Raw genomic sequence first — 72,089 nt, forward strand, 5'->3', positions numbered from 1 at the left:
CAATCACATCATCATCATCATATATCCATCTAATAGCCAATCTTGGTATAGATATGTGGGGGCCTCTGGTCACTTAAGCACACTTAAGTGAGCATATGATGGACAGTACACAGAGGAACTTTCCTTGCAAATGTTTTTCCACCACCACCACTTACATCCGCCAGTTATAGTGCTCCAAGGTTTCAAGAGACTATATAACTTACAAGGATTAAAATGTTCACAATTTTTAGGATACAGACAGCCTGCTCCTCATATTTATGGGGCAAATGAAACCATTCAATCCCTATACATCATGTACATGATGTAAAGGTATGTTCTTAAAATTGAAAAGGATTCCATTATTTTGCTGAACGTCAGTTGATGCATGGAACGCGTTTGCCTATGGAACACCCAATTTGTGAGCCCCCATGTGAAAATGATTGACCTCGATCTTGCCCCAATTCCACGACTGCAAGAAAAAAATGGTAGCTGGTACTTGTTGCGAGGGCTAAAGGGACAAGGTGATTGATTGCCAAAGAAGACATGGCTGGCACAAACCATAGAGCTAGCTCTATTTCCCACAGTGGTCTTAGAAATAGATTGAGTACCATGCTGCATTACAAAAATGTACACATCGAATCATTGCTCTTTGGACAAACAATGATAATGTTTTCTAATCTTAAAATGATTAATCTAAATTTAACTCTTATAAAAAAAAACCCACCATGGTTCGAAATAACATCGGTTACGTGGAAGTAAAATTTATCAGATATTCGCGAAAGGTATCAAAAAAACAGAAGAGCAAAATAAAGGCTCTGTGCATTTGCAATTAAATTGCTCCAGAGCAAGGAACATAGATAAGTATAATACGTGCAAATGATTACGACGCAACACACAGATGCGACGGTCGCGAAAGTCCATCACCGGTGATGGACTTTCGCGATCGGTGATGGACTTTTACTGGTGATGCATATTCACGATCGGTGATGGACTTTTGCGATCGGTGATGGGCTTTTACTGGTGATGCATATTCACGATCGGTGATGGTCTTTTGCGATCGGTGATCAAAGCTGCGATGACCAGTCGTTGAGTAAAAGTCCATCACCGATTGCGAAAGTCCATCACCGATCATGAATATGCATCACCAGTAAAAGTTCATCACCGATTGCGAAAGTCCATCACCGGTGATGGACTTTCGCGACCGTCGCATCTGTGTGTTGCGTCGTAATCATTTGCACGTATTATACTTATCTATGTTCCTTGCTTCTTTCCTTCTTTCCTTCTTTCTTTCTTTCTTCGGGCAAACGGTCACGTGACCAATATAAAAATGGCCATAACTCCTAAACTATTCAGCCGATTTCAAACAAACTTGGCCAAATTAAACCTTGTCACATGCCCTACCTAGCCATGTTCGTAAAATCCGGCCACTGGTCATTAAAGGGGCACAAGAGGTAATTTAATGAATATTTACAAAATGCTTCTTCTCCCACAGTCTTGACCCAATTGATGTAAAACTTGGTCAGTTGTATCTTTAGACCAAGCCTCACAAAAGTTGTTCACAGAATTTGGCCAGTGGTCACCTATTGGTCAGTAGGGGTCATTTTATGAAACAAAATTCAAAAACTGTTTTACATTTTAAATCTTTGCAGCCCTGTTCAGTGTATTTTTTATTTCTAATTCTCAAATTTCATATTCCTGACTTATTTGGTTGTTGAGTTATTTCAAGTTTTTCATTTTTCAAACACACATACAAAACAATATAAACACATAGGAATTCTGGGAAGGTTTCAAACCACCACGATACTGTGGATGTTGTGTGACATACAGTGCCACACTCTCCACAGACTTTGCTCAAGTTAAGTGGCCTTGATACTGCATACTTTTGCATCGTTGTAGCAGCAGTGCCACCTGTGTAAAGATATATGTGTTCAGCCAGATAATCCACCGTGGATTAATGAGTACTGAGACCAATAAATAACACTATTGCTGTGGTGAATTTTTGAGTATTTTTATGGATTAATCTACGGGCATTATTACTGTTTCATGTGTTGTCTTTACAGCTATTTTTTGTAATGTTTCGGCGGTCTTAATGTCAAATATTCATAGTTTTTTCTCTTGCATTCTTTTGCCGATCTCAGCCACATTTAGCGCAGCTTGTGGTCAGTGCGAGTCAGGATTCAAACAAACCGATAAAACGGCAATTTAGACTGATATCCGTGCTTCGGGAAGCACATTAGCTCTAGTTCTTTCTTTCTTCGGGCAAACGGTCACGTGACCAATGTAAAAATGGCCGTAACTCCTAAACTATTCAGCCGATTTCAAACAAACTTGGCCAAATTAAACCTTGTCACATGCCCTACCTAGCCATGTTCGTAAAATCTGGCCACTGGTCATTAACCCTCCGAGCAGCGAAGTGGTGATTTCATTCTCCACATTTTCCAAATATGGGCATAATTTTTTTTTTTTCAATGGGCCAATAAGGCCAAGCTTTCATGTAATCCTCACCCCTACTATACCCAACAAGCCTGTAGACTCCCATAGGCCAGTCCCTACCCACTCTGGAGTAAGGAGTGTTGAAAGACAGAAGCCAAGATGGCGCCCAATGCCTTTGTGCAGTAATGGGAGATCTTAGTGGCCAATCCCTCAGTGCCGCCGATCCCTTTGTGTCAACCCTTCGTGCCACCAGAAGCCCAGACAGGTTGTAAACCATCCCTGCACAGTGGTTTAAGACCCAGACATTTCAAAAAAAAAAATTCCCCAATATTATGCCTTAATTTAGTTAAGTTGTATCTAATGAGTTAATTTATAGCAGATAAAAATATTTTTTCCAACATCTTTACCGTTTATATCACTCAGGTACATAACTACACAAAACTAAGAGGGTTAAGACTGATTACAGTAGGCACATTGGTGTAACAATAAAAAACTGTTTTTCTATGCCGAAATTATATCTTCAGATAGAAAACTGTGCATCATCTTGTAGCTTGTTTAGTACCCTTTCAGCTAATATAACATTTGTTATGAAAAGTGTTTCAGAAAGTGCAGAAATTTGCGAGGAAAACTTACGGTAAATTAGGTAGAAGTACCAAAAAAAGCAAAAGACACTCAGATTATGTTCGCTGATACATTTCTACAATCGGCCATAAACGGCCTGGGTAAAATTGTCTATTTTCTTCATAAATTGGTACTCTGATTATTTGGCTACAAATATAATCAACCGGAAAAGTCGCGCAATGCATCTTTGTGCCGAAGAAAATCAACTTTGTAAGCAGTCCTCAGCTGGGATTTTACGTAAAACGCTGTCGCTGGCGACGCAGTGAACAGCGCCCTCTATTGTTGAGATTTGTCTAGCGTGATCGCTGTGTTGGGCTCGGTGTCGTCGCTTGCACTTCGGAAATCTGTGTAAGAAGGTTCAAATCTCGGGGCTCGTGTGGGATTTACAGTAAACCATTATTGAAGAAATTGAGCTGTTAATGGTTTTCTTTTTCATGGAAAATGTAGATAGAATTAGAGATGAAAGATTATATTTTTCGCACAACGTTTCGGTGTAGGCCCACACCGGGCGCGGTCAGCCAAACGACAACATCATGTTCCTGGTGTTCGTGATTGTAATAAAATGTCTTAGGCCTGGCAAGGCCAGGAAAACCAACAGAACACCATTTCAGCCAACCAAACGTGTTTTCCCCACGGAAGCCAGATACTTTCAAGGACTGATTTGTTGATAATAACGTCCAGCCACAACTCCTGACCAGAGCTGTCATTGTGATGTAAAGCATCGACAATGACTTAAATGTAAACACTGAGATCATAATATTTTCTGATAATTTTATGATTATTTTTCTGCATGACTTTTCTGAAACCAAGCCCTTACGTCCCCCATTTTCTTCATATGACAAGGACTCCTCCACTCCATCTGTTCCATTAATTTGGCAACGGAAAAGAAGATCGCACAATCAAATACGCCACCCTCTAAATGAGACGTGGAATAAATATCTAAAGAGAAGGGTCGGCCGGAAGAAGAGGCCGGATTATATAAGAACTAATAATAGACTACAACCGACATAGGAGAAGGTTACATAAACTGAACATTTCTAAGCGATTAAGAAAATGAAAGGAAAATTAGATATGAGCCGAATTTAATAGATCACCACCGCAGCTACTCTCTCAAAAACCAACCAGATTTTCTTTTTATGAACATTTTGTAAGTTTTGAAAAAGAGCCGTTTGTCAAAAACAAATGCTTGACACTTTATCAATTACTGTTGCGGAGGCTATGGATTTCACAATTATATTATGTCAGAAGGGGATGAAGCTGATGTTCCCAAAGCTGAGCTTGATTGCCCGAGAATTAATCCTCTAGATGAAGTGGGACCACGCCAGCAGCAGAAGAACGGGCGCGATATTAGATGAATTGAGGAAAGCCATTTTTGTAAGAGCAGTGGCCCAATATATGATTTTATCTGTTTTCACAAATAAGTCTCAAGAATTACAGGTTTTCTCTTAGCGAGAAGGAACAAATACCAGCTGCACTACTTAAGAGCACCATTTTCGGATTTCCACGGTAAAACACAACAGAAAATAATAGTAAGATTAATGATAACATTTTGCAAATAAATAGCCTTATCACAGGGAATATATTATTAAAAATAATAACCAAGTAATCACCTTGAAAACTTGCATTTGCAAGCTGGTTTAATCTTTATTTAACATAGTAAATCCAAAATTAACAACAACAAAATGTTTGGCTTCCGTGCCGGTACGCGCGGTGATGAGAAGCGATATGGTCGTGTAATAATCATTAATGCAAAAATCGTCAAAAGAGGGTGCCATTGATAAATAGCGCCCTCTTTTGAAATTTAGCTCCAATTTTTGACAATTTCGGTGAGTTACGTTTTTAGATAATAGCCAACCTAGTTTTCTGGACCCAGAGATGGTATTTAAACATGCTTGATGTATTTTATAGGACATTTGACTGTTTAAAGTCCTGGAATATACTGATGTCTGGGTCACATATGGTTTTAAACCACTGTGCCCTGGCAATGTGAATGACCTATATCTTGTGCATGTACAGGCATGCCAGGGTTATTTACCTATAAACACATGTGGTGATCAAATTCTCCATGTGGTTCCACGGTGTGATTTTTTTTGGTAAGCTGCTCGGAGGGTTAAAGGGGCACTAGAGGTCATTTAATGAATATTTACAAAATGCTTCTTCTCCCCCAGTCTTGACCCAATTGATGTAAAACTTGGTCAGTTGTATCTTTGGACCAAGCCTCACAAAAGTTGTTCACAGAATTTGGCCAGTGGTCACCTATTGGTCAGTAGGGGTCATTTTATGAAACAAAATTCAAAAACTAATAATAATAATAATAATAACAAAGCATTTGTAAGGCGCACAGTATCTGACAAAAATAGTCATTCAAAGGCGCCGGTCAGTGAAAAGTCAGTGTTTTACATTTTAAATCTTTGCAGCCATGTTCAGTGTATTTTTATGCCCCGCGGCGAAGCCGAAGGGGCATACTGTTTCCGCCTTGTCCTTCCGTGGGTGTGTGGGTGGTGTTAGAGTGGTGTTATGTCATGGAAACAGTCATGGTTGCGGGGCATTTGTGTTTGTAAACACACCTGACTTGTTTTATCTCTAATTCTCAAATTTCATATTCCTGACTTATTTGGTTGTCGAGTTATTTCAAGTTTTTCATTTTTCAAACGCATGTATAAAGCAATATAAAAACATAGGAATTCTGGGAAGGTTTCAAACCACCACGATACTGTGGATGTTGTGTGACATACAGTGCCACACTCTCCACAGACTTTGCCTACAACCGCAGAAGTGGTGTCTGAATACTGCATTCCTTCGGTCTGTCATAGCATGAAGCTGTGCCACCTTAAAGACATGTGTTCAGCCATATTCTCATGCCGTAGATTAAAAAGTACGGAGGCCAATAAGTAACACTACTGCTGTGATTAATTTTTGAGTGTTTTTAAGGATTAATATACTGGCATTAACTACTGTTTCATGTATTGTCTTGACGGCTATTTTATGTAATGTTTCGGCAGTCTTAATGTCAAATGTTCATAGTTGTTCCTGTTACATTCTTTTGCCGATCTCGGCCACATTTAGCGATGATCACCTTGTGTTCAGTGCGAGTTAGTATTCAGACAAACCGATAAAACGGCAATTTAGGCTGATATCTGTGCTTCGGGAAGCACATTAGCTCTAGTTCCTTTTCTGCCTTTGCTTACAGATTTATTCTGTCAACCACCCGTCTCCCTTACGGGTGTAACAATATGTAACAATTCATGAAGACAAAAGTATTTCGTTTATGAATATATATGCCCCCAACACTTGTAAAGAAAGGGTACAATTCTTTAAAAAGGTAGAAAAATTGATATCTCATTATATTCCTAACAATAATGAACTTATTCTAGGTGGTGACTTCAACTGTGTTTTAAACCACAAATGTGATAAAGAGGGAGGAATTAAATATGTAAGCGAGATACAACATTCATTAACGTCCTTTGCAAAAAGAAACTAAGTAACAGACATATGGAGAGACCAAAATCCAAACACGTATCAGTATACCTTCAGAAGGAAGAATCCACTAATAAAAACTAGAATTGACTACTTTCTTATTTCCACTTCACTGGTAGATACGGTCATATTAAGTGATATTATACGACCAGGCATTAAAACCGATCATCAAGCGATCTCAGTGACATTTGTAAACAATATTCAACGAGGACAAGGATACTGGAAATTTAATAGGTCATTTCTCAGTGATAAAACTTTTCAAAATAGAATGCAAATGTACTTAGATACGTTGTCAGAAGAGTTGATAACGGAATTTGAAGATGAAAAATGTCGATGGGAAATTTGCAAAATAAAGATCAGTGACTTTACGATCTGGTATTAAAAAAGGAAAAAGAATGTAGGAAAATTAGTCAAAGAATCGATAAAAGCCAGAATAACAAACTTGAATAGCGATTTTGAAGACAATTCTTTTGAGATAAACAAACTTCAAAGCACATTAGAAAACATGTATGATAAAGAGATTGAAGGACATAAGGTTCGATCCAGAGAAAGATGGTCTGAGGAAGTTGAAACGAATAGTAGATACTTTTGAGGTCTTGAAAAACGCAATGCCTTGAGAAAACACATTATACAGCTGAAAAGTGAAAACGGCAGCATAATAAAAGATCAAATTGAAATACTCCTTGAACAGAAAACCTTATACCAAAAACTTTACTCTTCAAATAGTGTTGATGCTGATCAAATGAACGGATACCTAAATGACACAGAATTTGATTTTGTGCTAGATGAAAAACAAAAAGAAAAATGTGAAGGAATTCTCACTGAAGCAGAATATGCCAAAGCATTAAAAACTCTGAAAAATAATAAAAGCCTAGGTATAGATGGTCTAAGGCCCAAAAAAAATAAATATTCGGTCTCTGGTCAGAACAAAGTTCCGGAATTGACGCGGGGACGCAGCTTCTTCTTTTTTTCTTCAAGCTTCGATTGTACAGACAAGGTGGGGTACTACATGCATTTGCTTTTTTGGTTTCCTCATGTACATTGGTGTCCTCAATAATTTGCCTTGCTGCTCTCGATAAATTGCCTTGGTGCAATTTCCCATTCCTTGGTGCTCTTTGGTAACAAAAACTGAGGAGGTGCGGCAAAAGAGGGCGCTGTTGGAGCTACCGCGGAACATTTTGGGGAAAAAAAAATTGACGCGCATGATTAAAATCGACGCGCGCGCTGACCAGAGACCGACTTATTTTTTTTTTTGGCCTAACCGTAGAAGGTTTTTTGGGAAACATTAAATTGCTCTTCATAGGTTCAATGAACAGAAGTTATAAAGAAGGAGAACTCCCTACGTCACAACGACGTGCTGTAATTTCACTTTTGTATAAGATTTGTATAAGAAAGGTAACCGAACCAATTTAAAAAACTGGTGACCTATTAGTCTTTTAAACATTGATTATAAAGTAGCTGCGAAAGCTTTAGCAAATCGTTTATCAAGTGTTATAGGAAACATTCAAGAAGATCAGTCCGGTTACATCAAAAGAAGATTCATAGGAAACAGTATAAGATTAATTGATGATGTCATTCATTTTAGTAAAATGAAGGACAAAAATACGGCAATTCTCTTCTTAGACTACGAAAAGGCTTTTGACACAGTAGAATGGGACTTTTGATTCAAAACGCTTATAAAATTCAACTTTGGATCCAACAATGTATACAAATATTCAAAGTACAATAATAAACAATGGCCATATGTCTCAATTTTTCACGTTAAAACGAGGCCTCAGGAAACGGTGTGCTCTCTCTACACTGTTATTCCTAATCATTGCAGAAGAATGAATCAAGAAATAAATGGGGTTATTAACAAACAAAACAGATTTACGTGTAACGGAATTTGAAGATGAAAGATGTCGATAGGAAATTTGCAAAATAAAAATCAGTGACTTAACTATCCGCTATTCAAAAAAGAAAAAGAATGTAGAAAAATGAGGCCTATCTTACTAGGCAATAGGCAGATTTACCTAAAACAGATTTACGTATTTCAATGTACGCAGATGATACAACTCTTTTTTTATCTGATTTTGCATCAATTACAAATGCCATCAATATTGTGACAAATTTTGGAAGTATTGCAGAACCAAAATCTAACCTCCAAAAATAAAAGGACTAATTATTGGTAACATTGATCTGGACCAAACCTTTTAGAAATTATAAATTGGCAGCGAGGACCAATTAAAACATTAGGCATTTATTTTGGAAATAATATGAATGAATGTTATGAATTGATGTGGGAAGAAAAGGTGATAAATTGTGCGAATTTAATTAATCAATGGAAAAGAAGACATCTGACATTACCAGGAAGAGTAACGTTTGTAAATAGTCAGGCAATACCAATATTTACTTTTTTAGCATCTGTTATTCCAACCCTACAAAAGTATGTTTTGAAAATAGATAACTTAGTGTTTCCGTTTATCTGGAATGGCAACACAGACAAAATTTCAAGAAAAACAAAGGTTTGCAATTTAAACAAAGGTGGTCTTAACTTGACTTCCAATCTCATAATATAGCACTTAAATGTAACTGGATATTTAAATTGTTAAACAATAAGCTTGGGAAATGGAAAATCATTTGCAATTTATTTTTAAACTCATGTTGCCCAGACCTTTCAGTCCTCAATATGAATTTTAAAAAAGCAAAGTGCTGTTCACATATTACATTAAACCTTCCACAATTTTATAAAGAGTATTCTGTTGGCAGGAACTGAACTCAACAAAGACTGTACAAATCGATTTACAGCCAACTAATATAAAAGCACAAATAATGTCTGTAACTCTTTGTGTTTTTGTTGATTTATTGCAGGAGGAAAGAAGAAACCTTTGAAGCAAGCCAAGAAAGAGCACAAGGAACTTGATGAAGTAAAAAGCTGTTTCCATTTTGTCTTTTTATTCCCCTAGCTGTAAGCCGGAGGGGGACATTGCGATAGCTTTTGTGTGGATGTCTGAGTGTGTAAATACCGGCAATCATGGACCTAGGACAAAAGGGTTATGGCACAAACAATACGTCCACGATTGACCGAACGTCCACGATTGAAATTCGTGTACAAAACCAGTCACAGCTGTTGCTAAAAAGTTAGTAGTACAAAACAAAGGAATGAGGATTACGGACAATGAAGAGTCCACGATTGCCGGTGTTTACAAAGATGGGTGTGTGTGAGTTTGTTTCTGCATTCAGTAGGGGACGTTGAACAAAAGAGGACAATAGGGTCCCCAATTCCCATGTGTACAAACATATGGGATGTCTTCCTAAAAAGTTAGAGTACAAACAGAAGAGGGACAATAGGGGGTCCCCTATTGTAGGCAAATAAACACTTGTATGTGTGTGGGTGTTTTAGTTAGGTTAACTCTTGTCAGAACAATAACTTGAGAAATACTTTTCTTAGGAACTTCAAATTTGGTTTGTGGGTTGTCCTTGGTAGTCTTAAGAAGCCTCTTGCTTTTTGGGCCGACTGGTCAAAGGCCAAGGTCACTATTGTTAAAACAATAGAAACATTGTCAGCACTGAAGCTTGAGAAATACTTTACTTAGAAACAACTCTAAATATGGTTTGTGGGTTGCTCTTGGTAGTCTTATCAAGCCTATTGCCTTTGGGGCCGACAAGTCAAAGGTCGAGGTCACTATTGCTAAAACAATAGAAATCTTCCATTTTGGTTAGGGACACTGACAAGTGTCCGTACTAACTGACATAAAAACTGCCAGCATGCCAGGGGGATTGCGCAAGTCTCACTTGCAGTATTTTTATCCCTCTGGCTTTCAAGCCAGACAGGGGATATTGCGTATTCCTTCTGTGTATCGGTGTGGACAAGCACTACATTCACTATGTGGACTTCGGAACAAAAGATGTCCACATAACCAGTTTCAAGATACATTGTGTGGACTTGCCCACGTCCACACAAGGTTTCCCCCTCTCTGGAAAACAGGTTTAGAGGCAATTTGGGGTTAGGTTTATCCGTCACAAAATGAAGAGAAACACACAAGGAATTATAGAAACAAATATGGGTCGAAAAGGGTTTTCACAGTTTGAGTAAAAGAGTTTTTTTCACAGGTTTTTCTTAATTACATGAAAAGAAAAAAAAGTCAACACTAGGTATGCAGACCTGCCAACTAGTACGACTCTGCCATATTTCATACGGGAATTTGTTGAAAATACGACCGTACATTTTGCCCCCATAAAATACGGGTTTCGACCATTTTGGCATGGCTGGAAAAAAATCCTAGTTCAAAGCGGCTGTGAGTGTAGATTATGCTAGATAAAATCGGCTGAATCAACGTACACATGCACGAAGCCAAGTAAACGATGTACTGCACGAACTGAATCTGGTTTTGCGATTCTCACTGAAGGTATGATGTAAATGATGTACACAGTATCACAAACTAGAACCAGTCCAGTTCTGGAGTGGTCCGATACTTCAAGCAGTGGCACCCCCGCCGCAAAATTTAATGTCTGCATTCATAAACAACTTACCAGCAGGAGTACGTACATCAGATCGTACATGCAGTCGCGATCAACCGACTTTCTTTTTCTAAGTGAACGCGATACAGAATACGCTTCGATGTTAATGTTCGTTAGTCACAACACACGTGCACGCGTTGTTTCGTTGAGCATGTTGAGCATGTTTTAGTAACTTTATAAAGCGTTCTGAAATGATAATAAAAATTGGAATAAAAACAATGCTGCGCATAGAGCGATTTAATCAGCCAGCACATGCAAGAAATCGTTTTCTTTTTAAGGTAGGCCAAGTTCTTTTTGATGTGTTTTTGTAAAATAAAAATTGGTCACTGTGTATTTTTTTTTACATTCAGTACGGCCATGCATGTGATTATGATTGAAACTGGCACTTGTCTTGGCAGCGACATGCGATAAAACATGAATAAGTTTAGATTATCACCTGCATAATAATTTTATTTATTTCAAATATTAGGGTTTACTCTAGTCTTTAGTTTAAGAAGACCTGCTATTAATAGTTTTTAAAGCAGTTTGTTTATGAATAAGGTATATGATCAATATCCTTATTCATGCAAACTGTTTGATTGGGTTTACCACCTGCAGGGAGACTTCTGGTCATGTTTTTGTCTATAACGTAATAAAGATGCATTAAAGTTGCAGCATTGTAGCCACATTTATCTGTTTGCATAGCTTGTACGGTATATGCATATTTTTGAAAAATAATTTTTTTTATGAAAAATACAACCTTTGGAGATTCACAATAAAGTTTTTTGATCCCAAAGGTTGGCAGGTCTGGGTATGTAACGTAAACATGTGAGTGTGTAGACACTGGTAATCGTGGACCAAGGACAAGAGGGTTAGGGCACAAACAATATGTCCACGAATTGACCGATAGTCCACGATCGTGTACAAAAGCAATGAGTAAAAAAGTTAAGTACCAGTACTTGCTAAAAAGTACAAACAAAGGAATGAGGATTACGGACAATGGGAGGGGGGTCCACAATTGCCGGTGTTTGCAAAGATGGATGTGTGCTAAAAAGTACAAACAAAGGAATGAGGATTATGGACAATGGGGGGGGTCCACAATTGCCGGTGTTTACAAAGATGGATGTGTGTGGGTTTGTTTCTGCATTCAGTAGGGGACGTTGAACAATAGACATGATAGAGGACAATGGGGTCCCCAATTCCCAAAGGGTCCCCAATTTGGCAATGTGTACAAAACATATGGGAGGTCTTCCTTAAACGTTAAGAGTACAAACCAAAGAGGGACAATAAGGGTCCCCGATTGCAGGCAAATACACACTTGGGTGTGTGCATTTGTTTATGGTGTAAATCGAGGACACACACGTGCAACATCATCAGTGAATCGAGGACAGGAACGTAATCAAGGACGGTCTCGATTAAAAAACGTGTACAAAACCAATGAGAGCTGTTGCGAAAAAGTTGAGTACAAATATTCTGTGTCAACCAAGAAGTTTTTAATAGACTGGGTGAAAGTCACTTCTGTGTACATGTATCACAACAGATTTTAGCTCCCAAGTCCAATTTGTTTCCAAGTTGTACATTATAACAGGTGTGGAGGCATCATCATAAAAGCCAAGTGCTTGTGGTGAATCTGCCCAATTAAAATAAAATAGGAGTTTAAGAAGGAATCATAATATATGATATCATAGAAATACAGTAAACAACATGGATCACAGACTGCTTAATAGTGACTTAGCATAGCTTAATCAATTAGTAATGATAAAAATAGGTTCAGTGGAAATGTTGTGTAAAGATTAAGGAAGTTGGTTATTTACAAATTTAAACACAAAACACCTTGTTAAAAAAATCATTCTTGCTAATTAGAGAGTCTATTCATTGAAGTGGTTCAATTGGAGGGGGGGGGGGGTGTCCCCACTGAATTGTGCCACTGATGTTTCCCTCACTAGGCATGTCACATGTAGGCATGTGGCTCTGCTCAGCATAACATAACTGTCTTGTATGTTTACAATGTTACATGTATATGTATAAGTATTATGCTTTCATAGGCTGAACAAACAGCGGCGTGGGGCGGGGGGGGTTGGACACCACATTTACGGGGAGCGCTCTTCAGAATAAACATGTATATCAATATCAAAAAACTCGCTCTTACATTTTTAAAGCTTTTGTACTTTGTTTCTCCACTATTCAGTTGGGGGGGGGGGGGGGATATATATATAACCCTCCCCCCCCCCCCCCCCCGGATTATTACCCCCTTGTGAACAAATGTACATTGGAAATCAGCAAGTGACCTGCAATTTTAGGCTACGTGTCTTGGCTAGGGCTATTGTCTAGGTCTTCACATATTTTTAATTATATGTACATGAGACACCTGTTTCTGGTTACAATAACAGATTGGATGCTACTGGTTACATGTATTTGATTATTCCCTCTCATTAGGATGACTTGGCCCTGAAGCAAAAGCAGAAGGAAGAAAAGAAAAAATTGGAAGAGGCAAAGTCAAAAGCAACTAAGAAAGGGCCCTTGAGTAAGTTATTCATATATATTTTAAATGTTTGTGACCCTTTTACCCTCTAGCTCTAGCTGGCCAAAAGGTTAAAAAAAAATTTACCTGGTCGGTCACATATTACGCTCCTGATCATAGCACATTTGGTGCCAATTTTATTAAGGACAGGATTGGCGTTTTTTAAACCGAACCGAACAAAGGACTTCCAAGGCGAACCAAACCGAACTGAATTGTTCGCAAACACTAATTTAGTACAGCATGTATATTTGCACAATTAAAATAATCAAAACTTCCACCATAAAATTATCATATTTAACTGAGGGAAAGGTCCTATGGCCGATTTTAAACACAATGTTTAAGACCGGTTGGAGTCTGGATGCTGATAATTACCTGAGCCGAATGAACACCTTTTCGGTCAAAAATTTAAAACTTTTCAGTCCAAAAGTCAAAACAAGTCAAAACTTATAAATTCACAACGATTTTGTTCAACAGTTTTACTTCATGTTTTTTTTTAAATGCCCCTCCTTCTATATTATATTATGTCCTCACCAGAAGACGTAAATAACTCCTTATATGTAGATTTGTGTGTGCATCACGCGTACTGGGCAATGTGACACAGAACGCAGCATGCTCAAGTGAGGATTGTGAACGTTCAACCAATGAAACTGTAAAAGGCACAGGATTTTATAGGAGTCAAAATTTCATTTGACACTGGAAAAGTGTTTAAGACCATAAGACCATAAGACAGGGATCAAATGATAGAATTAAATAAAAAATTATCTTTTTTGAAATTCTCCCAACGGTAACTTCTGGTCTGACAACGTCATAATTTTGTAACCTCGCAAAGTTTTATGTAGTTGATATGAAAAAATAACAAATAACAGATTTTTTCAAATCTGGCTCTTAAATTGCTTGTTATTTGATACCTGATGATGTCATAATGATGTCAGGTTTTTTTTTAACATCTTCAGACGGGGTTCAAGTTCATACTAGATTTTATCATAATCCCATAAATCGTTAGGAAGAAATTCGGTTCGTTTTAATTTTGAAGCTTCTGTCTGTATTTAAAATTCTTCTAACTTTGACCTTCCGGTTGACCCAGAGGTAAAGGTCAAGCCAGTCAGGTAGACAACAAAAAGTTTATCAATTAATGGTCTGTATGATTACAACGAATGAACATGATTGATTATTTTGTTTAAAAGTAATAAGTGCAAGACGTTGGTAATTTTTTCAACCAAAATCGCTTGTAATTTGACATCCGATGAAGTCATCATGACGTCAGAGTAACATGCACCACTGGGGATGAGGGTCGATATATGTTGAAAGTTACAAGTTCATACCATATACAGTTTAGGAGAAAACCCGCAGAGAATATTGTCTTGAAAAATAGAAAGAAAGAACTAGAGGTTCGCGTTTGTTGTTACAAACGCAGAGTGGTCGGGTAGGCAATTTGTTCATTAAACACTGCCGAAGTTGAGTTATAAATATATTCATGTTAGAACAAGGATCACAAAATTAAATCCTTTCCAGTACAATCAATTATTTTGATTAAAACAATACATCTTTAACGGTGTGATAAATTTTAGGAAATATTCTATGTACACATACAAGTTATTTCTGGCTTAATGGCGTCATTATTCAAAAACGGGAAGTGAATACTGTTTAGTTCGGAGTGGATAAATGTTCGTTGTGAAGTAAAATAACGTATGAAAATATGGAAAATATAACTGTATGCATTCATAACACCTAACTCCGGTTTGATGACGCACAGTATTTGGAAGCAAAAGGTAAACATTGTAAGGGATATCGTTATTTTGGCTACGAAGATATACGACATGAATCAAATGATATAATTAAATTAAAAATATTATCGTTTTCAAATTCTCATAGAAGTAACTTCCGGTCTCATGACGTCATGAATTTGAAACCTTGCCAAATTATCTGTGGTTAATCAAAGAATATCAAGGGGCGGTTTTGTGAAATTTTAACAGATGGTTTTCAAATTAAAGAAAGCAAACACTATTTAATATGCCGCTAGGGGGCGCCCTTTCGAAAGATGTCGTCATCACACTGTTTTGTGTCTGGCATTCCTCAATAAACACTTTCAAAATATATGTGTGTAGTAAAATGCTTCCCCTTTTGAGTTATACTCGGTTGTTATTGCACTTCCAGTAACACCGGAAGTGAAGGTCAAGCGGTTTTGTGTCCGGGGACAAGAATTGTTTCTCACAGCATAGTCTACTACCTCACGAAAAAACAAACACGATACTATATTTAGTTCAAAAGATATAGCGCAAACTATTTCATCAAAATTTGCCCTTAAATCACTTGTAATTTGATACATGATGACGTCATGTTGACGTAACAAAATATATAGTATCTTCGTAACGTGGTACAATTTCACACTAGGTTTTATGATCATACCATAAACTGTGTGGAAGAAATTTTGCTTTGTTTTGATTTCAGGCTAAAGTCTTCATTTTGAATTCACCTAACTTTAACCTTCCGGTTGACCCGGAAGAAGGCGTCAAGTGAGTTCACGTACACAATGAGAAATGTTCATCAATTACAGAATATAAACATCACTGATTATTTTGTTCAAGAGTTATGGGTGAAAGTAATTTGACCCTTTTTCAGCTAAAATCACTTGTAATTTGACACCCGATGACGTCATCATGACGTCAGAGTAATATGCACCACTTGGGATGAGGGTCGATATATATTGAAAGTTACAAGTTTAATCATGAACCGTTTAGGAGAAAACCCACGGAGAAGTATTGTCCGGAATAAAAAGAGAAAGAAAGAAGATTTATGAGAACAATTCCAGACAGTGGTCGGGTTGTGCCCGACCACTCAAAGAAGATTGATCAACAATCAAAATAAAGAACCAGATAACAAGAACATGTGAGATAGACTAAAAACTGGACAATAGCGAGCAACACTAGAAATAATTAAATGGACCTTAGATTCCTGTTGGCCATTGAATTAAAAGTATGCACACTGCCTGCTGCACATGTATCACCATCTAAGGAATTCCCTAGCTGTACGGCACTGGGCAAAGAAATAATCCTCTAACTGGCTGATACGACATCTCATTGGCTGCAGAGTAAGCGTATGCAGAGAAGATGCAAGCCAAGTATTTCTTGCCGGCACACACAGCTCGGGGACAATCGTATGGTGGATGAAGCCGATTGGATTGTATCTTGTTCAGCATACATACATTACTGACATTGCGTCAATGACCCAGATCACACAGAGCATTGCCGTCACAAAGAAATCGTATGGAGTACCCTGTCAATGAGATGGATAAGAGATGCAGCAGCAGATGACTAAAATAGAGCACAATACTCAAGAAGTGGAAGGACAAAGCAGCGGAAACAGCAAGCACAGATGGAGACATCATTGAATATTTCATAGGCCTTCCTCATTATTCCAAGTTTGCGATCAAATATGACGTCCGAAGGTTAATTTCGGATCAAACTTGAAACTTTCAAATTCATCGCAACAACTGAGAATTGAACCGTCAAGGAGTAGATTGTCATGCGGTGGATGGAGGCTGCGAGATCAGGAGATGCACAAGCTAGGTACTCTACTTTAATGTGTTCAACTTAATGTTCCACTTGTCGTACCATCTACATATGCTACAAAGATCATCATTTAACGATTCGCAGACGGCACGACATCACTGAGGTGAATCAACTATCGCAATCAGAGTTACATTGTCAGCGTAGCGGTACAGTGAATTCATGGTGATCTTAAACAGGTCGATTGTGTAAATGTTGAACAACAAATTTCCAAGAACACTTCCTTGAGGAACGCCTGAATGGACATTGTACCAGTCACTGAAGCTGCCATAGACACATACCCGGTGAGTTAGTCCCCTCAGAAATTGAGTCAAGACTGAGAGCAACGATCCACCTACCCAAACACTCTGTAACTTCCAAAATAAACCGTCATGATTGACTCGATCAAAGGCAGCCGACAGGTCCAGTTGGACAACCCTTGCCTCATGACCATGATCATGAGCTGACAGTAATTTGTGAGAGATTGTGAGGAGAGCATCTATTGTACCAAGATTCTTGCGATAAGCAAACTGGTTGGATGACAACAAACTTGATCATTCCAAAAAGTGGGAGAGACGAGTAGATACCAGGGGCGATATTCATGAAACCTTACTAAGCCTAGTTGGCTACTAAAAAGGCATGTAGTTGTTTACTAAGCCTAGTTTGTATTCATGAAACATTGCCAGTGAAGTTAAATTCTAAGGTCTACATCACTCTACTTACCTGTAGAGCGAATACTACATATGCATTGTTCCCTATGCCGGCAGGCAATTCGCTAAGAGTTTTACATACAATAGCGCCCTCACGTGTCCTACCCACGACGCCCTGTGACATGCGCACTACGTTAGCGTCCTCTTTTTCTCTTAGCCGCAGGCGAGGTATAACGTGGAATTTCAATCGACCTGAATTTCACTATTTTATTGGTACCTCTTTTGCTTGGAGAAAGCTATTTCGAAGAAATAAAGAGAAAGTGTTTATTGTAGAGTTGTTCTAGTGAAGTATTTGAGTGAAAGTGAAGTAAGAAATGAGTAAATCTAGGAAGTTGGGGAGGACTGGGTGTGTCGATAATGGAGGGACGTACATCCCACCAGACAAGCCCGAGTTCTCGGGGGACTGCACCGGTGATGGTACGTCACCGCGGCATCAGTCCCCTAGTCGGCCCCTTCAGCCACTGCCGGCTGTCGGAGCTGACGGACCCGTTGACCAAGCGGGGGGCCGTACAACCCCACCGTCTTCGGTCAATATTCACGGGTCCGCCCAACTGAAGGGGAAACGCACCGGCAAGACAAGGAAATTGTCTGACGCCGGGGCAGTACCCATAAAGGGACGTACGGCAAAAGGTGGCCCCGCTACGGGGCGCACCGTGCCTGTCCCTGGCCCGTCTACGGGGCACACGCAGCCGGAGGAAGTACTCCTCCATGGCTCAGTGCACCCAGGCCCACCCAGCCCCGTGATTACCACGATGCCTGGGGATGGGCTGTTATATGGCCGGTTAATCGACCGTTAATCTACGGGGCACACGCAGCCGGAGGAAGTACTCCTCCATGGCTCAGTGCACCCAGGCCCACCCAGCCCCGTGATTACCACGATGCCTGGGGATGGGCTGTTATATGGCCGGTTAATCGACCGTACAGCACCCGCCTATGTTACCGGCGTGGGGGCGCTGTCGGCCGCCCGGGCTATTGATAGCGTAGAGCCGAATCCCTGGGATTCCCCTAGAGCGTTAACGCTACGCTCGGAGGGCCATGCCTCTACATCGGATTTTATTCGTTGTTCGGGCATCCCCGTGTCCCCGCAATCCTCGGCAACTACTCGGAGTCGTTCTTCAAAAATCGAAAAAGAACCGCCGTTCTCGACGTTCTTCGACGAGTTCTAGTGAGTCATCCGATCAATCACACCGTGGGAAACGCCACAAGGGTAGCGACCCGATTTCACGCGATGATTTTTTGGAGGCTTTTCACTCCCTCGCGGCCTCATTGTCGGGCCGACAGGGAGACTACGTTCACAGCTGGATGACTCCGGGCCAAAGCGACATACCGCACACGGTTAGCCGTGCGCCAGAGTCCCCTCCAGAATTACAGCCCCCACCCGCCAGTCATCACGGCCGTGGTGGGGTGACTACAGACCAGCGGACAATGCCGTGCACGGAGAGCCGTGCACCGGCGTCACCGCCCGGTATTAGTTTACACCCATCGGTGTCACTAGAGTCCGAGCGGGGCTCGATACCGTGACGGCGCTGCTTCGCCCCCGGGGCCTGGTTCCCATTCCCCGGTGACAACTCGCCCCCGTACTCTGACAACTCGGCGGACGAGAGCGAGCTGACCCGGAAAAAAAAAAAAAAATTTAAAAGGGCCAACGGGATATGATCAGAGTTCTGAATCTTCCTGCTGGGACCGAACCTCCTCCTCCTCCTGAACGTCAGTCATTCAAGAAGAGATCGGGACCGACGGCAGAACCGGTCCGGGCGTTTCCCACAATGCCCCTGGACCGCGTGTGCGTTGACCACATCGATGGGATAATGCACGCAAAGACATGGAGTGCCTATGCTAAGCGCGTAGACTCGTATTATCATTTTCCCCCAGGGGATTTCGAGAAATATTTCTCAACTCCAGTCCTGCCGGACTCGGCCATTGACAAACTCGCCGCTGACCGAGGGACAGCTTCATCCAAAGTTCCTTTTTACGGACAAGACCCGTGGAAAACTGGAGGATGTCACCCGTAGAATGGACTCGGCGGCACGCATGGGTATGCGTGCGACGTCCTTTCTTCTTCTCCTATCAGAGTACCTGGCACTGGGATATGAAGAAGATTCGGTGATACCAGCCGACATGATGGTGGCTGCTCTCCATTGCCTCAATCGTGGCCTGTGCTCCACTCTCGACCAGTTTGCTAGAGTGTCGACCTTAGCAACATCGTCACGCCACGCCAATGTGCTAGATGCGCTTTTCCTCCCGTCACCGGGAGCACGTAAGCGTCTCGACGAACTTCCGCTTTCAGGCCCGGACTTATTTTCTGGTAAGTTCCAGGAGGCCATGGAGGCCGAAGCAAAGCGCCTCAAGGCCACTGAGAGAATTAATCTCAAGAAACCGGCCGAGTTGAAAACTGCGGACAAGACAAAGAAACAACCTTCTTTTGTCATTCCCTGACGCCGCCCGGTCAGGGCGGCCCGTGGTGGATTTCGTGGGCGCGCCGATAAGACGGTGGGCCCGCGTTATTCACAACCACATACCGGACAACGGCGTCCCCAGTCGGGACGCGGTTTCCGGGCGCCCACTACCCGGTACACCGGGGCGTGGCGCAAGTGACTTATGCGTCTCCGAACGGCCTCCCGTTCGTGGGGTCCTGGGTGCAGGTGACTTCCGACCGGTGGGTCCTCGAAACGAACAGCAGCAGTTACGCACTCGAGTTTACGAGGACCCCCCCCCCCCCATCGGACATGCTTATTCGGACAACGCCCATACTGCCCGACACAGCAAAACGCCGCTCCCTCGAGGAGGAGATCGACGCCCTCCTTCTAAAGAGAGCAGTTCGTGTTGTCCCCCAAGGGGGGACCAGGGCAGGTTTCATGTCAACCTTCTTCTTGGCCCCAAGATGGAGACCGGCGTGTGGCGTCCAATATTGAACTTAAAACCCCTCAACAAGTTCATACGTCCGAAACGTTTCCGCATGGAAACGTTACGGACCATTCTCGAATCGATCATCACGCCCGCGTGGGCGGCCAGTATAGACTTGAAAGATGCGTATTTTCACGTACCGATCAGGCCGGAGCACCGCAAATTCCTACGTTTCCAATACAAAGATATACTGTACGAATTTGTGGTGCTCCCATTCGGGCTACCCACTTCTCCGCAGGTGTTCACCTGGATCGTGAAGACGATCGGGGCGGCACTGTGGCGACGAGGGATCATGATATTCATGTACCTCGACGATTGGCTAGTACATGTAGTGGGTCGTTCTCGAGGGGAGACGGAAGCGGCGCTCCAACTAACGTGGCACCTTGCTACCGACCTGAGATTTCTCATCAACACCAAGAAATCCCACCCAGTCCCCTCTCGGGTTCCCACCTTTCTAGGTGCATCCCTCGATCTTCGCAGGGGATTGGCCTGTCCATCGGAGGACCGCCTGCTGAACCTTCGGCAGTGCGTGTCCCTCTTCCTCCCGACGGTAGTGGCTCCGGCCCGAGCCTGGCTCAGGCTGTTGGGCCTTATGGCCAGTCTGGTGGACTTAGTGGATTTTTGCAGGCTGAGGATGAGGCCAATTCACCTTCACCTGCTGTCTTTCTACAGACCCCGCTGGCACCCGATCGACCATCCGGTGCCCACTACGTCTTGGCTAGTCCCCCACCTTCGTTGGTGGCTAGTCGAGGCCAATATAATGCAGGGCCGCGTTTTCCGCCCGCCCCGCCCGTCAGTACTTATCACAACCGACGCGTCGGGGTACGGCTGGGGGGCTACCCTCCACCCGCGACAGGTCGCGGGCGTGTGGGGCCCCGCACATCAATCATCCCACATCAACGTCCTGGAAATGCTGGCAGTCACCAACGCACTAAAACATTTCCAGTCGGACGTCAGAGGGCAAGCAGTCCTGGTACGATGCGACAACGCCACAGTGGTGGCATACATCAATCACCAGGGTGGCACTCGGTCAGGCCATCTGTGTGCACTAACGTGGGATCTCACCCTCTGGTACATACATCACGGGATAGCACTGTCGGCAGTACACATCCCGGGGGAAGAGAACGTCACAGCCGACGCTCTCTCTGGAGGCTGGATCGCCCCGACAGAGTGGTCACTGCTCCCACAGGTGGCTCAGTCGATCTTCCGACTAATCGACCGGCCGCATGTGGACCTATTCGCGTCGCAAATGAAAATCAGCTACCGATCTACTGCGCGAGGGACCCAGATCCCAACGCGTGGCAGACCGATGCACTGTCGGTGCGGTGGGACGGCCTACTGGCCTACGCCTTCCCACCCATCTCCCTCGTTTCTCGAGTGCTGACCAAGATCGAGCAGGAGGATTGCCGAATTCTCCTCATAGCCTGTTCTGGCCCCGCCAGCCGTGGTTTTCCCCGGCTCGGCCGACTCTTGGTTCACCGCCTGGTAATTCTACCGAGGAGAGCCGATCTCCTTTATCAGCCCAGCTCGGGAATCAGTCACCAGGCTCCGGGGGATCTTCACCTGACGTGCTGGGTATTGTCACGCGATCCCTCTGCTCAACAGGCCTTTCGCGACGAGCTGCAACAATTGCAGCTCAGTCCCGTAGAGCCTCAACCAGAAAGGTGTACGATAGCCGACTACGCCATTTCTTAAATGGTGTAGACAGCAATCCATTCATCCCCCCAATACTTCTGTAGGGGAAGTGGGGGATTTCCTCCTATACCTTTTTAACAGTGGGCTCACGACGGCCACGGTCAAAAATTATCGATCGACCGTTGCCGTGATCCATCAGGGATTTTCGGACGGTTCCTCCGTTTCCGGCAACCCTGCAATTACCCCACTGATCAAGGGGATGTTTAATACTCGTCCCCCAGTACGCACATTAATCCCATCTTGGGACCTCTTCAGTGTATTATCTACACTGGCGAAGACTCCCTTTGAACCAATGAATTGCTCAACTTTGTTACAACTCTCCATCAAAGTAGCTTTTCTATTGGCTGTCGCTACGTCCCGACGACGTAGTGAACTACACTCGTTATCGATGCAGACAGGACACATCCGGTGGGAACCGGGGGGTGTCCGCCTGATCCCTACGGCCGGTTTTCTCGCAGAGAACCAGTCGCAGACCTTTACACCCCCGGACATTTTTGTCCCGGACATCAAGTCTTTTTCGAACGAGACAAATGACAACTTTGGTGCCAGTTCGAGCACTTAAGTGGTATGTCAACCGTACGAAGTCACTTCGTACGGGACACAACAAATTATTCATCGCGACGACCCCGCCCCATGGGCCGGCGTCCCGCGATACAATCACTCGCTGGATCGTGACAGCTATCCGTTCCGTACCGGGCGGCTGGCCAGCGACCCAGGGACCCATTCGAGCGCATGAGGTCAGGGGAGTGTCCACCTCGTGGGCCTTTTTTAAAGGTGTCCCCCTAGGTGACATCGTCAAGGCAGCCTGCTGGAAGAACCCTAACACGTTCTCCGAATGCTACCTGAAGGATGTCCTCCAGGTAGATGGCAAGGCTGGAAGAGAAGTGCTGCTGGCGGCCAGTCGAGCCTCACGGAAGCACTAACGGGTGAGCATATAAATATACATATATATTTGTATGGGCATTAAGTTTAATTAGGTGTACCTATCATGGGTTCATCCCCATAATGGTTACACCCCCCTGACTTTTTGCGCACGAGCTCTTTGGGTTCCCCTTACGAGGTGAAACCTGGAGCGTCTGGGGTGTAGGTTTTTTGGTTTGGTGTTGTTTGCCTTTGGACACGCCTCATGTCCTACACCCCTGTAGACATACGGTAATTTGCGTATACCCACCGCCTTACTCGGTGCGAGTCTATGCATATGTAGTATTCGCTCTACAGGTAAGTAAACAAAGAAAATGACACAATTCTTGTTTCAACAACTGTCACCAACTGTAGTACACAATATTTTTATTAACTCTTTCAGTGCCAAAGTCGTACATGTACGAGGTATATTTGTTAGTTCAAAGTGCCAACCTCGTACATGTATGAGGTAATGTTCGTACTTAAAATCACCGAACCTCGTACATGTACTGGTACGAGGTAGAGTAAGCATGTTATCACAAGCGGGCGCTCTAACTCTTTCTTACATGTAATATCATTTTCATTCAGGTACGACCTGTATTTATTTGTTTTATTCGAGTTCTTGCGAGAGGGCGCAGCACTGACACTCGTATTTTCTGCAAAAAGTGCGGAATTCCCCTGTGTGCAGTGACAGTGTTTCAGGGTGTAGCACTGTGTACGTGATTGACTTTCCAATGTACCAAGAATATACCAGAGAGCAACAACAACAAATTTAGTGAGTAAAACTTATTTACTTTTTTTTTTACAGAATTTTAAACAATTACAAAGAATGCTCGAAGTTGGGCACTTTAGGGTTAAACTTTTCAATTTCGTTGGCACTGAAAGAGTTAACAACCCTGGTTAGGCAAACAATCGTCGCTCTGACCGTACCATACTTGTGGGGTGATGTTCCTTTCAGAACACATCACCCCACTATTTTAACAATAGAAAACATCACCCCAGAAGAGGATCTTTAGAAAAAGGGATAAAAGGAACACAATGCTATCACCCCACAATTCCGTCTGGGTGGAATGTCCGTACGTCCAGCCGTCCGCGTTTTTAGATAAAAATGTTGAAGTTTTTGGTTCTAGCCAACTTGGGGAAAAAAAATAAATGCAGTTTACATGTATCATCTTTATAACTTCAGTTAGGTTCATATCATGGCAGTAAATTTTATCATTTCATTGAGCATTTTTAATTCAAGGAAATGTTTTAAGTTTTTAATTGTTACATGTACATGTATACCAGTATAACATGTACATGTATACCGGTATAACATGTACATGTATGTATACCGGTATAACATTTACACAATGCACTTTGGGGATGTGCATGTACTTCTGGTTTTATCTTTTAGTTTTATGGGGTAGAGGAGGATGGTGGTGGGTGGGGTATAGGGGTGGGGGATAGGGGTTGGAATTGGGGTTCGGGTTGGTGGGAATGGGTAGGGGAGCTAGGGTGGGGTGGGATGGGTTGGGTGGGGGATAGGGGTTGGAATACTAGGTTTGGGTGGGGTGGGGATGTATATAAATGTAGGGGTGGGGTGGGGACAGGTAGGGGGAGACGGTAGGGGGAGACAGGTAGGGGAGACAGGTGGGGGGGGGGGGTCGGGGAGGGAAATAGGGATTTGAGTAGGAGTTGGGGTGGGGATGTCTAGGGGTGGTTGGGGGTGGGTGTAGGGGTTGGGTAAGAGGAGGGGGCAGGATATAATGATCGGAGTAGGGGTCGGGTGGGGATGTATGGGTAGGGGGAATGGGGTGGGCGGAATATAGGGATTTGAGTAGGGGTTAGGATGGGGATGTGTATGTTGTAATATTAATGTGGAACTACATATTCATATTGCGCACAGCGCATGAACACAGTGTGTGTAATGTGGCTACACTCTTGTTGTACCATCATGGCGGAATAAACGCACTACGTCCAAGTGCCTGGGAACCTGAATAAACCTTGTCGTGCTATCACTTTATGGTGTCAGCGGTAGTGGACACTGAAATGCTGCACATAAGCCGAGACCAGGCATCGAGCGAGCTAAATGCCAATCGCCTGCGAAAGACCGCCACAGACAGAGCACGGATCGATGCCCAGCAGCCGACATCGACAGCGGACTGAGCCGTCGCTGCACGCCCAGAGCCTGGTTCGCCAGCGGCCAAAGTGACGCGTGAAAGCCTATAGTATACGCGCCAGCCCACACTGTACTCGCAACGACCACAGACTGGCCAGAAGCGACCCAGTTTTCCCGCTCAGTTTGCCAGGGGAAAGTACAGAGGAAGTTGCTGCATAGCACATATCGTAATGCACATGTGCTGAGGGACCGAGTCAGCATATGCAATCGACAGTCAGGGAAGGACAGGGCGATTTAAGTGTTTTGTCCGAACCTTTTGATTGACAAAGCATCACTGAGTTTTCATGCCGTACATATACTTTGCACTATGTGAACGCCATTGACTTGTGCAGCTAGTTGATAAAAGCAGTTCCGGTGAGCCTTACCCTGGAACTACCCCCCACGCACACGCTCATCGGGATTTGACCTTTGACCTGACCTGAGGCGACGCAAGGCCGAACCAGTCATATTGTTCCGCCAATCAACGCTGCAGCTTGCGGACAGCCGGATCTACCAGAAATCAGCTGGATCTACCGGAAAACAGCCGGATCTACCAGAAATTAGCAGGATCTACCAGAAAACAGCTGGATCTACCGGAAAACAGCCGGATCTACCGGAAATCAGCAGGATCTACTGGAAAACAGCTGGATCTACCGGAAAACAGCCGGATCTACCGCAGTACAGCAGGACTTAACGGAAAACAGCAGGACCTACCGGACAACAGCCGAATCTACCGGAAAACAGCCAGATCTGCAGGAGTGCTGGAACCCCACAACAGCAACCTGAACTATTGGACGGTTTTGATCGACTGGACTGATTTTTCCAATCAATACTGCATGCCGGTGTCACATGAAAATCGGACTCGTATGAAAATCGGACTCTTTTTCCCTTTTATTGGTTAAACCCTCTCACGTGACCGGTTCCACTCCTAATTATCTATGCATGAGCATGCGCAATACCACCAATGAGTCCGTATTTCATAAAACCTACATTCATGCTACACCGGACTCAAACTGAACTTAACTTTATCCAATGATATACTTGTGTTAAGTATTGCTTCACATTGACATAAATTGTTTGTGTCTTTATGCCTATTGGTTTAAAAGGTAATAGTATAAATATTATCACACCTGTATACTTACCATTATAGTAGGATTCCCACAGGCACAGCCCGTCCCTTGTTAACCATGGCCTCAAAATTCCCTGAAATGCAGTGGGATGCCAGTGATCTGGCAGAAGAGTTTAAGATTTTCCGACAGAGAATCGAATTGTGTCTTGCCGACCAAGACATCACAGACCCAGCCAAACAAGCAGTCAAAATCAAGATAGCTGTCGGAAAAGAGGGTCTTAGGAAAATCAATGCCTCCAGCCTGGCTAAAGAAGAGCAGCGTGACCCATCCAAGCTGTGGGATTTGTTTGAAAAACAACTCAAGGTGAAGCTAAACTTCAGGATCCACCGCTTGGAACTGATGCGTTACCGGCAAAGCCCAAGGAACACCTCGATGAGTTCGTCAACAGGTGCCGAGTGAAGGCTGTTGAATGTCAATTTATTGTGGAGGAACTCACTGAACGAGGAGTGGAACTGGTGATAGCCTCTACACCCTCCGAGTCCTTTAAAAAGGATCTGCTAGACAGACCCATTGGCTACAGCATTGACGAAATGCTTGTCGAAGTGCGGAAGTATGAAGCCATCGTCGCCAGCAAGCAAAGTTTACAGTCCATGGAGACGAGTGGGGCGTCAGTGAACGCCATATAGTCCAATAGTCGAGCTTGTCGAAACTGTGGGTTATCACACCCACCCAGACGGTGCCCCACGTACCATGATACCTGCAAGACCTGTGGAGCGAAAGGGCACTGGTCTAAGTGTTGCAGAAAAACGAGAGCTAAAAGTAGACAACGCAGAGGATCCAAGTCACCAGGGAGAAGATGCAGTCCCTCCAGAGATAGAAGGCCCCAACAACGAAAATCCAAGGGCCGAGGAAGGATGAATCTTCGACACCAAACACTACTGAGCAGGAGACAGATGTCCATCAGTTAGAATACACGGACAATGCGTACGAGGAAGTGTTCCACATTGTCACTGTCCCAGACTTCCACAAGAATAACAATAACACGGATAACGAAGCCTACAGAGAGCTTGAAGTGGTTTGCCCTGACCTTGAAGGCAAGCACCGCCTTAAAGCCAAGATAGACACCGGAGCTGGAGGTAACACACTCCCACTCAGAACCATACGACAGATGTATGGAGACACTTGGAGATCCCAAGTCTAACCAGTGACAACCAAGCTAACTGCATATAATGGAACACCGATACCCTGTCTGGGCAGCATCGATTTGCTCTGCAGATACGAAGATCCTGCATGGTCAGAAAACAGATTCTACGTTGTTGACGTCACAGGCCAAGTGATTGTAGGTCTGCCCATGTGCCGTGACATGGGAGTCGTGACGATACATGCTGCCAGACTGACGTCAATACAATCCATTGAGCTGCTGTTGGAGGCGTACCCAGATCAGTTTGACACCATTGGAAGTTTCAAACGAAGGGCAACATTGCACCTCAAAGAAGACGCGTTGCCCCATACTGACCCACCCAGAAAATACAGTGTGCACCTCAAACCAAAGTGGAAATTGACAAGATGGAGGCGCTGGGGGTAATCAGGAGAGTGGCGTATTACACAGACTGGTGCAGTTCGATCACCACGAGCCTCAAGCAAGATGGTTCCATTCGTGTTTGCCTTGACCCCGAGCGTCTCAACCAAAGCCCGCGCAGGTGCCCCCACAAAATCCCTACGCTGGAGGAACTCAACCCAGAGTTTTCCCAAGCCAGAGTCTTCTCTAAACTCGATGCGAAGGCCGACTACTGGGCTGTTCACCTCAATGAGAAGTCCCAGGAGCTCACCACCTTCTGGACGCCGTTCGGACAGTATTGCTTCCAGCGTCTACCATTTGGCCTCACCATCAGCCAGGATATATTCCAGCAGTGCATGGACGAGATAGTTGACCAAGTTCCAGGATGTGTCTGTATAGCCGACGACATAGTCGTTTACGGCCGCACGGACAAGGAACACGACGCCAACCTTAGGAACCTGTTCCAGGTTGCCGGACGTGAGGGTTTTGTATTCAACAGCACCAAATGCAGGATCAAGACAAAGAAGATCAATTTCTTCGGGTCCATATATTCTGACGTCGGGGTACAGCCAGACCCAGGGCGGGTTGAGGACATACACAACCTCCCCACCCCCAGGACAAGGAAGACCTCCAAAAATTCCTTGGTCTCATCACCTACATGTATGTGTCTGCGTATATTCCCAACCTCGCAGACAAGGCAGCGATCCTCCGAGATCTTCTCCAGAAAAATATCCCTTTTGTCTGGCAGGAGGACCACCAAGCAGCGTTTGAGGCACTGAAGCTGTCGATCACAGCGGACGCATGACTTCAGTACTACAACCCTGAGATGCCAACGGTACTTGAGGTCGACGCTTCTCAGAAAGGGCTGGGAGCATGCCTCACTCAATGTGGGGACTGTGTTGGGCTCAAACAGAGCTACTGGTTGGCGGGAAATCTCAGAGACTGTTCATTCAAATAAATCTATGCTGGCCGATAAAGAACACAAAGAAATTCTGCTTGAGACTCAGTTCTTGGTTTGTCTTGTGATTCGGTCTTTGTTCTTTCGTCTCTTTTCTTTGGAATTTGGATCTTTCTTTTCTGTCTTTCTCTTTCTGCTTCTGCTGCAAGAATACAATACCATTGTACATGCATTAAAGGGAATATACATCATTTGCTTTTGCTGTAATTTTCAGAAATGGATGGAATTGGGGGGTTGGAAATATATAGCAAATATAGTTACACTGACTTTTTGGAGGTTTTGGGTTCGAAAATGCTATAAAAACCAAGAAAAACAATCATTTTCCTGAAGTCTGGTTCCCTGACTCCATGTAAGAAGAAACAGAGCAGTCTACATACATTGGGGAATTGTAAGGTCAGGGAACCAGTCTAGCTGGCTTGTACCCGTTCATAGGTGTGTAATCGATTGCAAACAAGTGCGATTATCAATTGGGGCCAGTATTTGAAAAAAAGCCAGTTTTTTCCAACGCTGGTCGGCCGACCAGCGTTGGAAATTGATACAAAAATACCACTTTTCTTGAAAATGACAGTATACCAGGTGCCATGATTTTACATGATGCTTTACACTGTCATTCACTAACAGTCCAGCAAGGTATTTCAAAATGATTTGGTAGTTTTATTTTTTGATGTTTGCAAATGTTGTATTTTCCCTTTAAAGGGAATATACAACATTTGCAAACATCGAAAAATAAAACTACCAAGTTTTTGCGAAATACCTTAACAGGATGTTGGTAAATGACAGTCTAAAGCATCCTGTAAAATTATGGCACCTGGTATACTGTCATTTTCAAGAAAAGTGGTATTTTTGTATCAATTTCCAACGCTGATCGGCCGATCAGCGTTGGAAACAACTGGCTTTTTTTTCAAATACTGGCCCCAATTGACCATTGCACTTGTTTGCAATCGATTACAAACCTATGAACGGGTACGAGCCAGCTAGACTGGTTCCCTGACCTTACAATTCCCCAATGTATGTAAACTGCTCTGTTTCTTCTTATATGGAGTCAGGGAACCAGACTACAGGATAATGATCGTTTTTCTTGGTTTTTATAGCATTTTCGAACCCAAAACCTCCAAAAAGTCAGTGTAACTATATTTGCTTTATATTTCCAACCCCCCAATTCCATCCATTTCTGAAAATTACAGCAAAAGCAAATGATGTATATTCCCTTTAACAATAACAAGAATATAAACGTGATCATAAACAATTGGGTATGGGTATTGGGTGTGTCAAGATGGAATATATTAATTGCCCACGTTACACAAATAATCCCATGGAAAATCCCCAAAATTTCCCCTGAATGTCAACACAGATCACTTATACTATATGATACAAGCGAATCTTTACGTTATCATATAACTCTATGTTAATCTAACTTACCCAGTCAATGATTATAAAATGAGATTAGATCGGATGTAATCTGGGAACTTATTCGGTAAAAATTGGCAAAAGCAGCCATGATGGTACAGATAAACAGCGCCATCAAGTGGCGAGGGAACTTTCTGCTGATACAACACCATAAACATTGAAGGGCGCCCTCTCTATCTGAAGGAGTCAGATTCAACACTCAACATGGCAAGCCTATTGCCTTTGCATCCAAAAATCTCTCACCGGCGCAGAAAAATTACTCCAACATAGAGAGGGAAATGCTGGCACTGGTGTTTGGCATAGCCCGTTTCCACAACTACCTCTTCGGGAAGGAGTTTGTGGTATACTCAGATCACAAGCCGCTAGAAATGATCTGGAGGAAGCCCCTATCTAGTGCACCACCAAGGTTACAAAGTGCAAGGCTATAACTTCACCGTGCACTACAAGCCAGGACCGACAATGATCTTGTCCAACGCCTTGAGCAGACTGCCAAACCCGAAGAAGAACGAATACATACACCTTGATCGACTGGTCGGTGGCATAGATGTCATTGACGGACCAGAGCTCAAGCACATCGACCTCCTTCACTTCGGCCAGACTAAGCGGACCCAACTGCAGGTGCATACCGCGCGTGACCCAACCCTGAGTTCCCTAACCAAAGTTATCTACGCCGGCTGGCCTGACGAAATCAAGGAGCTACCCAGAGATCTAAGGCCATACTGGCCCTACAGAGATAAACTGGGAATATCTTGGGGTGTCATCTTCAAAGGGAAACAAGTGGTAATCCCTGATGATCTACGACGAGACATCCTGGCCCAGCTCCACACAGGACACATGGGAATCGAGAAAACACGACGTTTGGCTCGAGAAACTGTGTACTGGCCAAACATCAGCCGTGACATCGACAATGCTGTGAGGGCATGTGAATACTGCCAAGAAAACCAGCCAAAGCAGAAAAAGGAACCCCTCCATCCCCATGAGATCCCATCCAGCCCATGGACCAAGATAGGCACCGACCTGTTTGAAATTGGTGGAGATGACTTTCTTCTGATCATCGACTATATCTCGAAGTTCTCAATCGTCCACAGGCTGCGAGATATCAAGAGCGCAACAGTAGCTGGTGTGACATCCCGCACACTTGGCATGTTCGGAGCGCCGGCAGAAATAATATCGGACAATGGCCCACAGTTCGTTGGAGCTGTGTCTACATGCTGTGTCTACATCTTTATGTATACCCATTCTTGTTCTGCATTTGTGGGGAGTACACAAGAGTTCTCCCATGATAATACAAGTATGGGGACCCGAAGACACTGGGGGGGGGGGGGGGGGGCTGCAAAAAGGCTCCACAACTGGGTCCTAATCACCCTAACAATGGAAAACTTCCCCATAACGCAGTGACGGCTAACCTACCGGTATATACACATGTATTTATTAGGTCATCTGTTGACTTTTTATGTTGACATTTAAAAACTGACCCCTACACCTTGGCACATCAACGAGAATCCTGATCCCCATCATGCCCATCCCCAACCCTACCTTTAGCCTCCCTTCCCGCCTCCCTTCCCGCCTTCGACAGCGAGTCACGGCCGTTCTAGTTTCATCTAAGTGTACCTTATGAAATTGGCTTTCTAATCATTATTTTTTTGGTGCTACATATTTTTAAAATATGAAAAATAATTTTGGGGGTTTGGGTTCCTCTTTTTTGACTCGCGCTGTACATTTTGTACAACATAATTATAGGCCTTTGTATTTTTTTTTTGCTAATCCACGCAAGTGCTCAACATGGATTAGCCTAATACACCTGTCACACTATTGTATCTGTTGTCATCACATTCCATACATGCCTGCTCCACCCAAACACACCCAATTCCAGTTACTCGCATATGCAACTAAATTCTCCTAGTATGTAAGGTTCTTAGTAAGGTTTCATGAATAACAATTTAGTTGTCAACTCCATAGTAGACTACTAGGCGTTTTAGTATTCTACTAAGGCCTTGTTGGCTGCTAAGTTAGTAAGGTTTCATGAATACATGTATGGCCCCAGGTGCTCAAAAACTTCGGAAAGTATTGGTGTGATGGATATCAGCCGATAGTTGGAGACGCTTGATGAATGCGATCCTTTAGGGTTTGGAGTGGTTTTAGCTACCCTCCAACACATCGGAAAAGATCCAGATCGCACGAGTCGTCTAAACACAGCGCTCAGCTTAGGAGCCTGCACTCTGGAGGTTTCTTTGAGGAACAATGGAAACATCCCAAGAGGATCAGTCCCACCATTAGGATCAAGTGCATTCAGCAGCTTTTCAACTTCTCTGGACCTGAAGGCAACATTGGTTAATGTTGGCTACACATGTACATGTATATCTGCAAATAGTTCACCCTTCTATAACAAAAATGTATGTCTGCAAATAGCACCCCTAGCATATAGTGCTTGAAATCTGGAAGTTGTGTTTGACCATCTGTTCAATATGGATTCACACATCTCAAATTTGTGCAGAAGCGCTAACTGCCACCTACGCAACATAAGCAGAATCCGCAAGTCCCTGTCACAGGAAACAGCAGAATAGGCCATCCATGCTTTTGTTTTTTGGCGTCTGGATTGTTGCAACCCCTGCTCGTTGGCCTTCCAGCTACATCTATATCATGTTTGCAACATGTCATGAATAATGCAGCTCGGGTCGTTGTGCACTGTGGAAAATATGACCACATTTCACCTGTTCTGAGAGTACTACATGTGCTACCAGTACCAAGAGGATCATTTTCAAATTCTGCCTCCTTGTGTTTAAGATCCTGCTTGGTCGTGCTCCTCAGTATCTTCGTGAGCTCATCTCCCTCAAGCAAACGGTCAGAGTCTTAGATCTTCAGGCTCATACTTGCTAGCAGAACCAAGAACTTAAACAATCCTCTCACCGGTATGGTCAGCGTGCCTTCGCCAAGGCAGCACCTGCCATTTGGAATAAACTCCCTGCCACACTCCGTCAAACAACATCCTTGGACATCTTCAAAAGAAACCTGAAATCTCATCTACTTCACTAGTTATTTCACTATGTCTGGAGCATGACTATTTTTGTGTGTGTGTAGGCACCTTGATCAGGTTTAAGTGCACTATATAAATCTATATATTATACAAATATTGAATGCTTCGAGTGGTGTAGTATAACTAGCCACCCGAGGTGATCCATGGACAGGGAAAATAGAATGCTCCATGGATCTCCGAGGGAGGCTAGTTTTACTTCACCACGAGATAAAGCATTCAATATTTGTTTTATAACACTTCACCCACAGATTCTGCTTGGTTTTAATATTTTAAATTATTTAAATCGGAACACAGTTGAAATAAACTTCAATTGCAATACAAAATTGTTGAAAAATGTATTTCTCTCTTCCAAACTACCCCTTTCGCGAAATGTTTGAACCCAACTCTGTGGCGTGCTCTCTTTGGAACAAAACGCGCAACGCGCACACCAGCATGCATTTGCATACAAATACCGCGCCATGGAAATAGTACTTTGGTTGCTAATGGTATAGTACTTTGGTTGCTACGGATATAGTACTTTTGGCCGTGCACAGAAAGATAGCAAAAATAGAAAGTATCATGTGACTCGTTCTCGGCCAATCAAGACACAGAATCTGCAGGTGAGGTGTTATAATACTAAATATACCATTAGGGAGACACCTGATCGTAATTTCTTCGATAATAGGGAGACACCAGTAATTAGGGAGACACACAACTGTCATTAGGGAGACACATAACTTCTCCCAATTGATCACATGGTTAGTCCACATTTTGTTTGCAATCGATTTCACAATACACACCAAAAATGAACGGATACAAGCGAGCTAGACTGGTTCCCTTACCTTACAATTCCCTGACATTTTCAGATTGCTCCGTTTCACCTCATGTGGGGTGAACATGTTTGTTTTTCTTGGTTTTTCCAGCATCTACGAACACAAAACTTCAAACAAGTCAGAGTAACAATATTTTCTATAAAATACTGTCATGGCTGTAGCGAAAGTGTGACATACAGTACATGCAGGAGACCAGCACGATTTAGGGAAATTCACCCAATGTCATGGGGTGGAGCATAAGGGTGCACGCCGGTGAATAGGCCTGAACCCATCCACCGAGCTCATGAATGAAAATTATACCCTCAAAATATTCTATATGAGAGATTTCTGAGAGCCATAAAATTGGGGAATTAAAGAGATATGGCAATGAACCTCTGGCCAAGACTTGGGTCTTCCAATTATGAGCATTTTGGTTGGATCAGTGGCGCACCGGTGGGGGTGGGGGGGGGGGGCTTAAGCCCTGGCCCACAGATTTTATTTGGGGGGGGGGTATTATATATTTTTTTAGTCCCACGATTTGACCTTGGTGATATGTACAGGGTGTCCTGAAAATAATGGTGCATGTAAATCCCGCCATTTTACAACCGGAATTTACTGCAAATGTTTACACGATCTTCAAGGTTACAGATTTTGCTTGAGAATACCATTTGTTTAATTGAGTGGTCGGGCACAACCCGACCACTCTTTGGATTTGTTGCGATTAATCTTTCTTTCTTTCTTTCTTTTTTTTTCCGGACAATACTTCTCCGCGGGTTTTCTCTTAAACGGTATATGGTATGAACTTGTAACTTTCAATATATATCGACCCTCATCCAAAGTGGTGCATATTACTCTGACGTCATTATTACGTCATCAGGTGTCAAATTACAAGTGATTTTATCTGAAAAAGTGACCAATTACTTTCACCTATAACTCTTGAACTAAGCAATCAATGATGTTTGTATTCTGTAATCAGATAGACCATTAATCGCTTAACATTTTTTGTCACGTACGTGAACTCGCTTGACCTTTACTTCCAGGTCTACCGGAAGGTCAATGTTAGGTGAATTCAAAATGAAGACGTTAGCCTGACATCAAAACAAAGCAACATTTCTTCCAAACGGTTCACGGCACGATCACAAAACCTTGTGTGAACTTGTACCATGTTACAAAGATGTTATAAGTTTTGTTACGTCATCATGACGTCATTAGGTATCAAATTACAAGCGATTTAAGGGCAAATTTTGACAAAATAGTTTGCGTTATATCTTTTGAACTAAATAGAGTATCGTGTTCGTTTTTTTTCGTGAGGTTGTAGACTATGCCGTGAGAAACATTTCTTGTTCCCGGACACAAAACCGCTTGACCTTTACTTCCGGTGTTACCGGAAGTGCAATAAAAACTAAATATAACTCAAAAGCGGAAACATTTTACCACAGACATATATATTATGCAAGTGTTTAGTGAGAAATGCAAGTCATAAAAAACAGTGTGATGACGTCATTCATCCGAAAGGGCGCAACTAGCGGCACATTAAATAGTGTTTATTTTCTTTAATCTGAAGACCATCGGTTCCAATTCTACCAAATCGCCCCTTGATATTCTTTGATTAACCACAGATCACTTGGCAAGGTTTCAAATTCATGACGTCTTCAGACCGGAAGTTACGTCTCTGAGAATTTGAAAACGATCATATTATAATTTGAATGCTATCATTTGATCCATGTCGTATATCTTCGTAGCCCAAATAGCCATATCCATAAAAATGTGAACCTTTTGTTTCCAAATACTAGTGACGTCATCAAACCGGAAGTTAGGTGTTATAAATACATACAATTATATTTTTCATATTTCCGTACGTTAATTATCTTCACAATAAACATTTATCCACTCCGAACTAAATCAGTTTCACTTCCCGTTTTTTTTTTAAATAATGACGCCATCAAACCAGAAATAACTCGTATGTGTACATAAAATGTTTACGGAAATTTATCACACCGTTAAAGATGCATTTTTTTTAAGCAAAATAATTCATTGTGATGAAAAGGATTTAATTTCGTGTTCCTTTGATCGGCAGTTTTTTTATGAAAAAAATTGCCTGCCCGACCACTCTGCGTTTGTAACAACAAACGCGAACCTCTAGTTAAAATTGCTTTTGTAAATCCAGAGATATGTTTGAATAACTGCAAAGCCAAAAAACTCTGTGCCACTTTTAGAAAGTGAGTGCTTCAAAGATCAGACAGTGCAAGTATGGCTCTTTTGATAAGATTATCCCTATGGGTGTAAGACAAACATTCAATTCACACGACAATATAGGGTTTTGTTCTTATGCTGAAACAATTGAACAGTACAGACAGGTTCACTTCTTTAAAACTTCGATGAAAGAGTTCAATTAAATATAAATAAATATTGCACACTCTGCTTAAGAGTAAAGTGATTTGGTTTTAGACTAGGACTATACTGATTTTAACTGCTTCACAGAAAGTGGCCCCAAATGGGTTTCTTGGCTTTGCCATTATTCAAACATACCTTTGGATTTACACAAGCAATCCCAATGAAATAAATGGTATTCTCAAGCTAAATCTATTACCTTGAAGATTTTGTAAACAACCGCAGAAAATTTTGGTTGTAAATTAGCAAAAATGGAGGGGTTTACATGTACCATTATTTTCAGGACGCCCTGTATGTGGCCTATTTTCGAGGAGTATAATAGGGGCGTAAGTGGCGCCACCAAGTCAAAATAGTCCGCCCCCACCCCCCCCCCAAAAAACACAATTTTCCCCCCTTTTTTTTGGAAAAAGCTAAACCTCAAAAAAATTTGGAACAAAATTGTGAGGCCCCCCCCCCCCCAGCAAACTCCTGGGTGCGCCACTGTTTTGGAGGCAATTGGGCTCCAAAGTGGCACTATTTTGCCATGTTGTGGAGGGATCGTTTTTTTCAAGATGGCTACTTTTCTGCCTTGGGAAAAAAAGGGGTCGTCTTCTTTGGGTGAGAATTTCTCGAAAAGTCAATGGTCAACCCACCAAAAAATGAATAGAAACTGAAAGATGATTGCTGATGACCTTTCTGTTCAGTTTAAAAGAATTTTGAAGTACATAAACATGTAGGTTAAAAATGAGGTGCTTAAAAGAATTTTGAAGTACATGTAGGTTAAAAATGAGGTGACGTCATGATGACTTCATTGTGCAATTTTATATTAATTTTTGAATTTTTGGACCTTTAAGCCATATCTTAAGAATGCAATATGCTAAATTCAAAATTCTTTTTGTATTTGGTTTGTTAGGTAATAGGTATATGCACAAAATTTTGAAAAATGTGTGATGTCATCATGGCATCATCAAAAATGCAATTTTTTAAAACACATAAGGGAAGGCCGATTGTCATGAAACTTGGTGGGTAGGTAGAAAATGGTACTAGTATGCAAAATCAGAAATGACGTCACGATGACATCATCGGTTGATTTTTATATAATTTGTTTAATATGTACAATTTGATTCTGCTTCCAAAATTGCCCACTTTCTTTCATCGGGTTGACTTTAACTTTGGTTCAAACCAAGACCACAATGACAAAATGTGCATAGAGAAAGGTTTTCAAGATGACGTCATGTGATAAAATTATATTTTAGGAATTATTCTAAGCATTTTGAACAACCTTTAACAGCATGAAGCACTCTAAAAAGTGACTGTAAAAAGACCAACAAAACATAAACATTTGTAAAATGCGAAAAAGCCCTATGTTCTGTTTTCAAATAGACATACAGCTCTAGTTTATTGGCTTTTTTGCAATTTTGCAAAAAAGCCTTTCTTTTTGTTCTGAATTTTTTTTTTTTTGGCTTTTCCGCAAAATGCGGAAAAGCCTTTCTTTTTGTTCTCATTGTTGGTTTTTTTTTTTTTTGGCTTTTCGCAATTTTACGAAAAAGCCTTTGTTTTTGTTCTCATTTTTTTTTTGGCTTTTTCGCAATTTTTCGAAAAAGCCTTTGTTTTTTTTTTTTTTTTTTGTGGCTTTTTCGCCATCAGCGAAAAAGCCTTTGTTTTTGTTCTTTTTTTTTTTCTTACTTCTTAGCTGTTTCGGTGTACACACCGAAACAGCTCTTGTTTCTGTTATTTTTTTTTTCTCTTTTGTTTTTCAGACTTTTTTCTCATAGGATAACACGTGTTTTCGTTCTACAAGTCACTTTTGGCTTTTTTTCAAATCCGATCGACTTCTAACCTGGCACACACTTAGACCACCATCTGAAGATGTGCGCCGAAACTTTTCGTCATGCTGACGTCATCACGTGATTTATTATAGATTTTTGAATATTTAATTTTTCCCATAGACTTTGTACACAGAAATTTAAAAAAAAATCTCAATTTTCAGAGGGCATTTGCGACACTTTGCCAGTAATTCATTAACACCAATCTTTGTCCAAGCAATGACCCTTATTCAAACAACATTGTGTAACGATGACGTCATGATGACGTCATCCGGTGTTTATTTATAGGCAATTAAATTGTGACACTTTTAATATTTAAAAATGCATAAGAAATGAACCGTACGCGTCCGCAGCATTCTGTTGCCGGCAAGTGGTAGAGTAGGTTGAGGTCTTTATTTCATTCAGTGTGCGTAAAATCACGTGACCCTTGCTTCCGGTCGAAAAAGGCCCAAACCGGAAGTGGCTTATTATTTAAAAGTGGTAATAGATATGATCTTGCTTTTAACGGTGTTAGTCTCTTGGCTGATAGTATTCTTCAAATCATCTACCGATGACGTCATGCTATCTTCGAGCGCCCTCTAGCGACAGGTTGAACATTTTCAAAAATGTAGTTTGAATAGATGTCTGTGGCGAAGTTTGTCGGAATCGCCTAAATATTGGTGTATATGATGACCTTGACCCACTTAAGACGTGTGCAAAGTTTAAGGTGTATGACGTCATCAGACCGGAAGTTATAATGAAAAGACTCTTTTTCCTTAAAAAATTCCTGAAAAATCAACCATGGCAGTTTTTATATTAGTTTTTACTTTAATTGTCTATTTAAGGGTTGGTCTAAAATATTCCAAAGCTTCAAGGCAATAAGCAAACTCGGACATGCCCTGCGCACGCTTAAAACTTTAGGTTGACAATAACTCTGCTTTAAAACATGCACAGTCCACAATGTACATGTACATGCAAGTACGTTGTACATATCGTATGTCAGTCAGCCCGCGCGCAGCGCACGTGTAGCTGAGGTCAAATCCTGTCCACAGTGACCGTTTTAGCCGATTTCCGGCTAACTTTGACAGATTTCATGTTCATGCATAGTCAGGGACGTAGGATAGACACTTTTTGTATAGAATACGCATGTACATGTTCATTCGACCTGGATGAAACTCCTTTACGGCAGTCATTAATAAAACGGTCGAAACAGCTCAGTGTTTGTCCACAAACACATTTCTAGTTCTTCTTGTTCTTCTATCCCAAATCCCATTGACTTTGCACATGTTTCATTCTGGACCCCACTTTTGACCCTGAACATACTTCAATCTTAATGAAACTTGGCACAGAGTCAGAACCCACAGTGAACTCGTGCATGGAAAAGTGACGTCATCGTGACGTCATCATGACGTCATCATGGGCCACGTGACGTCATCTGAAATGTGCAAACTCTAGGACCCTATATCTAAAGAACTATAAGTCGGATTGGGTTGCAACTCGGTATGTTGGTAGACCGGGATGTGTTATAGATAAAAATTGAGGTGACGTCATCATGACGTCATCGTGTGATTTTATATTGATTTTTGACGTTTTGGACCTTGAAGCCATATCTCACGAATGCAATATGCTAAATTCAAAATTCTTTTTGTATTAGGTTTGTTAAGCAATAGGTATATGCACAAAATTTTGAAAAATGTGTGACGTCATGATGACGTCATCAAAAATGCGATTTTGTAAAACACATATAAAAGAATGTCCGATCGTACTGAAACTTGGTGGGTGGGTAGATAATTGAACCAGTGCACAAAATATGAAATGACGTCATGATGACGTCATCGACAGAATTTTAACGATTATTTAAATATTTACAATTTTATTCTGATTACGAAATTTAACACTTTTATTCATCCAAGTCGCTTCAAACTTGGTACAGGCTGAATCCACAAAAGAATAATGAGCACCGCCAAGTATTGTTATAATGACGTCATCATGGGTCACCTGACGTCATCTTAAAAGTTCATAATTCAAAGCCCAATATCTACAGCACGGTAAGTCTGATTGTATTGAAACTCGGTATGTAGGTAGACCGGGATGTGTTATAGGTACAAATTGAAATGACGTCAGAATGACGTCGTCATACGATTTTATATGATTTTATGAATTGTTGGACCCTTTAAGCCATATCACACGAATGCAACATGCAAAATTCAAAATTCTTTTTGTATTTGGTTTGACAGGGAATAAGTATACATGTATACACAAAATTTTGAAAAGAATGTGACGTCATCAAGATGTCATCAAAAATGCGATAGTTGAAAACACATATAAACATAACATCAACATCACTGAACAATCACCATCAACTTATCAACAATAACAAATCAAAAATCAACAATCAACAACAAAATCATCAGCTATCAACAATCAACTATCAATAATCATCAACCGACATCAACATCAACAATCAAAATCAACAATTAACAATTAACATCAACAATAATCAACAATCAACATCAATAACCAACATCAACAATCAACATCAAGAAACATCATCAACAATCGACATAAATAATCAACATCAACAATCAACGTCAACAATCATCAACAACATCAACATCAAAGATCAATATCAAAAATTAACATCAACATTCAACAACAACATCATCAACATCAACAATTAACATCAACATCAACAATCAGCATCAACTAATCATCAATCAACATAAACATCAACAATCAACAATCAAAATCAACAATTAACAATTAACATCAACAATCATTAACAATCAACATCAATAATCAACATAAACAATCATCATCAGAAACATCATCAACAATCGACATCAATAATCAACATCAACAATCAACGTCAACAATCAACATCAACAATCAACAATCAACATCAACAATCAACATCAACAATCAACAACAACAATCAACAATGCGAAAAAGCCCTATGTTCTGTTGATTGAACAGACATAAACCTCTAGTTGGCTTTTCCGCATTGTTGCGGAAAAGCCTTTCTTTTTGTTCTGATTTTTTGGCTTTTCCGCAAAAATGCGGAAAAGCCTTTCTTTTTGTTCTGATTTTTGGCTTTTCCGCAAAGTTGCGGAAAAGCCTTTGTTTTTGTTCTCATTTTTTTTTTTTTTTTTTTTGGCTTCTTCTTTTTGTCGCCTAAATCCCATAGACTTTGTGCACGTTTTTTCTCAACGCCACTTTTGGCATTAATCTTTGTCATACATCATTCAAAGTTAGCATAAGCATAGTCCCTATAGCAAAGATGTGTCCCGAAGATTGACGTCATGGTGACGTCGTCGACTAATTTATTATAGATTTTTGAATATTTAATTTTTCCCATAGACTTTGTACACAGAAATTTTAAAAAAATTGTCGATTTGCAAAGGGCATTTTTGACTCTTTGCCAGTAATTCATTTACACCAATCTTTGTCTAAGCAAAGACCCTAATTTAAACAACATTGTGTAATGATGACGTCATGATGACGTCATCAGGTGTGTATTTATAGGCAATTAAATTGTGACACTTTTAATATTCAAAAATGCATAAGAAATCAACCGTACGCGTCCGCAGCATTTTGTTGCCGGCAAGTGGTAGAATAGGTTGAGGTCTTTATTTCATTCAGTGTGCGTGAAATCACGTGACCCTTGCTTCCGGTCGAAAAAGGCCCAAACCGGAAGTGGCTTATCATTTGAAAGTGGTAATAGATATAAACTTGCTTTTAACGGTGTTAGTCTCTTGGCCAATAGTATTCTTCAAATCATCTACCGATGACGTCATGCAATCTTCGAGCGCCCTCTAGCGACAGGTTGAAAATTAGCAAAAATGTATTTTGAATAGATGTCTGTGGCGAAGTTTGTCGTAATCGCCTAAATATTGGTGTATATAATGACCTTGACCCACTTAAGACGTGTGCGAAGTTTTAGGCAAATGACGTCATCAGACAGGAAGTTACAATAAAAAGACTCTTTTTCATTTGAAAATTCCTGAAAAATCAACCATGGCAGTTTTTATATTTGTTTTTACTGTAATTGTCGATTTAAGGGTAGGTCTAAAACATTTCAAAGTTTCGAGGCGATAAGCAAACTCGAACATACCCTGCGCACGCTTAAAACTTCAGGTTGACAATACCTCTGCTCAAAACATGCACAGGACAGGGCGTCCACAATGTACATGTATGTACATGCACGTACGTTGTACATAGGCACGTACATCGTATGTCAGTCAGCCTGCAGCGCACGTGTTGCTGAGGTCAAATCCTGTCCACAGTGACCGTTTTAGCCGATTTTCGGCTAACTTTGACAGATTTTATGTTCATGCATGCGCATAGACAGGGACGTATTATAGCACTCTTGGCATTAATCTTTTTCAGATATCATTGCAAGTTGCCATAAGCATAGTCCCTATAGCCAAGACGTGTCCCGAAGAGTGACGTCATGGTGACGTCATCAAGTGATTTATTATGGATTTATGAATAATTAATTTTTCTCATAGACTTTGTACACAGCTTTCTCCACAAGTCTTTCCCTATACAACACTGATATATCTTGCTGAGTAGTTCTGAACTTCGGCTGAGAATTACTATGAGAAGGAAAAAGAAATCTTATTTTTTTACGCCTTTCATTTGATTGAAAATATTCCCAAGAGTTAGAATAGCAAGTAATATTTTATAAAAATGTTTCAGTTTAAAGGAAAATCACGCATTTAAAGGTGCAGTTTTTCTGCTGTGTGATTTTTAACCTATTGACTTTGTACACGTTTTCAAGCCACCATTTTCGTATTTTGGCAATCTGGAATCGTCATCAAAGTTACAGACAAGAAAGACCCTCATACAAAAATTATGCCAAGACTATGACGTCACGATGACGTCATCACCTAATTTTTTTATTGATTTTTGAAAATTTACGTACATAATTGTGAAGTCTTATATCTACAGAAATGTAAGTCCGATTGGGTTGAAACTTGGTATGTGGCTATACCAGGATGTGTTATAGATTAAAAATGAGGTGACGTCATGATGACGTCATCCTGAGATTTTATATGAATATTATTTTTTTTGGACCTTTTAGCCATATCTCCCGAACGCAACATGCAAAATGCAAAATTCTTTTTTGCATTTGGTCTGTTATGTAATAGCTATTCGCACAAAACTTGAAAAATGTGTGGCGTCATCATGACTTTATCAAAATGCGATTTTTCAAAACTCATATCAGGAAAGGTCCAATTGTCATGAAACTTGGTGGGTAGGTAGTTAATCATACTAGTATGCAAAGTTCAAGGTGACGTCACGATGACGTCATCAAATTTTAAAAAAATATTTGTCGATTTTCAAAGTGCGTTTTCGACTCTTTGTCCAAGCAAAGACCTTGTACACACGCACATACATCGTATTGCCGAGGTCAAATCCTGTCCACAGTGACCGTTTTAGCCGATTTTCGGCTAACTTTGACAGATTTTATGTTCATGCATATTCAGGGCATATTATTGATTACAAAAAAATCATAATGCGGAAAAGCCCTATGTTCTGTTGCAAACAGACATAGACCTCTAGTTTTTCTTTCTTTTCTTTCTTCTTCTTCTTCTTCTTCTTTTTTTTCCCAAAACCCCATAGACTTTGTACACGTTTATTCTACACGCCACTTTTGCCCTTAAACTTTGTTGCATATCGTTCAAACTTTGCATAGACATAGTCCATACAGCATAGATGTGTGCGGACGAGTGACGTCATGATGACGTCATCATGGGTCACGTGACGTCATCATTAATATGCATATTACAAAGTCCTATATCTACAGGTCTACATCACTCTACTTACCTGTAGAGCGAATACTACATATGCATTGTTCCCTATGCCGGCAGGCAATTCGCTAAGAGTTTTACATACAATAGCGCCCTCACGTGTCCTACCCACGACGCCCTGTGACATGCGCACTACGTTAGCGTCCTCTTTTTCTCTTGGCCGCAGGCGAGGTATAAGGTGGAATTTCAATCGACCTGAATTTCACTATTTTATTGGTACCTCTTTTGCTTGGAGAAAGCTATTTCGAAGAAATAAAGAGAAAGTGTTTATTGTAGAGTTGTTCTAGTGAAGTATTTGAGTGAAAGTGAAGTAAGAAATGTGTAAATCTAGGAAGTTGGGGAGGACTGGGTGTGTCGATAATGGAGGGACGTACATCCCATCAGACAAGCCCGAGTTCTCGGGGGACTGCACCGGTGATGGTACGTCACCGCGGCAGCAGTCCCCTAGTCGGCCCCTTCAGCCACTGCCGGCTGTCGGAGCTGACGGACCCGTTGACCAAGCGGGGGGCCGTACAACCCCACCGTCTTCGGTCAATATTCACGGGTCCGCCCAACTGAAGGGGAAACGCACCGGCAAGACAAGGAAATTGTCTGACGCCGGGGCAGTACCCATAAAGGGACGTACGGCAAAAGGTGGCCCCGCTACGGGGCGCACCGTGCCTGTCCCTGGCCCGTCTACGGGGCACACGCAGCCGGAGGAAGTACTCCTCCATGGCTCAGTGCACCCAGGCCCACCCAGCCCCGTGATTACCACGATGCCTGGGGATGGGCTGTTATATGGCCGGTTAATCGACCGTTAATCTACGGGGCACACGCAGCCGGAGGAAGTACTCCTCCATGGCTCAGTGCACCCAGGCCCACCCAGCCCCGTGATTACCACGATGCCTGGGGATGGGCTGTTATATGGCCGGTTAATCGACCGTACAGCACCCGCCTATGTTACCGGCGTGGGGGCGCTGTCGGCCGCCCGGGCTATTGATAGCGTAGAGCCGAATCCCTGGGATTCCCCTAGAGCGTTAACGCTACACTCGGAGGGCCATGCCTCTACATCGGATTTTATTCGTTGTTCGGGCATCCCCGTGTCCCCGCAATCCTCGGCAACTACTCGGAGTCGTTCTTCAAAAATCGAAAAAGAACCGCCGTTCTCGACGTTCTTCGACGAGTTCTAGTGAGTCATCCGATCAATCACACCGTGGGAAACGCCACAAGGGTAGCGACCCGATTTCACGCGATGATTTTTTGGAGGCTTTTCACTCCCTCGCGGCCTCATTGTCGGGCCGACAGGGAGACTACGTTCACAGCTGGATGACTCCGGGCCAAAGCGACATACCGCACACGGTTAGCCGTGCGCCAGAGTCCCCTCCAGAATTACAGCCCCCACCCGCCAGTCATCACGGCCGTGGTGGGGTGACTACAGACCAGCGGACAATGCCGTGCACGGAGAGCCGTGCACCGGCGTCACCGCCCGGTATTAGTTTACACCCATCGGTGTCACTAGAGTCCGAGCGGGGCTCGATACCGTGACGGCGCTGCTTCGCCCCCGGGGCCTGGTTCCCATTCCCCGGTGACAACTCGCCCCCGTACTCTGACAACTCGGCGGACGAGAGCGAGCTGACCCGGAAAAAAAAAAAAAAAAAAAATTTAAAAGGGCCAACGGGATATGATCAGAGTTCTGAATCTTCCTGCTGGGACCGAACCTCCTCCTCCTCCTGAACGTCAGTCATTCAAGAAGAGATCGGGACCGACGGCAGAACCGGTCCGGGCGTTTCCCACAATGCCCCTGGACCGCGTGTGCGTTGACCACATCGATGGGATAATGCACGCAAAGACATGGAGTGCCTATGCTAAGCGCGTAGACTCGTATTATCATTTTCCCCCAGGGGATTTCGAGAAATATTTCTCAACTCCAGTCCTGCCGGACTCGGCCATTGACAAACTCGCCGCTGACCGAGGGACAGCTTCATCCAAAGTTCCTTTTTACGGACAAGACCCGTGGAAAACTGGAGGATGTCACCCGTAGAATGGACTCGGCGGCACGCATGGGTATGCGTGCGACGTCCTTTCTTCTTCTCCTATCAGAGTACCTGGCACTGGGATATGAAGAAGATTCGGTGATACCAGCCGACATGATGGTGGCTGCTCTCCATTGCCTCGATCGTGGCCTGTGCTCCACTCTCGACCAGTTTGCTAGAGTGTCGACCTTAGCAACATCGTCACGCCACGCCAATGTGCTAGATGCGCTTTTCCTCCCGTCACCGGGAGCACGTAAGCGTCTCGACGAACTTCCGCTTTCAGGCCCGGACTTATTTTCTGGTAAGTTCCAGGAGGCCATGGAGGCCGAAGCAAAGCGCCTCAAGGCCACTGAGAGAATTAATCTCAAGAAACCGGCCGAGTTGAAACTGCGGACAAGACAAAGAAACAACCTTCTTTTGTCATTCCCTGACGCCGCCCGGTCAGGGCGGCCCGTGGTGGATTTCGTGGGCGCGCCGATAAGACGGTGGGCCCGCGTTATTCACAACCACATACCGGACAACGGCGTCCCCAGTCGGGACGCGGTTTCCGGGCGCCCACTACCCGGTACACCGGGGCGTGGCGCAAGTGACTTATGCGTCTCCGAACGGCCTCCCGTTCGTGGGGTCCTGGGTGCAGGTGACTTCCGACCGGTGGGTCCTCGAAACGAACAGCAGCAGTTACGCACTCGAGTTTACGAGGACCCCCCCCCCCCCCCCATCGGACATGCTTATTCGGACAACGCCCATACTGCCCGACACAGCAAAACGCCGCTCCCTCGAGGAGGAGATCGACGCCCTCCTTCTAAAGAGAGCAGTTCGTGTTGTCCCCCAAGGGGGGACCAGGGCAGGTTTCATGTCAACCTTCTTCTTGGCCCCAAGATGGAGACCGGCGTGTGGCGTCCAATATTGAACTTAAAACCCCTCAACAAGTTCATACGTCCGAAACGTTTCCGCATGGAAACGTTACGGACCATTCTCGAATCGATCATCACGCCCGCGTGGGCGGCCAGTATAGACTTGAAAGATGCGTATTTTCACGTACCGATCAGGCCGGAGCACCGCAAATTCCTACGTTTCCAATACAAAGATATACTGTACGAATTTGTGGTGCTCCCATTCGGGCTACCCACTTCTCCGCAGGTGTTCACCTGGATCGTGAAGACGATCGGGGCGGCACTGTGGCGACGAGGGATCATGATATTCATGTACCTCGACGATTGGCTAGTACATGTAGTGGGTCGTTCTCGAGGGGAGACGGAAGCGGCGCTCCAACTAACGTGGCACCTTGCTACCGACCTGAGATTTCTCATCAACACCAAGAAATCCCACCCAGTCCCCTCTCGGGTTCCCACCTTTCTAGGTGCATCCCTCGATCTTCGCAGGGGATTGGCCTGTCCATCGGAGGACCGCCTGCTGAACCTTCGGCAGTGCGTGTCCCTCTTCCTCCCGACGGTAGTGGCTCCGGCCCGAGCCTGGCTCAGGCTGTTGGGCCTTATGGCCAGTCTGGTGGACTTAGTGGATTTTTGCAGGCTGAGGATGAGGCCAATTCACCTTCACCTGCTGTCTTTCTACAGACCCCGCTGGCACCCGATCGACCATCCGGTGCCCACTACGTCTTGGCTAGTCCCCCACCTTCGTTGGTGGCTAGTCGAGGCCAATATAATGCAGGGCCGCGTTTTCCGCCCGCCCCGCCCGTCGGTACTTATCACAACCGACGCGTCGGGGTACGGCTGGGGGGCTACCCTCCACCCGCGACAGGTCGCGGGCGTGTGGGGCCCCGCACATCAATCATCCCACATCAACGTCCTGGAAATGCTGGCAGTCACCAACGCACTAAAACATTTCCAGTCGGACGTCAGAGGGCAAGCAGTCCTGGTACGATGCGACAACGCCACAGTGGTGGCATACATCAATCACCAGGGTGGCACTCGGTCAGGCCATCTGTGTGCACTAACGTGGGATCTCACCCTCTGGTACATACATCACGGGATAGCACTGTCGGCAGTACACATCCCGGGGGAAGAGAACGTCACAGCCGACGCTCTCTCTGGAGGCTGGATCGCCCCGACAGAGTGGTCACTGCTCCCACAGGTGGCTCAGTCGATCTTCCGACTAATCGACCGGCCGCATGTGGACCTATTCGCGTCGCGAATGAAAATCAGCTACCGATCTACTGCGCGAGGGACCCAGATCCCAACGCGTGGCAGACCGATGCACTGTCGGTGCGGTGGGACGGCCTACTGGCCTACGCCTTCCCACCCATCTCCCTCGTTTCTCGAGTGCTGACCAAGATCGAGCAGGAGGATTGCCGAATTCTCCTCATAGCCTGTTCTGGCCCCGCCAGCCGTGGTTTTCCCCGGCTCGGCCGACTCTTGGTTCACCGCCTGGTAATTCTACCGAGGAGGGCCGATCTCCTTTATCAGCCCAGCTCGGGAATCAGTCACCAGGCTCCGGGGGATCTTCACCTGACGTGCTGGGTATTGTCACGCGATCCCTCTGCTCAACAGGCCTTTCGCGACGAGCTGCAACAATTGCAGCTCAGTCCCGTAGAGCCTCAACCAGAAAGGTGTACGATAGCCGACTACGCCATTTCTTAAATGGTGTAGACAGCAATCCATTCATCCCCCCAATACTTCTGTAGGGGAAGTGGGGGATTTCCTCCTATACCTTTTTAACAGTGGGCTCACGACGGCCACGGTCAAAAATTATCGATCGACCGTTGCCGTGATCCATCAGGGATTTTCGGACGGTTCCTCCGTTTCCGGCAACCCTGCAATTACCCCACTGATCAAGGGGATGTTTAATACTCGTCCCCCAGTACGCACATTAATCCCATCTTGGGACCTCTTCAGTGTATTATCTACACTGGCGAAGACTCCCTTTGAACCAATGAATTGCTCAACTTTGTTACAACTCTCCATCAAAGTAGCTTTTCTATTGGCTGTCGCTACGTCCCGACGACGTAGTGAACTACACTCGTTATCGATGCAGACAGGACACATCCGGTGGGAACCGGGGGGTGTCCGCCTGATCCCTACGGCCGGTTTTCTCGCAGAGAACCAGTCGCAGACCTTTACACCCCCGGACATTTTTGTCCCGGACATCAAGTCTTTTTCGAACGAGACAAATGACAACTTTGGTGCCAGTTCGAGCACTTAAGTGGTATGTCAACCGTACGAAGTCACTTCGTACGGGACACAACAAATTATTCATCGCGACGACCCCGCCCCATGGGCCGGCGTCCCGCGATACAATCACTCGCTGGATCGTGACAGCTATCCGTTCCGTACCGGGCGGCTGGCCAGCGACCCAGGGACCCATTCGAGCGCATGAGGTCAGGGGAGTGTCCACCTCGTGGGCCTTTTTTAAAGGTGTCCCCCTAGGTGACATCGTCAAGGCAGCCTGCTGGAAGAACCCTAACACGTTCTCCGAATGCTACCTGAAGGATGTCCTCCAGGTAGATGGCAAGGCTGGAAGAGAAGTGCTGCTGGCGGCCAGTCGAGCCTCACGGAAGCACTAACGGGTGAGCATATAAATATACATATATATTTGTATGGGCATTAAGTTTAATTAGGTGTACCTATCATGGGTTCATCCCCATAATGGTTACACCCCCCTGACTTTTTGCGCACGAGCTCTTTGGGTTCCCCTTACGAGGTGAAACCTGGAGCGTCTGGGGTGTAGGTTTTTTGGTTTGGTGTTGTTTGCCTTTGGACACGCCTCATGTCCTACACCCCTGTAGACATACGGTAATTTGCGTATACCCACCGCCTTACTCGGTGCGAGTCTATGCATATGTAGTATTCGCTCTACAGGTAAGTAGAGTGATGTAGACTCCCCCCCCCCCCCCACAGTAGTGTGGTTGGGGTCTACGAGCGAATACTTACCTGTAGAGCACCCCTCCCTCCTTCCCCACTATACTCGATTCCTTGAGTGCTTACGCAAGTAACGCTTGAGAAAAAGAGGACGCTAACGTAGTGCGCATGTCACAGGGCGTCGTGGGTAGGACACGTGAGGGCGCTATTGTATGTAAAACTCTTAGCGAATTGCCTGCCGGCATAGGGAACAATGCATATGTAGTATTCGCTCTACAGGTAAGTATTCGCTCGTAGACCCCAACCACACTACTGTGGGGGGGGGGGGGGGAACTGTCAGTCCGATTGAGTTGAAACTTGGTATGTAGGTGGATCGGGATGTGTTATAGACAAAAATTGAGGTGACGTCATCATGACGTCATCGTGTGATTTTATATAGATTTTTGAAGTTTTGGACCTTTAAGCCATATCTCACTAACGCAATATGATAAATTCAAAATTCTTTTTGTATTAGGTTCGCTGGGCATTAGATAAATGCACAAAATTTGGAAAAATGTGTGACGTCATAATGACGTCAGCAAAAATGCGATTTTTCGAAAAACATATAAGGGAATGTCCGATCGTCTTGAAACTTGGTGGGTGGGTAGATAATAACACTAGTACACAAAATCTTGAATGACGTCACGATGACGTCATCGGTCGATTTTTAAAGATTTTTTTAAAATTGCCAATTTTATTCTGCTTACAAAATTCAACACTTTTATTAATCTGATTTTTTCCAAACTTGGTACAGACTAAAACCACAATAAAATAATGAGCACTGCCAAGTATTGTTACGATGACGTCATCATTAGACACGTGACATCATTGTTAACTTGTATATTTTAAGCCCCTATATCTCATGAACAGTACATCCGATTGGGTTGAAACTTGGTATGGGGGTAGGCCGGGATGTGTTACAAATAAATATTGAGGTGACGTCATCATGACGTCATCGTGTGATTTTATATAGATTTTTGAAGTTTTGAACCTTTAAGCCATATATCACGAACCCAATATGTTACATTTAAAATTCTTTTTGTATTAGGTTTGTTAGGCAATAGGTATACAGTCGACTCTCGTTAGTACAAACTCTGTTAATACAAAATTCTGGTTATAACAAACATAAAGCCTCAGTCCCGACTGTGCATTTATGTGCCCAATGAATTGGACTGATGTTCCTCTTAATACAAAATTCTCATATAACAAACAATTTGGCTAGGTCCGAACGAGTTTGTTATAACGAGACTCGACTGTATGTGCAAAATTTTGAAAAATGTGTGACGTCATGATGACGTCATCAAACATGCGCTTTTTTGAAACACATATAAGATAATGTCCGATCGTCACGAAACTTGGTGGGTGGGTAGATAATAACACTAGTACACAATATCTTAAATGACGTCAAGATGACGTCATCAGTAGATTTGTTTACGATTTTTTAATATTGCCAATTTATTCTGCTTACAAAATTTAACACTTTCATTAATCCGATTGTTTTCAAACTTTGTACAGACTAAAACCGCAATAAAATAATGAGCACTGCCGAATATTGTTACAATGACGTATTCATTAGACATGTGACGTCATCGTTTGTATATTTTAAGCCCCTATATCTCATCAACAGTGATTTAGATTGGGTTGAAACTTGGTATCGGGGCAGGCCGGGATGTGTTACAAATAAATATTGAGCTGACGTCATAATGACGTCATCTTGTGATTATATATATATTTTATATATGACAAATGCAATATGCCAAAATCAAATTTCCATTTGAATGAGGTTTGTTAGACAAAACGTAAATGCACACAGTTTTGCACAAAACAGAAAAAACATGACCTCAAAAAAAACATCATGCGGAAAAGCCCTATGTTCTGTTGCAAACAGACATAGACCTCTAGTTTTCTTTCTTCTTCTTCTTCTTCTTCTTCTTCTTCTTTTTTTCCCAAAACCCCATAGACTTTGTACACGTTTATTCTACACGCCACTTTTGGCATTAATCTTTGTCATTCATCATTCAAAGTTAGCATAAGCATAGCCCCTATAGCAAAGATGTGTCCCGAAGATTGACGTCATGGTGACGTCATCGACTAATTTATTATAGATTTTTGAATATTTAATTTTTCCCATAGACTTTGTACACAGAAATTAAAAAATAATTGTCGATTTTCAAAGGGCATTTTTGACTCTTTGCCAGTAATTCATTTACACCAATCTTTGTCCAAGCAAAGACCCTAATTTAAACAACATTGTGGAATGATGACGTCATGATGACGGCATCCTGTGTTTATTTATAGGCAATTAAATTGTGACACTTTTAATATTTAAAAATGCATAAGAAATCAACCGTACGCGTCCACAGCATTCTGTTGCCGGCAAGTGGTAGAGCAGGTTAAGGTCTTCATTTCATTCAGTGTGCGTGCAATCACGTGACCCTTGCTTCCGGTCGAAAAAGGCCCAAACCGGAAGTGGCTTATTATTTGAAAATGGTAATAGAAATGAACTTGCTTTTAACGGTGTTAGTCTCTTGGACGATAGAATTCTTCATATCATCTACCGATGACGTCATGCAATCTTCGAGCGCCCTCTAGCGACAGGTTGAAAATTAGCAAAAATGTATTTTGAATAGATGTCTGTGGCGAAGTTTGTCGGAATCGCCTAAATATTAGTGTATATAATGACCTTGACCCACTTAAGACGTGTGCGAAGTTTTAGGCAAATGACGTCATCAGACCGGAAGTTATAATAAAAAGACCCTTTTTCATTTGAAAATTCCTGAAAAATCAACCATGGCAGTTTTTATATTTGTTTTTACTTTAATTGTCGATTGAAGGGTAGGTCTAAAACATTTCAAAGTTTCGAGGCGATAAGCGAACTCGAACATACCCTGCGCACGCTTAAAACTTCACGTTGACAATACCTCTGCTTCAAAACATGCACAGGACAGGACGTCCACAATGTACATGTACATGTACATGCATGTACGTTGTACATAGGCACATACATCGTATGTCAGTCAGCCTGCAGCGCACGTGTTGCTGAGGTCAAATCCTGTCCACAGTGACCGTTTTAGCCGATTTTCGGCTAACTTTGACAGATTTTATGTTCATGCATGCGCATAGACAGGGACGTATTATATCACTTTTGGCATTAATCTTTGTCAGATATCATTGAAAGTTGGCATAAGTATAGTCCCTATAGCCAAGATGTGTCCCGAAGAGTGACGTCATGATGACGTCATCAAGTGATTTATTATGGATTTATGAATAATTAATTTTTCTCATAGACTTTGTACACAGCTTTCTCCACAAGTCTTTCCCTATACAACACTGATATATCTTACTGAGTAGTTCTGAACTTCGGCTGAGAATTACTATGAGAAGGAAAAAGAAATCGTTTTTTTTTTACGCCTGTCATTTGATTGAAAATATTCCCAAGAGTTAGAATAGCAAGTAATATTTTATAAAAATGTTTCAGTTTAAAGGAAAATCACTAATTTAAAGGTGCAGTTTTTCTGCTGTGGGATTTTTAACCTATTGACTTTGTACACGTTTTCAAGCCACCATTTTCATAACTTGGCGATCTGGAATTGTCATCAAAGTTACAGCCAAGAAAGACCCTCATACAAAAATTATGCCAAGACTATGACATCATGATGACGTCATCATCAAATGATTTATTATGGATTCATGAATAATTAAGTTTTCTCATAGACTTTGTACACAGCTTTCTCCACAAGTCTTTTCCTATACAACACTGATAAATCTTACTGAGTAGTTCTGAACTTCGGCTGAGAATTATTATGAGAAGGAAAAAGAAATCGTATTTTTTTTACGGCTGTCATTTGATTAAAAAATATTCCCAAGAGTCAGAGTATCAAGTAATATTTGATAAAAATGTTTCAGTTTAAAGGCAAATCACGTATTTAAAGGTGCAGTTTTTCTGCTGTTGGATTTTTAACCCATTGACTTTGTACACGTTTTCAAGGCACCATTTTTATAACTTGGCGATCTGGAATCGTCATCAAAGTTACAGCCAAGGAAGACCCTCATAAAAAAATTATGCCTAGACTATGACGTCACGATGACATCATCACCTAATTTTTTATTGATTTTTGAAAATTTACGTACATATTGTGAAGTCTTATATCTACAGAAATGTAAGTCCGATTGGGTTGAAACTTGGTATGTGGCTATACCAGGATGTGTTATAGATTAAAATGAGGTGACGTCATGATGACGTCATCCTGAGATTTTATATGAATATTTATTTGTTTGGACCTTTTAGCCATATCTCCCGAACGCAACATGCAAAATGCAAAATTCTTTTGACAGATTTTATGTTCATGAATATTCAGCGCATATTATTGATTAATAAAAATCATAATGCGGAAAAGCCCTGTGTTCTGTTTCGACAGACATACAGTTCTAGTTGGCTTTTCCGCATTGTTGCGGAAAAGCCTTTCTTTTTGTTCTGATTTTTTTTTCTTTCTTCTTCTTCTTCTTCTTCTTCTTCTTCTTCTTCTTCCTCTTCTTCTTTTTTCCCCAAAACCCCATAGACTTTGTACACGTTTATTCTACACGCCACTTTTGCCCTTAAACTTTGTTGCATATCGTTCAAACTTTGCATAGACATAGTCCATACAGCATAGATGTGTGCGGACGAGCGACGTCATGATGACGTCATCATGGGTCACGTGACGTCATCATTAATATGCATATTACAAAGTCCTATATCTACAGAACTGTCAGTCCGATTGAGTTGAAACTCGGTACGTAGGTAGATCGGGATGTGTTATAGACAAAAATTGAGGTTACGTCATCATGACGTCATCGTGTGATTTTATATAGATTTTTGAATTTTTGGACCTTTAAGCCATATCTCACTAACGCAATATGATAAATTCAAAATTCTTTTTGTATTAGGTTCGCTGGGCAATAGATGAAATGCACAAAATTTTGAAAAATGTGTGACGTCATGATGACGTCATCAAACATGCGCTTTTTTGAAACACATATAAGATAATGTCCGATCGTCATGAAACTTGGTGGGTTGGTAGATAATAACACTAGTACACAATATCTTAAATGACGTCACGAAGACGTCAACAGTAGATTTTTTTACGATTTTTTTAATATTGCCAATGTATTCTACTTACAAAATTAAACACTTTCATTAATCCGATTGTTTTCAAACTTTGTACAGACTAAAACCGCAATAAAATAATGAGCACTGCCGAATATTGTTACAGTGACGTAATCATTAGACATTCGACGTCATCGTTTGTATATTTTAAGCCCCTATATCTCATCAACAGTGATTTAGATTGGGTTGAAACTTGGTATGGGGGCAGGCCGGGATGTGTTACAAATAAATATTGAGCTGACGTCATAATGACGTCATCTTGTGATTATATATATATTTTATATATGACAAATGCAATATGCCAAAATCAAATTTCCATTTGAATGAGTTTTGTTAGACAAAACGTAAATGCACACAGTGTTGCACAAAACAGCAAAACATGACCTCAATTTGAAAAAAAAACATAATGTGGAAAAGCCCTATGTTCTGTTGCAAACAGACATAGACCTCTAGTTTTCTTTCTTCTTCTTTTTGTCGCCTCAATCCCATAGACTTTGTGCACGATTTTTCTGCTCACCACTTTTGGCAGAAATCTTTGTCATACATCATTCAAAGTTTGCATAAGCATAGTCCCTATAGCAAAGATGTGTCCCGAAGATTGACGTCATGGTGACGTCATCGACTAATTTATTATAGATTTGTGAATATTTAATTTTTCCCATAGACTTTGTACACAGAAATTTTAAAAAAATTGTCGCTTTTCAAAGGGCATTTTCGACTCTTTGCCAGTAATTCATTTACACCACTCTTTGTCCAAGCAAAGACCCTAATTCAAACAACATTGTGGAATGATGACGTCATGATGACGTCATCCTGTGTTTATTGATAGGCAATTAAATTGTGACACTTTTAATATTTACAAATGCATAAGAAATCAACCGTACGCGTCCGCAGCATTCTGGTGCCGGCAAGCGGTAGAGTAGGTTGAGGTCTTTATTTCATTCAGTGTGCGTGAAATCACGTGACTCTTGCTTCCGGTCGAAAAAGGCCAAAACCGGAAGTGGCTTATTATTTAAAAGTGGTTATAGATATGAACTTGCTTTTAACAGTGTTAGTCTCTTGGCTGATAGTATTCTTTAAATCATCTACCGATGACGTCATGCAATCTTCGAGCGCCCTCTAGCGACAGGTTGAAAATTTTCAAAAATGTATTTTGAATAGATGTCTGTGGCGAAGTTTGTCGGAATCGCCCAAATATTGGTGTATATGATGATCTTGACCCACTTAAGACCTGTGCGAAGTTTTAGGCGTATGACGCCATCAGACCGGAAGTTCCGTTAAAAAGACCTTTTCTTTTTCAAAAATTGCTAACAAATCAATCCGTACAGATATAATCTTCAATTGCCCAGTAAATGATAGCGTAAACATTTGCCTCAACAGTGCCAAGTTCCCAGCTTGTCAAATTGTTCACACAGTTGACGCGACGTCGGCAAAAAATACCCAGACGCAAGTTGCGGTAGAGAGCTGTAAAACATGCACAGGACTTCCACAATGTGTATAGCACATGCACGTACGTTGTACGTACCGTACGCACATACATCGTATGTCAGTCAGCCCGCAGCGCACGTGTTGCTGAGGTCAAATCCTGTTCCCAGTGACCGTTTTAGCCGATTTTCGGCTAACTTTGACAGATTTTATGTTCATGCATAGTCTGGGACGTATTATTGATAAAAAAAATCATAATGCGGAAAAGCCCTATGTTCTGTTGCAAACAGACATAGATCTCTAGTTGGCTTTGGGTTTTTTTTGGCTTCTTCTTTTTGTCGCCTAAACCCCATAGACTTTGTACACGATTTTTCTGCCCACCACTTTTGGCATTAATCTTTGTCAGACATCATTCAAAGTTACCATAGGCATAGTCCCTATTGCAAAGATGTGTCCCAAAGAGTGACGTCATGATGACGTCATCAAGTGATTTATTATAGATTTTTGAATATTTAATTTTTCCCATAGAAATTGGAACACAGAAATTTAGAAAAAATTGTCAATTTGCAAAGGGCATTTTTGAGACTCTTTGCCAGTAATTCATTTGCACCAATCTTTGTCCAAGCAAAGACCCTAATTCAAACAACATTATGTAATGATGACGTCATGATGACGTCATCCGGTGTGTATTTATAGGCAATTAAATGTGACACTGTTAATATTTAAAAATGCATAAGAAATCAACCGTATGCGTCCGCAGCATTCTGTTGCTGGCAAGTGGTAGATTAGGTTGAGGTCTTTATTTCATTCTGTGTGCGTGAAATCACGTGACCCTTGCTTCCGGTCGAAAAAGGCCAAAACTGGAAGTGGCTTATTATTTGAAATGGTAATAGATATGAACTTGCTTTTAACGGTGTTAGTCTTTTGGCTAAAAGTATTCTTCAAATCATTTACCAATGACGTCATGCAATCTTCGAGCGCCCTCTAGCGACAGGTTGAAAATTTGCAAAAATGTATTTTGAATAGATGTCTATGGCGAAGTTTGTCGGAATCGCCTAAATATTGGTGTATATGATGACCTTGACCCACTTAAGACGTGTGAGAAGTTTTAGGCGAATGTCGTCATCAGACTGGAAGTTCTAATAAAAAGACTCTTTTTCATTTGAAAATTTCTGAAAAATCAACCATGGCAGTTTTTATATTTGTTTTTACTTTAATTGTTGATTGAAGGGTAGGTCTAAAACATTTCAAAGTTTCGAGGCGATAAGCGAACTCGAACATACCCTGCGCACGCTTAAAACTTCACGTTGACAATACCTCTGCTTCAAAACATGCACAGGACAGGACGTCCACAATGTACATGTACATGTACATGCACGTACGTTGTACATAGGCACATACATCGTATGTCAGTCAGCCTGCAGCGCACGTGTTGCTGAGGTCAAATCCTGTCCACAGTGACCGTTTTAGCCGATTTTCGGCTAACTTTGACAGATTTTATGTTCATGCATGCGCATAGACAGGGACGTATTATAGCACTTTTGGCATTAATCTTTGTCAGATATCATTGAAAGTTGGCATAAGTATAGTCCCTATAGCCAAGATGTGTCCCGAAGAGTGACGTCATGGTGACGTCATCAAGTGATTTATTATGGATTTATGAATAATTAATTTTTCTCATAGACTTTGTACACAGCTTTCTCCACAAGTCTTTCCCTATACAACACTGATATATCTTACTGAGTAGTTCTGAACTTCGGCTGAGAATTACTAGGAGAAGGAAAAAGAAATCTTTTTTTTTTACGGCTGTCATTTGATTGAAAATATTCCCAAGAGTTAGAATAGCAAGTAGTATTTTATAAAAATGTTTCAGTTTAAAGGAAAATCACGCATTTAAAGGTGCAGTTTTTCTGCTGTGGGATTTTTAATCTATTGACTTTTCCCCTTTTTTAAGCCACCATTTTCATAACTTGGCGATCTGGAATCGTCATCAAAGTTACAGCCAAGGAAGACCCTCATACAAAAATTATGCCAAGACTATGACATCATGATGACGTCATCATCAAATGATTTATTATGGATTCATGAATAATTATTTTTTCTCATAGACTTTGTACACAGCTTTTTCCACAAGTCTTTTCCTATACAACACTGATATATCTTACTGAGTACAGTAGTTCTGAACTTCGCCCGAGAATTACTAGGAGAAGGAAAAAGAAATCGTACTTTATTACGTTTGCCATTTGATTGAAAATATTCCCAAGAGTCAGAATATCAAGTAATATTTTATAAAAATGTTCAGTTTAAAGGCAAATCACGTATTTAAAGGTGCAGTTTTTCCGTGTGGGATTTTTAACCCATTGACTTTGTACACGTTTTCAAGCCACCATTTTTATAACTTGGCGATCTGGAATCGTCATCAAAGTTACAGCCAAGGAAGACCCTCATACAAAAATTATGCCAAGACTATGACGTCACGATGACGTCATCACCTAATTTTTTTATTGATTAAATTTGAAAATTTATGTACATATTGTTAAGTCTTATATCTACAGAAATGTAAGTCCGATTGGGTTGAAACTTGGTATGTGGCTATACCAGGATGTGTTATAGATTAAAAATGAGGTGACGTCATGATGACGTCATCCTGAGATTTTATATGAATATTTATTTTTTTGGACCTTTTAGCCATATCTCCCGAACGCAACATGCAAAATGCAAAATTCTTTTTTGCATTTGGTCTGTTATGTAATAGCTATTCGCACAAAACTTGAAAAATGTGTGACGTCATCATGACGTCATCAAAATGTGATTTTTCAAAACTCATATAAGGAAAGGTCCAATTGTCATGAAAATTGGTGGGTAGGTAGTTAATCGTACTAGTATGCAAAGTTCGAAATGACGTCACGATGACTTTAATAAAAAATTTAAAAATAATTGTCGATTTTCAAAGTGCGTTTTCGACTCTTTGCCAGTAATTTATTTAGATCACTCTTTGTCCAAGCAAAGACCTTGTACACACGCACATACATCGTATTGCCGTGGTCAAATCCTGTCCACAGTGACCGTTTTAGCCGATTTTTCGGCTAACTTTGACAGATTTTATGTTCATGCATATTCAGGGCATATTATTGATTACAAAAATCATAATGCGGAAAAGCCCTATGTTCTGTTGCAAACAGACATAGACCTCTAGTTTTGGCTTCTTCTTTTTGTCGCCTAAACCCCATAGACTTTGTGCACGTTTTTTCTGCCCACCACTTTTGGCATTGATCTTTGTCATACATCATTCAAAGTTAGCATAAGCATAGTCCCTATAGCAAAGATGTGTCCCGAAGATTGACGTCATGATGACGTCATCGACTAATTTATTGTAGATTTTTGAATATTTAATTTTTCCTATTGACTTTGTACACAGAAATTTAAAAAAAATTGTCGATTTGCAAAGGGCATTTTTGACTCTTTGCCAGTAATTCATTTACACCAGTCTTTGTCCAAGCAAAGACCCTAATTTAAACAACATTGTGTAATGATGACGTCATGATGACGTCATCAGGTGTGTATTTATAGGCAATTAAATTGTGACACTTTTAATATTCAAAAATGCATAAGAAATCAACCGTACGCGTCCGTAGCATTTTGTTGCCCGCAAGTGGTAGAATAGGTTGAGGTCTTTATTTCATTCTGTGTGCGTGAAATCACGTGACCCTTGCTTCCGGTTGAAAAAGGCCAAAACCGGAAGTGGCTTATTATTTGAAAGTGGTAATAGATATGAACTTGCTTTTAACGGTGCTAGTGTCTTAGCTGATAGTATTCTTCAAATCATCTACCGATGACGTCATGAAATCTTTGAGCGCCCTCTAGCGACAGGTTGAAAATTTTCAAAAATGTATTTTGGATAGATGTTTGTGGCGAAGTTTGTCGGAAGCGCCTAAATATTGGTGTATATGATGACCTTGACCCACGTTAGACGTGTGCAAAGTTTTAGGCGTATGACGTCATCAGACCGGAAGTTATAATGAAAAGATCCTTTTTCTTTTGAAAATTCCTGAAAAATCAACCATGGCAATTTTATATTTGTTTTTACTTTAATTGTCGATTTAAAGGGAAAATACAACATTTGCAAACATCAAAAAATAAAACTACCAAATCATTTTGAAATACCTTGCTGGACTGTTAGTGAATGACAGTGTAAAGCATCCTGTAAAATCATGGCACCTGGTATACTGTCATTTTCAAGAAAAGTGGTATTTTTGTATCAATTTCCAACGCTGATCGGCCGATCAGCGTTGGAAAAAAATGGCTTTTTTTCAAATACTGGCCCCAATTGACCATCGCACTTGTTTGCAATCGATTACAAACCTATGAACGGGTACGAGCCAGCTAGACTGGTTCCCTGACCTTACAATTCCCCAATGTATGTAAACTGCTCTGTTTCTTCTTATATGGAGTCAGGGAACCAGACTAAAGGAAAATGATTGTTTTTCTTGGTTTTTATAGCATTTTCGAACCCAAAACCTCAAAAAAGTCGGTGTAACTATATTTTCTATATATTTCCAACCCCCCAATTCCATCCATTTCTGAAAATTACAGCAAAAGCAAATGATGTATATTCCATTTAAGGGTAGGTCTAAAACATTTCAAAGTTTTGAGGCAATAAGCGAACTCGGACATACCCTGCGCACGCTTAAAACTTCAGGTCTACTTCACTCTACTTACCTGTAGAGCAATACTACTTATGCATATTCCCCCTACCGGCAGGTATTTTCGCTAAGAGTTATATACAATAGCGCCCTCTGGCGCCCTACCCATAATAGCCCGCGGCATGCGTGCCTCGTGAGCGTCCTCTTTTCTCTTAGCGGCAGGTCGGGTAGGACGTGCGTGAAATAGCTCGCTGTTTGCCTCGTCATTTACTACCCTTTTTTGCGTTTAAGAGAAGTATTTAATAAAAGAGTTAGTAATCATTAGTTTGCAGAGTTTCATCATCTTCTTGGTTTTATTTATTTCATAAATATGAAGCGTTTGGGGAGGGCCGATCTGTCACTAACCGGAGGGAATAATTCTCCCACGGGACGGACCGAGTTCTCGGGGGACTCTGCCGTTAATGCTCCGACGTTACCGCAGCAGCAGTCTCTCGTCCGGCACCCTCAGCCACAGTCGGCTGGGGAAGTTGGCAGTTCCGCCGATCAGTTAAGGGGACCTCGGTCACCTTCTCCGGTCAACTCGGGCGGAACACCCAAACTAAAGGCACACTCCGGCAAGGTTCCCCTAAAACATATCTCCTGTGCCGGAGCAAAGCCTAAGAAGGGCCGTCAGGGCAAGCGTGGCTCGGCAACGAGCACCGCTTTGGCACCTAGCCCTCCCCCGATCACGGGGCAGCCCGAGGGGACTAGCCGTCACACTTTGGTGGGCTCTAGTCACCCGTGCCCTCCCGACACAGTGCCGAGCACCACTGGTTGTCGGGATGGGCTATTGCACGGGCTACCGGTCCGTCCAGCGCTCGCTCAGCCCGCGGGGCCTGAGGCGCTGTCGGCCGGGTGCATTATGAGCGATACGGAGCCGGTCGCCCGGGGGGATCCCGGGCCGACGGCCCCCGTGCTAGCTCGCTCAGAGGGACTACTCTCATCATCGGATTTTTTCCGTTGTTCGGGGGTCCCGGTGTCCCAGGTGTCTTCCGATTTTTCCTCGGACACACCTCGGGGCCGTTCTTCTAAGAACAAGAATAAGAAGAAGAAGGCTGCACGTCGATCGTGCCGTTCTTCTTCGGGTTCTGACGACTCCTCTGACCGGTTCCGCCGGGGCAAACGCTCCCGGGGGGAGGACGCGGTTTCTAGAGCAGATTTCCTGCAGGCTTGTCAGTCGATTTCCGATACGCTATCGGCTATGTCGGCAGGCCGCCGGGCGGGCCCTATTGGGGGGCCCCCTGCAGCGGTGGACTACGGCCCACAACCATGAGTCGTTGGGCCCGCATCGCAGTCTTCAGTCACCGGTCACGCTTGGGTGACCCGTGAACAAAGGGACTTACCGCACAGTTAGCCGTGCTCCTGGAGTCTTTATCTGCAGTGAATGCTTCATAGTCGTCATTCATTGGTCACGATTGCGTGGCCCAAGCACAACGAGGTACATGTACAAAAATGAAAAAACACATGTTCATACATGTACATGTATACCACACATGGTTGCGCGCTATACCGGAAGCCCGGCCTACGGCGAACGGGACTTCACATTCGCTGGCCGTGGACCACGGTCGCGTGGTCTAGAGACAACGGGACCTACTGCACACAGTTAGCCGTGCGCCAGGATTCCCGCTTGTGTTTAGTCTTCACCATCTGCATAATATTATGTATATTATCTCCGAGGGTGTTGCCCAGCCACCACCGCGTGGTTCTGTACAACTAGCCCCTCCAGACGGCTCTCAGTCATCGGGGTCATTTTGGCCTTCGCATTCGGCTGATTCATCCGATAATGACGGAGAATCAGACCGGTTACAATGGCTGTCCATCGCGGAAACGAAATTCCGTTTGCTGCAGAGGGACATTACACGGGTACTTAAATTACCCTCTGCCGATGAGCCCCCTCTGCCCGATCACAAGAATTTTCAAATCAAGCGCAGGACGGGCTCCAAATCTAACAATGACAAGGTGTTCCCCATACCTCCGTTGGATCAAATGTGAAACACATCGACAACGGACAAAGTGGTGTCCATTTCTCAGGCGGGAACGGCTTTATTATTTTTCTAATCCGGGCGAGTTTATTGCACAGATCCCACCGCGGCATACGCTACCGGGATGAGGACTCGGTTTTTCGGCCCACTCATTACAAGCCTTGCAATTGTTCTCGGCTTTATTATCGGTCATACATGTACATGTATACGTTTTATACACGTACATGTATTGCCAGGCGGGCACGTTAATGAAACGTCCGTCTTCGTTCAGTTGCGAGCCGTGAACTCTGTAGCCCTCTACATTAATCACGGTTGGGTGATTCAAGGACAATGGGACACGCCGCGCTGTGCTTAGCCGTGCGGCGGTGTTTCTAGCTGTACTGAGATCGCTACATTTTTCATGTACATTGTACATGTGTGCATTACTTGTGTATGTACACTGTCCATTGTCTCCGATGGAGTTGTTCAACAACTGACTGTGGCCGTGTGCAACTCGTCCCTTCAGATGTGTTTTACGGTTCTCGTTTACGGGGTCTATTCGACTCTTGCAGGCATGTTGTGGACCACATTCGAAAGATTGTGCCTGTATTCAAACTGCCTGCTGCTCTTCAAGCAATAATGTGATCATTACCGTTTTCCGTTAGCGAAATTCGGTATTTTGTTGTTGTTGTTGTTGTTGTTGTCACATCTTCCCTCTTCAATGCAGCTAAGCACAAGCTGCCAGCAGTAGAGGGACCCCATTATTCAAGCGGCTCTTCGTAAATAATACTCGCAGAAGCTTGAATACACTTTGCAGTAGAATAATAAAGTGGGTTCGGCGATACGCGTTCAGCCTCCCTCTTTACCCTCATGAAGTACATTAGGTTTAATGTTTTAATCTTGACTCGACAGTCTTAGCGGACGTGTTGACCGCTATTTTCTTTATCAATTTCACAGTCTGCACTCAGTACTCTATAATTTTACACGAGTGCAGACCCTAGCAATCTTGGCCCGCCGGGGTAACATGATTGATGAACTGTTTCTCCCGTCAAAGGGCGCCCGCCAAAGATTCGAGTCCCACCTTTTAAATTTTTAACGGACAAAGATCTTTTCTTTTGCGGTGGATATCGATGTTTACATCCATATTGGTCGATGTCGACTACATGTGGGCCAGCGCAGGTGAAGAACAAACAGTTGTTTGTTTTCTCAACTGCATACCTCTTGAAGTTGGCCCAGATGATTTTGTGTGGCCGTGCTAGCAACATTTGCTGTACGCCATGCCACATAGGATAATGTAACAACGATTTCGATTCGGCTTCTGTTGTTTTGATGATTTCCATAAGTGACCTACCTGACTCATGACGACCTCCACCCATCTGTTTCGTAGGAGCTCGTCAGAGAGACTTTGAGGCTGACATCAATACCATCGGGCCAGCACAGTGTTGCGCCCGTCTTGTATTTCCCTTGGAAAGATGTTGATAAAGACAGACAGGCTACTTATATACACCTTCCTGTCGTCTTCCTCTTATCCCTCGGGTACTTAATCAACTGGAGCAGAAGGATGACAAGGTCCTCTTCTTAACTCCATGTTGACCCCATTGATTGGTTTTCCAGGGTTATAACCATTCCCTTGGTTCAGCAGTTGGGGGTACAAATGTTCTTCCGAGCAGAACAATATTCTGTTCCAGCACAGCTTGGGTTTCCTTCACCCAGCTCCGCAGGAATTTCTCCTGATGTACTGGATGCTGTAATGCTCTCCTGTTCACATCAGACCTTTCTCAAACAAGCTATGGCTTTTACAGCCTGCACTTGAGGGACTTCTAACATGACAGTAGATTACTTAATGTTAGTCAGTTGAACGTCCGTGTCAGTTAACTTAAGGGGATGTTTTAACACCCCTGAATTGCAGGACCTCTTCAACACCTTCTTATCCAAAAGTGTTATAGAGATCTTTAGAGTTCTGTGAACCAGTGAACAATTTCACATCTGTTTCATTGGTTCCTACGGTTGCCTTTTTTCTTTTCTGTTTTGTAAGCAGTTGTTACTTCTTGGTATACATGTAGTAAAGAACTGTTTTCTGTATAATAGAGACGGACCACATCTGATGGGAACCGAGTGTGCCCATCCGATTCCTACGGGAGGATTTTTGTTTTTTAACTAAGAATGTCGGAGTCCTCTTTACCTCCGGACATCTTTGTTCTAGGCATCAAATCATTGTCCATTCCAGATGGAAAATGTTGGTGCCGCTCATGACTTTGGCGTCTGATCCCTAAGGAAGGTTTTTTGAGCTAAGACGGTCGGAGTCCTCTTTGCCTCCGGATGTCTTTGTTCTGGGCATCAAATGATTCTTGTCCGTTTCAGACAGCGAATTTTGGTGCTGATCATGACTTGATGTCTGCTCCCTAAGGAGGGATTTATACTAAGGACTGTCAGAGCCCTCTGGGCCTCCGGACGTCTTTGTTCCGGGCATCAAATCATTCTTGTCCAGACGGAGAATTTTTGGTGCCAATCATGACTTAAACGTCGTACATTAGCTGCACTGGGACGCTTTGAATCGGTCACTTGCAATTACAAATGTAATTGTCACGACAACCCTGCCATACCAACAGGCTTCTCGCGACACGTATTTGTCATGACAACCCTGCCATACAAGCAGGCTTCTCGTGACATGTTTTTTGTCATGACCACCCTGCCATACAGGCAGGCCTTTCATGACATGTATTTATCATGGTGACCCCACCATACCTGCAGGCTTTCATGACAAGATTGCCTGAAGGTTGGCTACGGTCATCCATGAAACCACGGACGTATCAACGGTAGAATCCGTGTGATTGATCCGCATGCACAAAATAAAAGGCAGAGCATGGGAGAACAGTGTTGAGGGCGACTGACTGAGCCCCACCATGTTCTCAAGACATTTTCAGACCGGAGACCTCCCCAGCATTGGTGTCTCCTAACTCTGATTCTTATTGAACTCTGTACATGTACATTGTGCATATTATAGTGTCTATATGTACCATGTCATGATGTTTTGCCTTTCATGATAATTCTTATTTTGTGTGCCCCACCGAACTCTTATGTGTAGGTATCGGTGGGCTGTAATTCATTACGTGTGATTCCCACGGGGATCACATCTCTGTTGGCATGTTGAGGCTACCATTATGACTAATGTCTTTATCATGCCGACCTTTTTGGGCTGCCTTGTCCACCCACATGTGGAGCGACGGGCCCATCCAGGGTTTACGCGTATTGTTACGTGCCCCTGTGAAAGCACAATAGCATCTCGCATGACCCACCTCCTTGACGGTGCTAGTCTATGCATAAGTAGTATTGCTCTACAGGTAAGTAGAGTGAAGTAGACTCCCCCCCCCCCCCCCCCACAGAAGTGTGGTTGGGGTCTACAAACGAATACTTACCTGTAGAGCATCCCTCCCTCCTACCTCACTCTTCTCGATGCCTTGGGTACTTTGTTGTATTCCGACTTAGCGCTCGAGAAAAGAGGACGCTCACGAGGCACGCATGCCGCGGGGTATTATGGGTAAGGCGCCAGAGGGCGCTATTGTATATAACTCTTAGCGAAAATACCTGCCGGTAGGGGGAATATGCATAAGTAGTATTGCTCTACAGGTAAGTATTCGTTCGTAGACCCCAACCACACTTCTGTGGGGGGGGGGGGGGGAGTTGACAGTACCTCTGCTTTAAAACATGCACAGGACGTCCACAATGTACATGTACATGCACGTACGTTGTACATACACACATACATCGTTTGTCAGTCAGCCTACAGTGCACGTGTGGCTGAGGTCAAATCCTGTCCACAGTGACCGTTTTAGCCGATTCTCGGCTAACTTTGACAGATTTTATGCTCATTCATGCGCATAGTCAGGGATGTATTATTGATAAAAAAAACAATCATAATGCGGAAAAGCCCTGTGTTCTGTTGCAAACAAACAGACATACAGCTCTAGTTATTTTTTTGTTTGTTCCATGCAAAATCCCTTTGACTTTGTACACGATTTTGGTACACACCACTTTTGGCATTGAACTTTGTCATACATCATTCAAATTAAGCATTTGCATTGTCCTTATAGCAAAGTTGTGTCCCGAAGAGTGACGTCATGATTAGGTCATCAGGGGTCACGGTCATCACAAACGTGCATATTTTGAAGTCCTATATCTACAGAACTGTAGGTCCTATTGGGTTGAATTTTGGTATGTGAGTAGACCGGGATGTGTTATAGGTAAAAAATGAGGTGATGTCATGATGACGTCATCATGTGATTTTATATGAATATTTGAGTTTTTGGACCTTTTAGCCATATCTCAAGAACGCAATATGCAAAATTCCAAATTATTTTTGTAATTGGTTTGTTAGGTAATAGTTACTTGCACATGAAAAATGTGTGACGTCATCATGACGTCATCAAAATGCGATTTTTCAAAACACATATAAGGAAAGGTCCGATGGTCATGAAACTTGGTGGGTAGGTAGCTAATGGTACTAGTGTGCAAAGTCCGAAGTGATGTCACGATGACGTGATGGTTTAATTTTTTTTTGATTTTTTTAATATTTATTATCATATTCTGCTTCCAAAATTGCTCTAACGTGCATATTTTGAAGTCCTATATCTACAGAACTGTGTGTCCAATTGGGTTGAAACTTGGTATGTGGGTAGACTGGGATGTGTTATACATGTAGGTAAAAAAAATGAGGTGACGTCATGATGACGTCATCATGCGATTTTATATGAATATTTGAACTTTTGTCCAAAGTGACGTCACGATGACGTCATCGTTTGATTTTTTTAATATTTATAATTATATTCTGCTTCCAAAATTGCACACTTCCGTACATCGGATTGACTTAAAACTTGGTACAAACCAAGACCACAATGACAAAAGTGTTGTCAAGATGACGTCATTGCAAAGTTTGTGTCGTCATGTGATAAAATTATATTAATATGGAATTTTTCTAAGCATTTTAAACAACCTTTTAAGCACTCTAAAACGTGACTGCAAAAGGACCAACAAAGCATAAACATGTTTAAAATGCGAAAAAGCCTCATGTTCTGTTTTCAAACAGACATACAGCTCTAGTTATTATTATTATTATTAAGGGTGCTCAGACAAAGACATGGCCTCTTGACACAATACTGACCTCTACTGTGAAGGAGCACATCAAATGTTGATGCTTTCGTTATTCTTTTTCCTTACATATAGGTCAAGGTGGTATTAAGAAATCAGGGAAGAAATGACAGGAGATGTGTGGTACAGGAGAAACCTATCACAAGGAAACTGATCCAAAATTGTTCAGGATGTAAGTTGCAAAGACTTCATGTGAATCTATCATTAGTTTTTAAGTACCGGTAGTATGTAATTTTAGGTTAATATCAGGAAACTTAATGTTCACACTTAATTCATGTAAACCACTCATGTCACGTCTGTTCACCGTGTACTCAACGGGCATTTAGTGTTTGTATGTCTGGTTTCTGAAGATGATGGATCTTATTTTAGTAGCAGACGATGGCTCGACGATGTCGACGAAAAATATAGACCAGTGCATTATGGTCTGCAAAATAGACCTTAATTCATTGGTTTGTTGAGTTAAAGATGAAAATTGGTTTCATTGTCTAATATTGTCAAATTTGTGAAAAGATTTTATTACTAACGTGAGTCTTTTAATGCCAATTTCTACCAAGATTGCATTTTCCCAGCAACAAAAGCCCCTTTCTAAAATAGAAGGAAGTCAAGCTGATTGTTTGATTGTATTTTTACCACGGGTCTTTCACAAATTTCTTCAAAAATATGGATTTTTAATAGCTGATAATTCTCTTAAACCATTTGTAAATGGTCTGGTGTCCATACCCTCCATTACAGCTACGAACAATTTGATGAGGAGGGAACTAGTCTTGTTAGCTATTGAGAGCTTGGACTATTCGCTGGACTGTTGCATTCAGTCTCAATTCTCCATGTACCAACCTCACCTCACTTTATACACGGTGCACAGTATGCATTTCATCATGTACGCTTTATTGTAAGCTGTACACTCAGAATGGGAGCCCAAAAAAATGAGCCTTACATTTAAACTCAACTTTCACAAAATCTGCTAAAAGAGCCTGATTTAAACTCAGAATACAGGCTTTTGAAAACTGGTAGTTCATTAACTATACACATAACCTTATTATTGGGAAATTGCAATCTTGGGAAAAATGAGGTCAAATCAACAGATATTTTATTTTTAAAGAATCATTGAAAAATACAAAAGTAAGTTAAAATACTTTCAATTTTTCAAATGTCAGATAATAAAAATAGCTCTGAAAATTTCATAAGTTTACAAATGTAATGTATTACAGTATTCTCCTGGTGTACTTTTTGCAAAATTATTCAACGAAAACATTGCGGACATTTTTTCCCTGAAAGGACGTGAAAAAATTCATTCACTTTTTTGCACTTGTGCACAAGCTAATGACGTGTCCATGAACAGACATGATGTGATTTCCATATGCATGTACTGGTAGAGTGTACATTGAGGTTCATGCTGAGTATTGTGCATTAATAAAAATATACATGTACATTTATACCGTACAATTGTATCTTAAAAATCATTAGCATCACCAAGAATCCTTTACTAGTAAAAAACACGATAAGCAATGGAGCTTAGAATATTGTACAGAATTACATGTAATATCTACACCCCAGTCATTTTTCAGTAAAATTAAAAATGTGTCTCCATTGCCTCAGCGGGTATTTATTTCCACATGTACATGTATCATTGATTTCAATGTATTTGAAGATAATAAAAGACTTTTTATGGGTTTTCATGTAATATTTGTTAATTTTTGTGATCTACTGTTTTAATACAGGCTCAGGAGATCACAAACATGAATGTTTAACCGTTTTAACACTGGACTTTGTGAGATTCACCAAGACATGCAATGTCAAAATCCGCATGGGTAAACTGTTACCACACTGCCTGCTTTTGGGCTTTTGACTAGGAAAGTTGAGAGCATGGCTGAAGTATTCAATCTGGGCTTAAAGCTACAGTCCATCATTTGCAGCTATCCAACAAGTAAATGACGCAATTATTGTTGAAAAACATACTTGGTTGAAAGATAGTAAGGGGACTACACTTCCTGTGAAATTATTCTTTCTGGCAAGCTGTCATTTTAAAGAAATCAACAAAAGAAGGCCTTTCCAATCGTGCGTCTAAGATGCACTGTTGGAAATTTCTGTTAGTAGTTCGTTTTTTTATTCGGCGAAGCGCGCCCAAGTTTTGGCATGATGCACACGTGCGCGGTTGCTATAATTCGTTGGATCAGTGCACGACATCGCGTAGCTGCAATCGACTCAGTGAGAATGTGTCTCAGATGCTGAATTCAGGCCCAATTCAAAACATGATTCAGCAACTTGTGATTTGAAATCAAGATCCTAGAATGCATTTTTTCTTAGAATATACAGCTGGAGCTGAGCTGAAACTTCATCAAGTTAGTTGTTCAGCACTCTTCTTTAGATTTGAGCACTTTTGTTGCTTCGAACGAGCAAAATGCAGAAATTACAAATGATGGACTATACCTTTAAACACTGGTTGGCCTAAAATGGCAAAAATAATCATCGTCTGAGTTTTACCTCCCTATGTGGAAACAGATTTCTCCAAAGCTGTCTTGATTATCTTGATTATACACATTCGAGGGTCAATCTCACAGATTTTCTTCAAATTTCAATGCTTCAATTATTTGGTCGTATGAGAAGATTCGAAAACCAAAATTATAATGTTTTGGATCACGCAGTTTTGAGTTACAGGTCATTGAACTTTCGACCTTACAATTGTTCACTACAACTTTGGATGTCTATATCGCTGGTAAGGAATGTCTTACAAAAAGGATTTTTATTTTAAAATAAAGCTCTTTACATGGGACATCATCTAGTTTGCAAATAAAAAAGGATCAATTATTTTAGCGTGTGGTCAAGCAAAATAAACTTTAACCTTTGACCTGGTACTGGCCACAAAATTAACCTTTTGAAATTTTGTCCATAAGGGGCTTCAGGTGTACTCATTGTGCTTGTGGAGTATAACAGTTGGATCTCAAGGGGTTAAGTTGGAATGTAAGTTTATATGAGAGCAGTACCTAAAAAATGCATTAAAATGTGCACCTTTGTACGGGTACAGTGGAACGTCGCTATACCGAACGCCGTTATACAGAACATTCGGCTGTATCGAACATCGTCCTTGGCTCCCGATTTTGGTGAACAAAACCAACCGAACATTGATGTTAAAAAATGTCAACAGAAGAGTGACAAGTGGCTATTATTTCCTGAATAAATAGAATGGGAAAGCCACCCATTGCTGTAGGTAGTATACATAATTCAATAGTCCGCACATGTTCAAAAATCGTCTTTCAGTTAGTACCCGAGCACCACCAGCTTCAAATTGATACCGAACGATCTCTATTTATACAAACCTTTTCTGTGGATCCCGTGATGTTCATTATTATAATAGCGCCGTTCCACTGTATATAAATGTATGCATACTTAAAAAACTGTAAATACTGTATAGCATACAGTTTAATCCGTCTAAACCCCTTGAGATCCCATTTTTATATTTAATAAGCACAATTAGTACACCCGAGGCTTTTTTTGTACAAAATTTAAACATTTTAATTTTGCAGTCGCACGAGGTCAAAGGCTACATTGATTTTGCTTTTACCTCACAGTGAAATTTCAAAGTTGTTCTTTTTCATGGCAAACTATTATTTTAAGAGTTTCAATTACTATTTACTATATGTCAAAATTTAAATG

General features: G+C 42.3%; 1 protein-coding gene and 1 long non-coding RNA gene across 2 annotated transcripts; both read left to right on the top strand.

The window, feature by feature from the left end:
* Positions 1-7,963: 7,963 nt before the first annotated feature.
* On the top strand, positions 7,964-13,458 carry LOC119741547. Its single transcript, XR_005272747.1, has 2 exons — positions 7,964-9,416; positions 13,426-13,458. It is a non-coding gene; the product is annotated as an uncharacterized LOC119741547 (long non-coding RNA).
* A 4,403-nt stretch (positions 13,459-17,861) lies between these two features.
* LOC119741552 lies at positions 17,862-19,397 on the top strand. The gene is made up of 2 exons (XM_038217355.1): positions 17,862-18,460; positions 18,587-19,397. Exons 1-2 carry the CDS (start codon positions 18,080-18,082, stop codon positions 18,929-18,931), a joined length of 726 nt encoding a protein of 241 aa, XP_038073283.1. The 5' UTR covers positions 17,862-18,079; the 3' UTR covers positions 18,932-19,397.
* The last annotated feature ends 52,692 nt before the right edge of the window (positions 19,398-72,089 follow it).

This window comes from Patiria miniata, unplaced genomic scaffold, assembly GCF_015706575.1.
Source record: "Patiria miniata isolate m_02_andy unplaced genomic scaffold, ASM1570657v1 HiC_scaffold_11, whole genome shotgun sequence".
Classification (NCBI taxonomy): domain Eukaryota; kingdom Metazoa; phylum Echinodermata; class Asteroidea; order Valvatida; family Asterinidae; genus Patiria; species Patiria miniata.

Bases quoted from the DNA above. Each gene is read 5' to 3' on its own strand.
- LOC119741552 (XM_038217355.1), top strand. From the start codon at position 18,080: ATGAGTAAATCTAGGAAGTTGGGGAGGACTGGGTGTGTCGATAATGGA. The intron at 18,461-18,586 runs GAAGTACTCCTC...ACGCAGCCGGAG, and splicing joins CGGGGCACACGCAGCCGGAG to GAAGTACTCCTCCATGGCTC.